The 72,089-nt window shown below is 40.9% G+C and overlaps 2 protein-coding genes and 1 long non-coding RNA gene across 7 annotated transcripts; 2 read left to right on the top strand and 1 right to left on the bottom strand.

Annotated features, from left to right (window-relative positions):
- Positions 1-21,712: 21,712 nt before the first annotated feature.
- On the bottom strand, positions 21,713-52,819 carry c1qtnf12 (C1q and TNF related 12). 5 transcript variants are annotated; one of them, XM_077514072.1, is made up of 9 exons: positions 52,785-52,819; positions 51,182-51,445; positions 33,900-34,004; positions 33,315-33,426; positions 33,041-33,228; positions 32,248-32,356; positions 30,793-30,886; positions 24,296-24,374; positions 21,713-22,446 (listed from the first exon to the last, which is right to left on the bottom strand). In XM_077514072.1, the coding sequence occupies exons 2-9, from the start codon at positions 51,356-51,358 to the stop codon at positions 22,348-22,350; spliced, it is 963 nt and encodes a 320-aa protein (XP_077370198.1). In that variant the 5' UTR covers positions 51,359-51,445; positions 52,785-52,819; the 3' UTR covers positions 21,713-22,347. The 5 variants fall into 5 exon arrangements, with proteins under 5 accessions (XP_077370198.1, XP_077370197.1, XP_077370199.1 ...); XM_077514071.1 differs by lacking the exon at positions 52,785-52,819 and adding an exon at positions 52,598-52,770; XM_077514073.1 differs by lacking the exons at positions 51,182-51,445; positions 52,785-52,819 and adding an exon at positions 52,598-52,770.
- On the top strand, positions 37,412-40,357 carry LOC144014322 (uncharacterized). The gene is made up of 3 exons (XR_013282446.1): positions 37,412-37,909; positions 38,613-38,856; positions 38,957-40,357. It is a non-coding gene; the product is annotated as an uncharacterized LOC144014322 (long non-coding RNA).
- On the top strand, positions 52,810-56,793 carry sdf4 (stromal cell derived factor 4). The gene is made up of 7 exons (XM_077514074.1): positions 52,810-53,145; positions 53,540-53,856; positions 54,220-54,356; positions 54,461-54,574; positions 55,384-55,542; positions 55,730-55,905; positions 55,993-56,793. Exons 2-7 carry the CDS (start codon positions 53,546-53,548, stop codon positions 56,167-56,169), a joined length of 1,074 nt encoding a protein of 357 aa, XP_077370200.1. The 5' UTR covers positions 52,810-53,145; positions 53,540-53,545; the 3' UTR covers positions 56,170-56,793.
- The last annotated feature ends 15,296 nt before the right edge of the window (positions 56,794-72,089 follow it).

The following is a 72,089-nucleotide window of genomic DNA, read 5'->3' as shown; positions in this document are numbered from 1 at the left end:
ATGCACAATTAAATGAACTGGTTCATTAAAAAAAGCTGCTTCCAGTGTATTTTATTTAAGTCTCTAACGACGGCAGGGTGTTCCTGGGTCATCATGTATAAAGCCACATTAGCTCAGTTAGTTACGATGATGACTCCACTTTTATTTTTTTATTTATTTTTTTTTTATTACTGCGTGGCTCAACCCCTATTAGCAGTATTATGTTCTAACCTGAAGGCAGAGCGAGTGTTGTTATAGCAACAAAGGCACCTTTCCATCGAACTTGCCACCAACAGTTTGATTTATAGTGACTCTCATGTGACAGCAGAGGACGATAAGAGGCCAGGGGCATATTGGAAAATGAAGACAGTAATTAATTAAGTAATAAAATGCAGAAACATGCACTTGTTGCCTCAGACGAAACTGACTAGCTATAATAACAGTAATTATTCAATACTAAGCTTTTTTTCCTGTTGTCACTCCCTCTTGATGACCAACTTTCAAATATAACAGTTAAAATAAAATATATTATAAATAATATTTTTCAGTATGAGTTGTTTAGTTTGCCGTCCTTATAATTGTTAAAACACGTTGGTGTAACATAGATAGTTCAAATATGTGTAGTTATGCTCGGAAATGGTTTGTCTCAACATGTTAGTAAATGTATTTTTTTGACAAATCATTATATCTGAGTAATTTGACTCTCTTCAGCTACTATGCTACTTTACCCTTCTTTACTTAATCTGACCAAAAGTGAAGCATTTCGTCGCCATCTTAAAATAATCGTCTAAGTCATTTTTTCAGATTCTTTCAGGAAGCACAAATAAATGTAGTCATTTGCATCATGAGGAGATGATTTAGGCAGAAAAAATAACATTTGCAAAAAATGGCTTAGACAATTATTTTAAGAGTGTGACAATTTGCTCTTCTCTTTGATCATGTGGTAAACATTTTGTAGACAGTAAATAATCAAACGGATTTGTAATTTACTCTTTGTTTAAACATTTTACATTTCTTTGCCAGGCTGAGCAGTAGTGTAAGAACTTAAGTTTTAAACATCTTAAACATATTTGTCTAATTTCTAGTCAAAACAAGTCTCTTTACACTAATCTTCAAGCGAATTTTATTTTTTATTTTTTTTAAGCGCAAATACATTAGTTTTGACTAGAAATAAGACATTTTCACTTCCTTTCAATTTCATTTTTAATTCAAGAGTAAGAGAACAAAGCTTACATGGTCAAATTTGCAGTGAACCTGTTCATTTAACACTTTATTTTCTCCTGCTTCGTTGTAAGGAAATGAGCTTGATTCTAATTCCGACTGGACTTACAAAGGGATTTAGAGGACAGTCGACTTGAGAAAGAAGAAAGAAGGAAATCACGCAGACAATCGGGGCAACGGGTTGAAAAAGAAACGGCTGGTAAAACCTCCTGTTCTTATTCTAATCCTGAATTATGGTCAAAAAGTCAACTTGATGACTGCCTTTGAAGACTACAGACCTGAGAAAGATAATGATAATGATGCCGACAGGGCTCAGCATAGTGAGTAAGTAAAAGGAGAGGAGGGAGGATGTGAAAGGGAAGTAAAAACAGGAGCTGTACTTGGAGATTCTGCTGATAAAAGTCATAAACCTTCAAGGTCACATACAATGGGAGAGGAATGTATATGAACCATTTGGAATTTCTTACATTTTAGTGGTCATGAAATAACCATCAAAACCACAAAAATAAACAAACAGTCTGCTTAATAAACTAATTTCACACAAAAATAATTATATTTTCATATATTTACTCAAGATAATGTAAATGTTCACAGGGCAGGGAGGAAAAAGTAAGTAAACCTTTTCATGTAATAAATGATTGACCCTTCTTTGGCAGCAATAACTTCAATCTAACATTTCCCGTACGTGCAGATTAGATGTGCACAATGATCAGGAGGAATTTTGGACTCTTTGATCCAAAACACCGAAGCAAATCAACACCAGAATGGCGTCGTAAGAAGAAAATGTCAACAGCTTCATCTCTTCTGGGAAAACTTTTGACAACTTTTAGAGGTGTGTTCATGGGATTTAAAAAAAACCAAACAAACAAAAAAAAAAAAGATTCTTGCTCACATCTACCAAAATTTTAAATTGTCATAAGTAATAATTACAAATCTTTTTTTTTTTTTTTTTAATCAAACCCCCTTTTTTCAGTAACTTGAACAACTATTATTCTTGAGTTCTGATTTTAAAACATATTCATCAATATGTAATAATATGATGGAACAATTGAATATTTATATGGTTGCACAGTTATTACGTCTCGCTGAGGCTAATTGGAACTAATGTTGCCTGTGACAAAAATGACTTTCACACCCCTTGGCTAAAGTGTCCAGTCTAATTCATCCCAAAAGTGTAATATCAGTTTGAGGTCAAGATTCTGTGAAGGCCAATCAAGTTCATCCTCATCATGCACTCATCATCATTTATGTCTTTATGGACATTGCTTTGTGCACTGTTGAAACGAGCCATCCTCAAAATGTGCCCACAGGTGGGAGCATGAAATTGTGCAAAATATTGGCCCCTTACTACCAATGAAAAAAACTCTGAATGCTTTAGCATATGAGGAGATTTTATTTAGTCGGCGTAGCCAGAGGAGCGAGTTCCAGTCCTGTTGCTGGGGGAAGGAAAAATAGCAGTTAGTTGTTGGAGAGATGCTAGTCACCTTGTAAAGGTGACCTTGAGCAAGGCCCCACCTCCACAGGTCAAGTCACTGCTTGTGTGAATCTCTGTTTGCAAGCCGGTGTAATGTGAGTCTCAATGTGGTGTGCAGCACAAAATATACAGAAAATGAATTTCCCCTTGAGGGGTAAGGATTATTTTTTTTTTTAATAAATAAATAAATAAATAAATGAATATATACGTGCCTCAAGACAAAAGCAAGTGCATCTGCTTTTCCGTTATGAATTATGCAACTATGGCCAAGGCCATTTTTCAAGTTAAAATCTCTCGACACACCACGACACAAGAAGGTCACAAAAATTATAAATACATAAGTAATGATGAACGCAAAATGTGCTCACTAATTGACTTCCTCGGTGTGAAATCTTTCTGTTGTTTAAGTGACAAAATGTGGATGCACAGATTGAGTGCAACATCTACCTTAATGCATTTCGTTGTTCTGCCTGTCACATAGATAAATGAACAAAGCCATAATTGTAATGAATAAATAATTATTTTCATACACATTACGTGAAATGGAAGGGTTTTCTGCAACCCCCCCATATTGGTGTGCCACGACAGCCAGTGCATTAGAATGATGCCCTGAACATTGTTTCACAGTTGAGCCACCAGATGGGAGCATCATACCAGAGTGTTTGTGTCAGTGTGTCTGTGTCTTTGCTCTGATAAATAGGAACTGGAAAAAAAATAGTTAATTTAGCAAATGATAAAACTTACTTATCAATTTAAAAAAAAATCACTACAAGACATTTCCGTTAATATTAGAATTTTTATATTTTGATGTTTGCCCTGCGATTGGCTGGCAACCAGTCCAGGGTGTACCCCGCCTACTGCCCAGAGCCAGCAGAGATAGGCTCCAGCACCCCTGCGAACCTAGTGAGGACTGTAAGCGGTTAAGAAAATGGATGGATGGATATTTTGATGTTATTAATTAATTAATAATACACAGAAAAATAGACATACAAGGCACCCTCAGTTTTTGCAAAGGACAAAGTCACAATTTCAGTACTTGAAAAAACAAAACAAAACAAAAAATCCGCTTTTACTATGGCGGTAATTGAGTGTTACGCCACTGTGTAAACTAGTTTATTAAGCACTATTTGGAAACTCAAAACATTCTATTTCATATGTCCTGTATTAAACCAAGGACCCACTGTACACACCAAGGGCACACAGTATACACTCCTGATCAAAATCTTAAGACCAGTTAAAAAATTGCAAGAATTTGCATTTTGCACTGTTGTATCTTAAGAAGGTTCTAAGTAGAGTTTCAGAATGCAAAAAGAAGAAATGGGAACAAGAGACCAAATGTTTTGAACAGGCAATTAATTGAAAAGAACAATTTAACTGAAATAGGCTGTTCATCAGCTGATCAAAAGTTTAAGACCATAGCTCAAAAAAAGCCCTAAAACAGAAATTAAAGTCTCGAAAACAGAATCAGTAATGAGTAACTCCACCATTATTGTTGATCACTTCAAAAATTTGTGTTGGCATGCTTGATGCGAGTGTTTCCAAAAGGCTTGTAGGAATGTTGCTCCAAGTGGTGAAGATGGCTTCACGAAGGGCATCCACTCTCTGGAACTGATGTCCATTTTTGTAAACTTCCCTTGCCATCCATCCCCAAATGTTCTCAATTGGATTTAGATCAGGGGAACATGCAGGATGATCCAAAAGAGTGATGTTATTCTCCTGAAAAAAATCCTCTGTCAGACGGGCATTGCGAATTGCAGCATTGTCCTGCTGAAAAACCCAGTCATCACCACACAGACGAGGGCCCTCAGTCATGAGGGATGAACGTTGCAACATCTCCACGTAGCCAGCTGCTTTTTGACGCCCCTGCATAACCTGTAGCTCCATTGTTCCATTGAAGGAAAAAGCATCCCAGATCATGATGGCGCCCCCTCCGCTGTGCCGTGTTGAAAAAATTTCAGGTGGCATCTCCTTGTCATGCCAGTAGCGTTGGAAGCCATCAGGACCATCAAGGTTAATTTTTTTCTCATCAGAGAATAAAACTTTCTTCCAACTTTGAACGTCCCATGTTTGGTGCTCCCTTGCAAAGGCCAAACGGGCAATTTTGTGGCGTTGCAGGAGACGTGGCCTTTGAAGACGTTTTTTGTTTTTCAAGCCGTTCCTTTGCAGATGCCGTCTGATGGTTATTGGGCTGCAGTCAGCACCAGAAATGGCCTTAATTTGGGATGAGCATCGCCCCGTCTCTTGATGGGCAGCCATTCGGATCCTCCGGCTCGGTGCCGGTGAGATTTTTTTGGGTCTACCACTTGATTTTTTTTATCCATAAACCTCAGGATCTTTTAAGAAATGCAAAATGACTGTCTTACTGCGTCCAACCTCAGCAGCGATAGCACGTTGTGAGAGGGCTTGTCTATGCAGCTCAACAATCCTGCCACTTTCGAAGGCAGTGAGTTTTTTTTGCTTTTCCCATCAAAAGGTCTTGACAGTGTGATTACTTGACAGAAAATGACATGGAATCCAAATTTTTGCACAGATTTGGGCTTTTAAAGGATGTGGTCTTAAACTTTTGATCAGCTGATGAACAGCCTATTTCAGTTCAATTGTTCTTTTCAATAAATTGCCTGCTCAAAATATTTGGTCTCTTGTTCCCATTTCTTCTTTTTGCATTCTGAAACTCTACTTAGAACCTTCTTAAGATACAACAGTGCAAAATGCAAATTCTTGCAATTTTTTAACTGGTCTTAAGATTTTGATCAGGAGTGTACCAATTGGTAAAACCATCTATCCATACATCCATCCAGACATTCTCCCTTTTGTGGTATGCAAAAGAATCATTGTAGTAATTATTCAAACTGCATAATGTTGTGCAAAGTACAGTAATGGTGCAATTAATGTTTGTTTTAATCCAATTTCTTATCCTTACTACTGCTTATATACGCCACTTCTGAAGGATCAGACTGAGTCTACATTATTTGATTTGTGGAAGACATTTTCTCAGGGGGTACAGTTTGATGATTTGGTTGTCTTTAGGGAATTTAAGCAAAACATAATATCTCGCTGGCTAGCTAACTTCAGGTCTAGTTTAGGCAGTGCTAATGCTAGCACCCGTGTGCCCAGCTGGAAGACAATTGAAATCCAGGCTAAGGCTAAAAAAGCACCAGTTTCTATTGTAAAACATGTTTTGCTCGGCCTGACTTCAACTATCCCGTGTCCTAAGTTGTTACCATTACAAAATAATGACTTTCGAGCACATGCTTAGCCTATATGTCTTTTTGTATATCGTGCTGGTTGTCCAGACCACCTCTGACTCTCCTGAATGTGGAACCGCATGATACACGTCACCACACTTAATTAATATTCATGAGACTAGCGAGGCGGGTCAAACTCGGCGGGCTAGTCATGCTACACGAATGTAAACAGTCTACTAGCGAGATGCCTACTGCGCTAAATCTACTTATTCTATCCGAGAATATCCCTGGTGCCAAATTCACCTGCATATACGGCAAAGAACGTACTAATGTTCAATTGAAGAGATGGCTTGTAGAGGGCTGGAAAAGACGATCCAAAGCAACTGACATAGACATTCTCTAGTTTCAACAAGCTATCCTTCTTTTACCACCATCATATGCCCTGTCTGTCATATCTGGTTGTCTTACATCTTTGATAGTTGTTGGGGGTACAATTTTTTTTATTATTATTATTCAATTATTATATCTTTCCTGCTTATAAACCTGTTTCCTTAATTCAGAAAAGACCCCGCGGATACATTTTCATACATGTCACAGCTGCACGAAAGAACCAAAAAAAAAACAAAACAAAAAAAAAACAAGCAAGACAGGTCCGTACAACAGTGGCAACGTCATTTTAGCATTTTTCCCCTCGTCATTCATTATTATCGTCCGGCAGTCGGAGTAGTGCCAAACATAATAAAATAAAGACAATGGCTTACCTCTTGGGGACGGAAGTGGCCGGCAAGGGCAGGACTATCATCTCGAAGCATGCATGCATGCCCCCCAACAAAATGGTTACTCCATATGGAGGTGAAAGGCTTCACTTCGGTGGCGTTAAACTGCTGTTTTGGATGTCCGCACAAGTTGTTCACATTCATGACTCTGAATTTTTGGCTTTGGGAAATGAATAAAGAATACATCCTTCATATGTGGACGGTTGTGGTGTCTGGAGTGGTTGCTGCAAGTTCCATTACAGCGGTGTTCACTCGGCATGTTGTTTTTGCATGGCTCGTCAATGAGCGAGCTTCTTTCTTGACCTCCTTCCGGGTTTAAATGCTGAAGTCACGTGGCCTTGCGGTCTAAAAATAGCATTCGTGCCCCTCCCTCATCCACAATGATCGCGTTAACTGCATCTGATTTTCTTCCAGGTCTATTTTTTGAATCACTTTACATCTCTTTGGGTTTCCCTTTCAAACACTTTACACAAGGAACTCATAAATATGCACTGAGAAAGTAAACAAAACTGCTGATTGAATTTAAAAACACAACATATTTTTAAATGTATTCATAAAAGGAAATGCAAAAACTGAGCATGTGGAGAAAGTGTGGTTTAAAAAGAAATATACTAACACATTGGAGATTTTTGGAAAAATGTTCCCCCTCAAAAAAAAAACTGCAGGCCTGCTTGTTCATCTCTGCGTGGGTGGAGAAGGTCATCAAAACTGCAGCTCAGTGCCAGCTCACATGAGCATTCAGACCCAGAGAACATGAAGCTCATAAAGCCCTCCTAAAAGGTTTTAATACACCCAAGGCGCCAAGTCACTTGACCTGTGTGAGCCCTGCTGCTCGGAGGCTTTCCGGTTGACTGAGCAGACATTTTGGCCCCTGTCAGTCCAGGTGATAGTCAAGACCGCGACTCAAACAGCCTTTCAATCCGAAATATCCTACGTGCCACATGTTTATTTTCTTTGTGTCAATAATAAATCAGAGTGAAGGACTGTGCTCTAATGTAATACTCACATACAGGCATTCACTCTTTTTAAGCCATGCAAAGAATGACCGTTTCCTTTGTGTTTCATCAAAACGTATGTTGCATAGTGGTGTGTGGATCTATACTGAAATATCTTACAATTGACACACAAATGAATATAATTTCAATACTTCACTCAGTTGAGCAGCATGTTAAAGGATCTTTGTGCAGTTTGTCACTTTTCTACACACGACTGCCACCTCTGGTCCAAAGTGTAACTGCAGCATCTGTGTTATGCTCGTGCGTGCACAGTCTTAAAGTGACAGCCACAGTTGACAAACGAAGACATGACTTCAAATGAGGTAAGAAAAACTCTGCCCCTCCCCTCCCCAAAGAAACTGTGGTGTGTGTGTGGGTGTCCGCACACTCTACTATAAAGGGAAGATAAAAGCTGATAGATGCAATCAGAGTAAAACAGTCAGGACTCTTCGTGCTCATCTGGGCATTGGTCATGCATGATGTAGAAAAAGCTTTAACATTACCTTTTTAAACGGCACAATGCACCTTTTTTTTGTGACAGCTAAGTCTGGTTGAAAGCGCGATATAAATAAAGATGACTTGACTTGACTTGAAGTATATGATTGATTGGAAAGCAATGAAACTATTGTCTAAATGATCCATAGTTAGTGGGCACTACGTCTTTCTGCTGTTTGGGGAAGTGCGTTTGCAGTGCACAGTGCTCAGTCAGCCACTCAGTCTGACTCTGTACAATGGCATTTTGGCAGAGCAGACAGAGGAGTCATGTGTAGAGTTATTTCAGCTCCAAACAGCCAAGATGCGGTTTGTGATGTTTGTGGAAAAACTGTAAGGAGTTTGGCACAACAGACCTTGTAAAAGACCTCAGGTTAATCCAAAACAGCGTACGTTATACAGCGCTGCCCCCTGGTGGCCAATGCACACAAACCAGAAGGAGCGGCACAATGACCATTGAAATGAAAACAGATCGTTGCATAAATTGTTGAATTTTCTATTTATTATTTATATCATTGCTGATTGATCTTTTTTTTACAGTACAGTACAGCAGGGGTGTCCAAACCTTTTCATTTGAGGGCCACATACAGAAAATCAGAAGGACGCAAGGGCCACATAATGTTATGAAGAGAAATTGTGTTTAGTCCTAAAAATTGTACAAATAATTTATTTGTGCGTTTGCATATTTAGAAAAATGCTACAGTATATAAACCAATTTATTTGTAATATGGCAGTAGGGTTATTATAGTTTGGGAATTTTTCATTTTAGTTTTTATTTTGTTTTGAGTTTTGTTTTTTAAAATTTATTTAGTTTTAATTAGTTTTCCGGGTGGTTCTGTTAGTTGTGTGTTTTTTTTTTAATTACTTTTAGTTCTTTATTAAATGTTTAGTTTTAGTTTAGAGTTTTTTTTTTTTATATGTATTACTTGTGCGCAATATTTTAAAAAACACCAAGGATGTGATGTCATTATTCCGGTGTATATCAAAATAAATATACTAAAAATCACATTTAAAATCATCCCAAAGGCTCATGCATTAAATTAATTACCAAAGACTAAAATGACGGACATTTTTGCCATAATTATAGTTCGTTTTATTTTAGTTAGTTTTGTAAACATAAAATGTAGTTTCATTTAGTTTTCTTTTTTTAAAAAGCATCTTCATTTTTATTTTATTTCGTTAACGAAATGGTTTTTTGAATTTGAGTGTTTTTGTTAGTTTTAGTTAACTAAAATAACCTTTAATAGCACCTGTGTTTTTCGTCACCTTCCCTTCTTACTTTGACCATCTCCAAACATTTTTGTTTTTATTTTATTTGAACTGAGGCAAATGCCATTTTTAGCATATGTCGCGGGCCACTAAAAAATGGACGGCGGGCCGCAAATGGTCCCCGGGCCGTAGTTTGGACACCACTGCAGTATTTAAAAAAAAAAAAAAAAGTGTGTATGTTTTTTTGGGTGGTTGACTCAAACAAATTAATGTCATTGTCATTCATTTCAATGATGAAAGTTGACTTGAGATACAAGTAATATGACTTAGTGCACGCTTAAACCTTATTGGTCAAAAAAAAAAAAAAAAAAAATACATGGAATGTCTATCCCTGATGAGTTCAACCTACCAAGATATGGGTTAGCAATTTATCAGTTTAGCTGTAGTCAAAATAATAATAATAATGATATGCAAATGTGTTACCAACATTTTCTAAGAAGTAACATTCTCCTGTCAGGGGTCACCACAATAGGTTCCTTGCATGATACATTCTGCACAGTTTTTACACCGGATGCCCACAAGCCAGCCATTTTCCATGGGTGGATCCTCCACTCTGACTGGGATTTGATCCCCATGTCCAAAGTCAGCTGTGTTACCCACTGTGCCTTCCTGCTGCCACCCATATTTCATAACAATGTTACATTCAATTTACTTCAACTTCAGTACATAACCTGCCCAAACCAGCAAATAGCTGCAGCTCTTCGCCCCGCCCAAATCCAGCGTTCAACCCAAACTGCTTGGTCAAAATAACCCAATCTGCTCAAAATGGGAAAGAAAATGTGCAGATCTAGCAAATGAGTGTTTTGTCCACTTTGGCGTGGTTGCATGCAAAACTTCAAAATGTTTGACATGTACCCCAAATCTCACAATTTCAAGGCCAGTGGTAATCCAGCATGATGCAATGGCTGCCTTGTTTGATTTATTTGAGTTTTTATAGGAGGCACATGATAATTACACGGGGTGGCATGCATTCATACTTTCACTCATCCAGACACGGAGCAAGTCGCTAAACATGTCATCGCTTTGTTAAAGAAATATGCAGAGTTTACATTGTGGGCCAGTGTTTAGTGCCAATCAACGCTGAGGCACAAAGCCAACATGACGAGCTCAAGCGATGAACACAAGTGGAACGTCAGCAACTCCCACCATGTGACATGCAACACGTTTGGGAGAGGGTCTCACAGGTGGGCACCCCTGCGCTTACACATTTATGTTCACTTCATACTTTGGCAGGCGTCACGCTGCAGGCATGTTTCTGCAGTGAGTCATGCTGGGAGACGAGTGCTGCCAGAGGGGGGTGACGCAGGGAGCGTGATGCGACATGTTTGCTGCGATCGAGCACATGGTTGATGGTCCTGTCTAATGAATGCTTTGTGAGATAATGGTATGCATGCAGAAGACTCCCCCCATCCCCTTGTGTGAGGGGTGGGGGGTATCGATCTGTTTCCTCGTTTGTTGCAAAACTGACAGCTCTCAACATTCGTTGAGAACATGAAACAGCGGCCAGAGAAGATCAGAGCCGTTTTTTTCTGAAGAAGCTGAGTTACGGAATTGATGCAGGGCCAGGCTGTTGGCACAATCAGTCCACTTCACTCTCGCAAGCCCTGTCAGCCCATCCAGCGGTTCCTGGAAGCTCGTCCAAGACTCAAAAGCAACAAACATGGAACCAGATGATGAGTCCTTTTGTCCTGCCTCCGAGTGCTCCAGTTCAGTTCACCACTGTACGCGCTGGCAAGAGTTTCCAAAAGAGGCGGGAAACAGACAAAGACATATATAAGACAAAGGTGTGCAAATGTTTGTCAAAAAAAGGTCACTCAAGAACAGAAGCGTATTTCAGTCACTTGAAAAAAAAAGTGGGGGGGGGGGGGCTTCTTTTTCTTTTTAGTTTCTGCTTTTCAAAAAATTGTTCTATGAATAATTTTTTTTTCTATTTTTTCTGATTTTTTTTCTTCTGTTTTTGTGAATATCTTTATTCTGTTTTTGGGATATTTTTCTCTTTTTCTGAATAATTTCTCCCTGTTTTATCCATCCATCCATCCATCCATCCATTTTCTTAGCCGTTTGGTCCTCACAAGGGTCACGGGGGTGCTGGAGCCTATCCCAGCCGGCTTCGGGCAGTAGGCGGGATACACCCTGAACTGGCTGCCAGCCAATCGCAGGGACACAGAGATGAACACACACTCACACTTACAAGCACACCTAGGGACAATTCGGAGCGCCCAATTAACCTGCCATGCATGTCTCTGGAATGTGGGAGGAGACCGGAGTACCCGGAGAAGACCCACTCAGGCACGGGGAGAACATGCAAACTCCACCCAGGAAGGCTGGAGCCTGGACTCGAACCAGAGTCCTCAGTACTGGCAGGCGGACGTGCTAATCACTCAACTACCATGCTGCCCTTAATGTTTTATTATTATTATCCTCACCACCTGTGGGAGGGGCCAAAGGGGTCGGGTGCACAGTGAGTTGGGAGCCAGCCCAAGGCGGGGGCTTTGACGGTCCGACCCCTCCTCCCACTCCCGATCAGAACCCGAGCTGTGTTCTGTTATTGGACTTTTGTGCTCATCACGGATTGTCCATAATGAACACCATGTGCAAACTTACTTACTAATGAGCTGCACAAAACCCTTTATTACATTTTTTTTTAATATAAAAAAACAAAAACTTAATTATACGTTTTGGCAGCAAGGGACATTGCTTTGGCAAACGTATTAATACGTTTTGGCAGCAAATGAGTTAAGTAGTCAATGTTGTGTTGGGTAATATTTGTGTTTTCCAATTTGTCCATGAGTTGCATATACATAATATAATCAAATGTATGAAATGCTGCCTCCTAGATTGAAAATATCTGTACTGGCAGTTGGTTGATTTCAAATACTCCTGTAAGTAGAGGACTCTTGCTTGCCTGTTCAGTTCCCACTCCTGGTTGTCATGGCAACAATATATGTACTTGTCATTTGCCCAACAGCATATGGGAAGGGGTTTCCAGTCGCTCACTTGATGAGACAGGGCCGTCTCAAATGGGTTCATTTCAGCAAGACAAGAAATCTACACGTAATTTGACAAAAGCACGTTTAATAAACACCTGGGAACTATTTCGATTTGCAAAAAAAATATCCAAGGAAGTCTGTCAATTTTAAGGTTTGTTCTCGTATTTGCTGTTATGTGATCATTTCATTATTTGATAGTTGTATCCCTTTTTGACTGTCCAGATTTGTCAGGCAATACAATGCTGTGTAATTCTATTGAAGCCTGCTGGGTGTGTGTATTGCCTTTGATTCCAGGCCAAGGCCGTGATCCAAAGTGGCTATTAATAACATGTGTTTGTTCAGCGTCGTGTCCAAGATAAAGCAGGGATATGAGGAGGGAGGCCAACCTAGGAGAAAAGGGAGAAAGAAAAGGGATAAGAAGGCGAAGCCGTTCCTAGACAGACTGTCTGGCTGCAGCGGGGTCTCCAAGCACTCGGCGTCATGTGATTCTGGGGTCAAAGGTTATCCCCAAAGATGGATATCGGGTGAGCCTCGTCTGCCTTGCAAAAGACAGCGAGTTTTTTTTGTTTTGCACATCCTGCGCCTGGAAAGTTGGTTTACAACTCAGTCTCAGTTGCTTTTTTAAAAGATTTTTAATTACCTGCCCAAACCTATCAGAGGAAGCGGATGAAGACTGACTTTTGAAATTGAGAATGGATTTTTTTTATTTGCGATTTGGAAGTCTCTTCCTGCACACAGTCTAATAAGATCCAGTGCAATCAAACATTCCGCCCTCACAAACAAAAATGCTCAGTTGGGATTGAGATTCTGCGCCCTTCTCTTGCACTGAATTTATAGGGACTTCAACTGGCCGGGAATCAATGCTCAGTGCCACAATGGCACAAATGTCCATTTTTTACTTTGTGCGTCCACAAAAATGCCACCAAAAAACGCAATGTGTACATACAAATGTTCCTCTCTGACAATCTATGAATCAGCACTTGTTGATAACAGCCAATCTGCAAATATCAATATATTATGACTACACACCAATGGTGCAGTTATTCTTTTGAAAGATTTCCCTGACCAACAGGCAGCAATTGCCAAAAATAATCCACAAAGTCCTGCAAAAACACAGTAGCGTAATGCCATGTAATTCCAGGACAGTACTTCGTAATGTGTCTTCATAAATAAGTTGCGCCCACGTTTTCAACACACCAAAATGTGTGTGCGTGTGTGTTTATTCCCAGGAGTCCCAGGTCAATTCACCGGTGTGCTTCCACCCCCTCTCCTATCCTCGGTGATCACCTGGAGAAAAGATAATTGGGGATAGTTGCCCTTATTAGTGTTAATAGTGCAATTTAAGTTATCATGAACATGGCTGACCTGTCACACACTTGATGTCAGACATCTTTTTTTTTCTCCCCTTTTTTTTTCTGATGCACAAAAACTCCTGAGAACCTTTAATATAATACTGTGTTTATATAATATTGAATATCAACAGAATTCTTGGGGCATTGAGCATTTGTTTTTTTGGTCATATTTTGTAAACGAATGCACGTCAACTTGACTGAACTTCATAACGTGACAACCTACAATGCACAAAAAGTTTACCCATTTACACACGCACATACAAACTGAATTCCAATGAAGTTGGGATGTCATATTGAACATAAATAAAAAGAGAATACCATGATTTGCAAATCATGTCAACCTACATTGAATTCATTGCCTATATTTACGTTAAATACACTACAAAGACAAGATATTTAATGTTCAAACTGATAAACTAGCAAATAATAATTATCTTACAATTTTATGGCTCCAAAACATTCCAAAAAAAGTGGCAGGTAGCAAGAACGACTCGGAAAATTTCGGAATTCTCATCCAACACTGCTGAACAGGTGAACAGGCTAATTGGGAACAGGTGGGTACCATGATGGGGATACAAGGAACTGTCATGAATTGCTCAGTCATTCATAAGCAACGATAGGGCGACCTATTTGTAAACAAGTGAGTGAGAAAACATTTTTTGTTTGTCGTTTGTGTAGTGTTAGGATGTTCTTTGTTTTGTATGTTTGTTTGCATTTGTATAGTTTTGTTGATTGTCTCATTTCTGGTGCGAGCCCCCATCAAATAAGCTTTAAGTAGCATCCATGTTTCTTTCACATGTAAATGTATATTCAGATTGCCTTCATGTTAAATGCCAGCTGTATCTCAACATGTGAATGGACAATGTTCCTCAAAATATTATTGCAAGGAATTTAGGGATTAAATCATCTATGGTCCATAATATCAAAAGGTTCAGGCAATTATCGACCAATTTGAGAAATCATTGCATGTAAGCGGCAAGGCCAAAAACCAACATTGTTCAGGCAGCACTGCATGAAAAACCGACATCAATGTGTAAAGCAGGGCTGTCAAACTCACGTTAGCTCAGGGGCCGCGTGGAGGAAAATATATTACCAAGTGGGCCGCATCGGTAAAAATAACGGTATATAACTTAAAAACGATTGCCGTCAATTATACGCAGATTTCCCTATTTGTGTGCCAGCCCAAAATTACGGATCTCGACTGTTATCATATTTTTCCAAGAAATAATACAAATGCAAATGTAAAGCGGCAACACTGAGTTCTGGATGTGTTAAATTGACCTGTTTTACATACATGTTGTTCCCAGAATGCATTGCCTGGCGCAGTTAATGACGTTATAAGGACACTAATCCTTGTTATATCGATTTGTGTTACCAGTAATTGAATTTGTGTCGTATTTAACACGTTTGTCGGTCTATGATTAAAAAAATAAAATAATAATAATAATAATAATAATAATAATAATAATAATAATAATAATAAACAAACCATAACTTTAAATTGTGTGTAAAATAATGACATCCAGGACTTCCAAATTTTAACTTTACAAAATCATCTTGCGGGCCGGATTAAACCCCTTTGCGGGCCTGATGCGGCCCGCGGGCCTTATGTTTGACACCCCTGGTGTAAAGGATATCGCCGTATGGGCTCAGGAAAACTTCAGAAAAACAATGACAGCAAATACAGGCCAGCACTACATCCCTAAGTGCAACTTAAAATGCTACTAGGCAATGCAAAAGCCATTTATCAACAACACCCAGCTGGCTTCTCTGGGCCCAAGCTCATCTAAGATGGACTGATGCAAAGTGGAAAAGTGAGATGTGGTCTGACGAGTCCACATTTCAAATTGTTTTTGGAAATTATGGATGTCGTGTCCTCCAGGCCAAAGAGAAAAAGAACCACGGACTGTTATCGACGCAAAGTAAAAAAAAAAATAAAAATGGCATCATGGGCAACTTACACATCTGTGAAGGCGCAATTAATGCTGAAGGGTACGTACAGGTTTTGGAGAAACATATGCTGCCGTCCAATCAACGTCTTTTTTATGGATGCCCTTTTTTTTTTTCTTTTTTTTTCTTTTTTTTAAACAAGGCAGTGGCAAACCACATTCTGCACATGTTACAACTGTGTGGCTTTGTAGTAAAAGAGTGCAGGTACTAGATTGGTCTGCCTGCAGTCCAGACCTGTCTCCCGTTGAAAATGTAAGGTGCATTATGAAGCACGACAACGGAGACTGTTGAACTGCTGAAGCTGTACATCAAGCAAGAATGGGAAAGAATTCCACCTGCAAAGTTTCAGCAATTAGTGTCCTCAGTTCCCAACATTTACTGAATCTTGTTAAAAGAAAAGGTGATGTAACAGTCTGCTGGTCATGAGTCCGCCATTGCTATGATACGCTGCACATGTACTTTTTGAAGGGAATCATAATTCCTAGATTTTAGATGTTCTTGTTTCCATGGGAAAAGTAAGACAGCTGATAAAAATAAATGGTTCTGAGTGTGCAATTGTGTTTAATGATGACAATAATTTAAGGGAGCTCCACATTCCAGGGCCTCTTATGATTTTGCTGTTATGTGTCTTGGAGCCTGCGGAGCCATTAACACGATACCAATCTGACCAGTGGCTCCAGTCCGGGCCCCCCGCGGGCTCCTGAATGCAACCATCGGGACAAACAATCAATACCAGTGACAGATCCCCGTCAGAGAGTGTGTAATTACAGCGTTGTGAAGGATAGTGTGTCTTTTCACCACACCCACTGAAAGTGCATGTGTGTGTCTAACTCATGTATCTGGTTGTGTATTTGTCTAGGAGGTGCGAATGAAGCTGACGACTAAAACAGCGACACAATGATGAAGCTAAGTTAATCTCATGGGTCGTCATGAAGTCTGTAACGGGGATGTTTATTTGAAAGGCTCATGTTAGACTTCCGAGGTTTCACTGAGTGAGTCTTGTTGCTCTCTTCTTTTTTTTTTCTCCATCTCCTCAACCTGGAGGAAGAAAACGGTATCATAGCAACCACTTTGTTTAGTCCCAGGTCTGTATCAGCAGGACTTGGACCGCCAAGGTTGTGTTTGGAGTAACCAACAGCAGCGGCGAAAAAATCCAAGGCACGCTAAAGACATAATATACAGGAGCCTGGCATCCTTTGCGCGCAGTCTGAGTGTCTGATCCTCTCTGCAGGTCGCCATGTTTGGAAGTGCTGACAAACCCAGAAGGAAGACAGGATACGCAGAGTCCGGCCCCAGTGGCTGGCCCGCTCCCAGAATCTCTCATCCTCTTCACTTTTGGGCTCCTACTATGGTCTCTCATCCAAACTGTGTGTTAGTGGTTTGTGTTTGGAGTAATCTGAAACGCTGAATAATAAACCAAAGCAACATGGATGGATATTTGCACGCTCAGGGGTATATTCACTAAAGGTTTGCGTCGCCTTTACACGGCGCTAACCGTTGAAAATGGAGCAATCCGGGAGCGCCAAATCCACTAAACACGCGCAGATGGGGAAATCCGTCACTAAGTGCTCTGCCAACCAGTTGCGCCACGGTGCGCCGGTGTTATTTGCGCATATGTAAATTAGGTAATTTGCATACATTTGACGCAAAATATGCCCACCCCAATGCAAATGAGACTCATTGATATACTGTGTCTAATTCACTAACTCCAGCGCAAATTGCCACATTGAGTTTGCGTGACGCAAATAACGTTTATGGAAAGCATGTATTAACCTGCCGCAACCTCGATCCCGGGATCATGACAGCAGTGCGTGCCATTTGCGGCACAACATGAAAGAGAGAGAGAGAGAGAGAGAGAGAGAGAGATTTCTATATTGGTTTAGGACACAGAACGTAACCCGGGCTGATCGGCAATGGCGGAGAGGCATTTCACGATCATTTTTACGTGCCAGATGCATACTGTACGCCCACACCAACCTCTGAAAATATATTTTTAAAAAACGGTCGCACCAATAATTTGCACTTTATGAATGAATGACGTCGTTGTCGTCCTCTCTGCTCTGTACAACAGGGTTCGTTCAAGGTCGCCAAATGTTCACCAGACATTCCCTAACAGCTTAAAAAAAAAAATTCTTGCAGCAATTACAAGAAAAACTGTCGGAGACGACTGATTAACGTCTTTGCGAATTTGAACAAACCCACATTAAAAATCAACATCCGTTATCCTCGCAAATGTTTGCAGTGGGATATGGAGGTGAAAATACTGATTTGACCTTTTGATTGATTTGACTAACTTAAGCAATCTAATCCTGTCGGTTACATGGGGAGAAAATCCCTGAACAGTTAAAGATTACTATTGATGTCATCCAAATTAGTTGAAAATGAGGGATATTTTTCTGTGATAAACAATTGCGCTACGTGCTGTCTCCATGACAATCCCGACTTAGTTCTGGCGTGGATTCTTCCCGAGGTGTGAGACATGCGCTCGACGCCGTCAGCCGGCAGGTCGTCGAGGTGGAGGAATGTTCTAATCAAAACTTCGTTAAGACTGCGTGTGTCCACACACAAACACACACGCATTCACAAACACACCTCACAGATTGACAATGGGGCCCATTCATGCAGAGAGACTTGACTCGACTCTGGAGGGAAGCACAAGCAAGAGTGTCTCAGCATTTGGACACATGTAATTGCCATCACTCAGCCTGTCTGATGCTGATAATGGCGCGATGGGAAATTCCTGTCAGAGCGCTTTCGCAAGCGTTTTTTTTTTTTTTTTTTTTGGCAGGCTCTGTGTTCCACTGCGGGGCAGTCAAATGCGTTATGGCATGCACACATAGCTGTCATTAAACACAATTTTGAAAAAAAAAAAAAAACTGCATCGAGACAATTAAAACTCACAAGGTGGTGTGTGTGTGTGCGTGTATTATTCCCTGGCGTCTGAGCGGGGGCTTGTCTGTCAGTTGGACATGTTGACGGACAGTCTCCACCCTCCTCTTTATTTTTAGTGCACTTTGAAACGACATGAAACTGAAGAGGAGTAAAAACATGCGAAGTAGGTCTCGCCTGAGCTGGCATGACGTTCCTGTGGTTGGCACTCAGGTCCAAAATGTGTGCTCTTGGCGGATTGTGAACATGCACTTTTTACTGCATCTTGATGGCATAATGCCAGGAAGGCGACAAATCTTTTTTTTTTTAAAGGGGATAAAATACTCATTAATAAAACTCACTTGGGTGTCATTGTAATGAAATGGGGCAAAACAAGATAAGGAGTAGCAGTGGATTAGTGATTAAATTTTGACTGAAGCGCCCCGGCTTGATGCTACCAATAGCCTATTGACCATTTGCACCGACGTCACGTGATCACGAGACTGCCCCACCATGGACGGCGGAAGGAAATGACGTTTGAATGGAAGTGGACAGGCCGCGGAGTGATTTAGGTAGAGACTTTTATTTTACAAATTAAAGGTTATTATTGCCCATCAAGCCATGGAATTTGCTAGATCAACTGACGTTCACCTGTCGACAGAAGTGGAACATTTAGTAGGTCCTCATAAAGTGCTATATTTATAGAAACTGGAGATGGCTGGTTTGAAAACAGACCCGACCTACTGTCCCCTGCTGTTTTCACGGAACTAATCAAATCGCCGACTTTTCCGGAATTCACGGTGCACGACCTGTATCACGATGTTGTTACGCTCACACCCGGGGGACAATCTACCTCGTAATGGCAAAGGTAAAACTTGTTTATCATGCTAACTGACTCTTTTTTTTTTTTTAATGTTATTTTTACACATTCTGTCCTATATTGAAACACTGGTTATGTCAGGTATGCATCAAGCATTTTCAGTCAGATGCACTTAATAGTTTTGAAGAAGGTACACTTAAGTTGTGTGTGTGCAGTTGGAGTGGACGCTAACTACGTGGCTCAGCCACGTTCACAACTTCACATTAACGTAATGTGAATGAAGCCACGCTCACATTACCGATCGTTATGTGATTTGAAACACGTAATTCGACACCCCTGTTACAATCTTTGTTAGAGTGTATGTAGTTAGTGTACATTTACGAGTAAAGTGTATGAAAATTGATCCAGCCTACTAACCTCGTAAAAAAAGCTCGCTGTAAATCTGTGAATAGTTTGTGGGCTCAGTCCTTTCTGATGATTGCCGCTATCCATCCACGTGTTTTGTCTTCATTAGTAGGTATTCGGTAAAAAGCAACATTTGGTTTACTCCCTTGTCTGTTTGTACCACCCTCCGCACAGCAAGATAGGACCATTTTATAATTGAGTCGACTAGACAAAGGACTTCATGCGGTACATGATTCAGTACAATCCGGGCAAGTAGTTCTTTTGCCGTCCATACTTCAGGACGGGGCGTTCCCACGGCGGAAGTGACGACACGTGCAAATGGTTAAAATCAAACTTTCCCTCAACATGAAGAACACTTGAACAATGTAATGAAATGCAATATAAGAGCTAAATAAAACATCTCTGCCTTAACAAAGACACCTTACTACCTCATATAGTGGTGTCCTCTGTAATAGATACCATCAAGAGAAGTAGGGATGCACAATAATATCGATGCACAATAATATCGACCAACTTGACATTATACAGATAAACCAGATAAAGAAATTGGCTGATAGACTTGTTGCATTGGTCCATCTGTTGTGTTTGTGGTTCAAGTTGTGCCCAACTCCTCAACCCCTCCCCTCTCTTAAGGTAGTGTCGCACATTTGTGACATCATAATGCGTGCGACCTTGTGTTCACAGAAGATGCCTCATGGGGACATGGCAGTCGCCAGTGTGTGCTTTCTTTAATGTGTCTCCCCAGAATGTTACCCTCACAGTTTTATGTTACATTTTCAAAACATGACTGTTTTGTTTGGCAAACTCAAAATGAGTTAGTGGTTGTCTTTGAAGCAGAGATAGCTGCATGGTGCTTCACACTGTCAGGTTTGAGGTGTGGTAGTGGACCCAAATGCAGAAAAGCAGGGCGAGGAGGCAGAGAATGAGGTCCAAAAAATGTTTAATAAAGTAAAACGAGGAGGCAAAAAAAGAGCTACAAACTAAGAAACAAAAACCAGTCCAAAAGGGTGAAGCGAGACAAGACATGGAACAAAACCGGCAGCATGACAGGAGGATAACGACAATGAATCAACAGACAGAGGGGAGACAAGAGACTAAATACACCCACACTAATTGACACAATAAGACACAGCTGGGCAAGAAACAAGTGGCAGAGGGTGCTGATTGGTTGACACATGAGGAAGAGCAGGTAAACACAGGTGGACATGGCAATGCTTGATGAGACTAGGAAGACACACAAGGAAAACAGAACAAAACACAGATCATGACAAACTAAATCAGGGGTGGGCAAACTCAGTCCTCGAGGGCTGCAGTGCTGCAGGTTTCGGATGTTTCCCTTCTCCAACACAGCTGATATATGATCAGCTCATCAGCAAGCTCTGCATAAGCCTAATAACGATCCTGTTGACTGGAATCGGCTTGTGTTGGAAGAGGGAAACCTCCAAACCTCCAATACAAGAAAAGTAAGCAGTTGAAGCACAAGTTGAAGATTATAGGCTGCGTTCAGAAATTAATATGAGCGGACAGTGCTCTCCACCGCAGCACACGAGCATGATGAAACGTCTGCTTAATAACTAAGTTAATTTTACTTGAAAATGGCTTATCTCCACCAGATTTCGCATTGTAGCAAAAGAAAAATCCTAGTGTGCTCTTATCCTTTTGGCGCGGTAAATCTTTGTTGCGCAAACTGACTCATAAAAACCCTTAATCTAATCCACTGCTTCATGAACATGTAATATCGCGGGGGCTCATGGAACTTAAAAGTGAGGAAACTTTGTATTTTGTATTTGTTTAAATGTGTACAGACAATTTTGCCAAGTCATAACTGTCATGAAGTGTGCTAACACAAATCCATCCTCGTTATTATTTTCACTTCTATGTGTAGTGATTAGGTCATTTAAGCCAATTGAAACAATAGTGGTCACGTAGCCTACAATCGAGTAAAAGTTCCAATTTTATTGCAGTAGGAATCAAACAGTCAAATAGCACAAGGTTGATACATTTTCTCAAACATAAATATTACAAAGTACAATCCTAAACAATTTTACGCCGTTATGATAAATTACAAATATATAGCAGGAATATAATCAGACAGTCGTTGATATACAGCATATGATGACGCAAATCAATAATCAAATAAACATTACTGGAACATACAACACTATGACGAGCACATCCTTCAAACACAGTACTGTGCTGTGTTTGTCAGCATGTCATCATCATTCACAATTAATATCAATAAAATATGGAAATAAATTGTCGGATGACACAGTATGAATCATATATACACAGATTTGTTCCATGGGGAGTAAAAAGACTTACAAGCATGACAATAACATGTTGCATGTTCAGATCATTTTACTGGTGAAGCAGCACAAGTTTATCCAAGAAAGGGGGCAGTGGAATAGAAAACACTCACTTAAGCTCCGCCCCCTTCAACCTACACCTTAGCAAACGGCATCAAGTCAAAAGTCAGCTCGGACTTGCTTGGAACGTCGGCGTGCTGTCTTGCGGTGGCGCTCGGGAGCGGTTCATCAAAGGAAAACGACACCGGACCGCCGCTCTGTGACGCTACACGCCGAGGAGGATGCCCATGAAGTCCGAGCCGTTCTGTATCGTAACGGAGGCCCCGGCGGCATTGTCCACAAAGATGGAGGTGTACTGACCCGCCTGTAAGAGGACAGAAAATTGTGAAATGCATCAGTCCATACAGTCAACTCACATTTATTGTGTCCCACATTGTAGGAATAATTGGAAATATAAGTTATCATACATTTTCTGCAATGAAGAATTGCTTCTGCTTGCAATGAAGAATGCTTTGCTCTGCTCCACACTCACATTCACATAGCATAAGCTAACAGAAGATGACTCAAGACAAGCACCAGAACATCTAACGCAGCAGAACGGTTAGAGCCAGTCTGCTGAGGTCGCCTGTTTTCTGTTACGAAATGATTGCAAACTTGACCACACATGTACTCAAGCAATCTTCCACTCACATGCACACACACATAGACAAACAAGTACAGTGTTCCAACTACCTTTTACATTTGCATTATTGGGGTTGGAACACCGATGTAACTAGGGGTGTGGTAGTGAATTGTATCAGTCATTTCCTCTCCCCTCTCCTCATGAGCTTTGAACTGAGTGTCGTCTCTCCTTTTTGTTGTGTTTAATAAATGTCACACAGGTAAACCTGACAGACCCACTCACTTTAAGTGAAAAACATGTATATGGATTTTTATTTTTTTTACTTGCCCCTCCCACATTCTTTAAACACATTTCAACTTATTATAACACACTTTTGCATAATGTTCATTTTGCATGTACACCATTTCAGGGCGCAGATGGGCTTCCACCATGTTGAGACATTTTTATGTTTTTGTATGTTATAGCATACAGGCTTTGATGCAGCCTCTGAACTAAAGCGAATGCATGAAGCAATGGTAGTTATTACAAAAACGACCAGCAGGTGGCAGCATATATAAGAAATCAACCAGGGCAAGCTTGGAAGCAAGCTGATTTCCCCCACTGTTTGAAACAGATTTGTGAATAATGATGAAAATTAGCTATATTCAAATGCTAATTGTTGCAAAATGGGAAACATATCGATACATACTATTCCTGGTAGTCAGTCAAAATCGAGTAAAACAGACGGGAGAGAAGGGGATTGCTTCAGTGAAAATGGCTGCGAGTGAATGAGTTAAATGATCATTAAGAATTATGCTGAATGTGGGTACTTGATTGTTAATTAAAAGCAAAACAAAAAAATGCTGCAGCAAACAGCAAAGGTACAATTGATTCAGTTTCTACCAGTTTGTTGTGTAAAGTAAAAATGGGGTATAAATTTTAGTATTTTCCCTCCATTATAATCAAAATCAGCAAACGGCCACATGTGTGCGCATGCTGTTGGCAACAGGTGTAAAAGGCCGCCAGGTAAATCAAAGGTTTTGTAGGTTCAGTAGCTCTGATGATTTTTACCATGGAACATCTGGGAGAAAAAAATGAAAAGCCACAAAAAAAAGAAAAAAACATGTTTGATTCTTGATTTAAGCCATTTTGGGTTCCCCTCCTGTGTAACATTGTGTATAAAACTGGGGACAGCACACCTGAAAAACTGTTATTGTCAGCGAGCGCTAACATGGCCCAGAGGATGGTGCTGATGGACAGTCACGCTCACACAACATACTGTACTTGCGATCTTCTTCTTGTTTTTGCATGGACCAGTGGTAGGAGACCACTTATCAAAGGGGTCTCTTACATTTGAAAAATAGGTCAGATGTTAAAAACCCACACAGTGAACTACATCCACGAGCTACATTTGTCTGTTTAATGCAACCCTGGCAGCCAAAACAGGAGTTTACAAGATATCCCATTAACAATAATATTTCACGTCCTTTTTTCCCCCCCATAGTCAAACAATGTAGTTAATAAATCCCCATCCTTCCTGTGCTCATCCTTGACCAAGAGAAACCACCAAATGAAGTAGAAGTCTACTAAAAAGAGAGCACAAGTTACTCACCTGGAGCTCCAGGAGTCCCTGAACACTCACAGTGAAGATCCGACTGTTACTTTCCAAGCCAACAATCATCTCCAAAGAGCTGCAAGACAAAAAAATCGTGATAACTCCTGTATAGTTCCATAGACATTGTAAACTTTCCTTGTAAAGTTTGGCATGGGTATTTTAGAGTTTTTAAAATTATTTATTTAGTTAGTTAGTTAGTTTATTTATTTGTTTATTTATTTATTTTTTTACTCATTTAACGTAGGTTTGTATAAAGTTGTATAGAGTGAACACATTCCTGTATTAGCAAGTCAGCAACACCTGCTCAACCTGCTCAGTGGGATGCACTGGATTATGTTAAGTGGAAAATACAACATTTAAATAGCAAAACAAGTTTGTCTTAACATGAACTGCTATCGCAAAAAAAGCTCACTGCACATTCTCTGTATTTTGATGTTGGTGGTCGAGGAATGATGTGTGCAAGAGTGTCTGGGGTGATGGCTGGGAAATAAAGCTAAACACTCTTTATATCAAGCCCAATTCCACTGAAGTTGAGTCATGTAAAACCTAATGGAAACAGAAAATTCAAATTTGAAAATCAACCTATATTCATTGATTACTCCACAAAACCAAAATATTTTAATATTGTAGCTGATAATTGTTATTCCTTTTTTTTTTTTTTTTTTGCCGTTCAAAAAGTTACAACTGAATGGAATATTAAAAAAAATAAGCCAAGCTGCGATTGGCTGGCACCCAGTCCAGGGTGTCCTCCACCTACTCCCCAAAGCCAGCTGAGATAGGCTCCAGCACCCCCCGCGACCCTAGTGAAGAATAAGCGGTCAAGAAAATGGATGGATGGATGATTCTACCCAAAGGACTGCCATCGGCATGCAGAGGGCCTGCCTCTATTGCAACAACTATCGTTTTGCATCAGAAAAGAGTGATACCATTTTTGGTTGAGACGCTCCTCTAATTGAGAGGACAAATACTTGGGTTTCCACACTAAAACTTGCTATTTTGAAACAAACTAGTGGCCACAAGGAAAAGAGTTTAACTGCATCTGCAAAGGTTTTTGTTTCGGGTGACCAGACGTCCCTATTTTATCGGGCCAGTATTCAATTACCCGGGATAGTCGCCGTTTGGGCCTTATGCTGCATTCGAGGACGGTCGGAAGTTTATTTTTATGGTTTGGGTCCGGTTAGTTATGTTGTTTTGTGTTTTGTCATGATCTTTGGTTTGGTTTGGTCCTAGTTGTCATGTCGCCTTCTTGTCATTGTGCTCATCATCCCGGTCCCCTTGTGTCTTCCAATCAGCACCCTCTGCCCCTTGTGTCATGTCCAGGTCGGTTTCGGAGCTTAAAACTAAGCACTTTTGAAACCGGACTCCAGAGTGGAAAGACGGATAGCCATATCATCGTTTTGCGCAACCTTCTTGGCTTGTTTATGTTTTTACAGCTAAATGTTTTTCGTGATGTTGTGCTTGAATCACCCGGCATTGTCACTTCTACTGTGTTGTGTTCATCTCACTGATCTGTATATATTACTGGATAGCCGATGTCCCATAAACGCCCGTGAAGCGACAGGGCATCCATCTTACTCCTCCCAGACTACTGTTTAAACTACTTTGAAGACCCCCTTTTCTTTTATCATTCAGTTGCTAGACCCTGTTGTTTCTATTAAGTACTATCTCAGATCTTCTCTAATTTCGATACTGTAAACGTATAGGATCGTATGCCGAGAAACGTTTCTTCGGAGGAGTAATATGGCGGCCTCTCGGCTACATAGCAAACTTCTGCTTCGTGTCATTGGCACTTACTGTACGTTTAAGTGCTTCTGTCGCAGCCGAGCTGAAAAGTTGGCCCGGAACCACCGGGAGGCGATGCAGTTCCTTCCGTGAGGGCTCACGCAAGGGAGACTGAGCCAACCAGACCTGTCGGCGTGCTTGGATGAGCAAAGACATACAACGGCCCTGCTCTCGAGCAAGGAGGGACAAATCCCTCAAAGCCATGTTACAAAACGATGAACCCTCCTCCACTTCGCCGTCTGCCAACGCAGCAGAGAGAGCAAGCAGGAGATGAGCCTGGGCGTTAGCCAGGCGTGCTACAACCGCTGCTGTGTTATATGACTTAGTTATCAGTTCATCTGTCAAGCGCCACTGATGGTCAGGGCATCTGGCATCCTGTCTCAGGGCTTTGTCAGCGGAGACAACTAGCACAGCTATGGAATACTCCACATTAGGCATACGTTCCAATCCAATAGGATTAAGAAAACGCATTCTTGCCAGGGCACGTCCATCAGCCGGAAGACGAGGAAAAACCCTCGGGTTGAGCCAGCAGGTTTGAAGGTCTGTCACAAAACGACGACATTCAGGGATCCAAAAGGATTGTGATGTGTAGTCCATCGGAGTGAGGCCACACTTGGCAGAAGGCTGAGAAAATACTGACGCGTCCAACTTTAGCCGTCGGAAGGCACTGAACATAACCTTCCGCACCGATTCCTCTCCAGTTGAAATCTGCCGAGTCGGGGCAGAGGACACAGAATCGCCTCCCGAGGGTGCCTCATCACCCCCATCCTCCGAATCCTGGAAACAGGCTCCAGAAGCCGCAATGGAGATGGCATCATTGGCGACGTCGTCAGCAGGGGAGGACAATTGGGGGGTTACGTCCGGCACGGCCACATCTGCGGCAATCATCATCCCCGCAGGGGCCTGCAAAGTGGAAGGAGTTTGACCACTCAACTGAGCTTGCATATTTCTCACAGTCGCTTCCAAACGTCTTACTTGTAAGGTCAATTGCGAATCAGTCCGGCTTTTCTTACTCCTATGTGCATGAGCAGGAGAGATAGACCTGCATTTTGCCCGGACCACGCAAGGGCGGGAGGGGCGCGGCATTACCACCACCGACGATGACCGCCCCTGGTCGGCCACTGTGATCTGCTGAGACGCCACAACAGTCAACGTCGTGGCTACGAGAGGACGGGTCGTTGCCGCCGCGTCCGCTACTGCGCAACAGTTGAGGCAGCAGTCAGTGCGACCTTCTTCAGACAGGATGGCTTGTCCACTGCTTACAGCAAGCGGAGTCCTCCATAGCAACCCCAATCAATGCTGCGCTATCTTCGTCTGGGATAGGCGAGAGCCGCCTCGTTACGAAGCTCCGCGCAGCGACGGTGGCAGACTTCGTGAGGAGGAGGGAGCAACCACACCGCAATGAGAGGGTCACATGTGCCGAGGCTCAGAGCAGTGATGGCGGCAGGCTTTGTGAGGAGGAGGGATCGACCACACAGTGATCAAAGAGTCACGTACGTGGTCGTATGTGCCATCATAAACATGCAGTTGGTGTCACAAACAGAACAAGAGCATCAAAAGCAACTGCCGCTCCCCGGTAACAGTTGTGTAAGTTGTGAAAACAACACACTCTAGCCGAGGACAAATCAAGCTAGCAGAGGATATGATCAATAATATCAACACCAGCAAGTCGTATACAAAGCCAGTCAAAACAACCTTCGTTAAAGTTGTTGACTTAAATCATAAATCATCTTGAAGCTATACGCAGCAAAGAGGTGTCGAAAGTGTCGAAACTGTAATGATGGCAGGAGAGCTCCAGTCTATCCATACATCTCAAAAAGCAGAAAATGCACTAAACCGTCACAGCCAAGGGGGGCGAGGAACACACCTGCAGCCCCGATCAACAAGATCACAGGCTACCAGCGACAGATGCGAGTGTAGTGAACCGCGCGAGAAGGGTTCAAGAGAATGACTTCCGGTCACAATCCTTTTTTATGTATGTGGATTACGTCAACCGGAACTAGGGACAAGCGCGTCCTTTTACTCTTGCTCGAATCCGCTGTCGTGTAGGAGAATTCCGTGCTGGTTACAGCACCGCCACCTGACGGTCTAGAGGGACGAAATAGAACCAACCGGCTATTCAGATCAGTGGTTTGTCTTCTTCGCTGATTCTTCTTCTATGCTTTCCGTTAACTCCCTGTGGCAGCGCTACAGCGCCACTCCAGACTTGGCATATATATTACAGCCGTTAAACATCCTAGGCGTCTTCTTTTGGACACTCGCATGTCTTGAGACGGTTCTGTCTGTACAAGATTTGTTTGAGGAACGGCTTTGCTTCCGTGTAAACAGTAGTTCCCTCCTTCCCTGCCCTCTTGGATCATTCGTTTGAGTTACTGAGTCTGTCATTTATCCTGTCCTTGCCCTGGTTCATGTAGTGAGTTTTGTTTGTTACTTAGTATCTGATTTTTGGTCTTTTGTTAACTGAGTAGTTTTTCCACGTCCCTTGTTTACCTCTTGGTTTGTTCCTTGAGAAATAAAATCCCTTTTTGTTTCAAAACTCCTGCAAGCCTACCTGCCTCACTTTTTTCCTGCATTTAGGTTCTTTTCCCTTTTCCCTGTTCTGACCTGAAAGCGTTTGAGGCGAAAGTAAAAACCAAAATGGCGGGTAGTGATAGTTTTTTTTTTTTGTTTGTTTTGTTTTTGTCCTCAAAACACATTTTGAATTCCACCAAACTCACCTTTTCACAATTTTGCTTAATTTGTGTATTTTTCTTATTTCATAAGCATTCCATACAGTTAATAATTTTAAGTTGTGTTATGTGAAGTTAGGTAGAATATTTATGAATGAAGAAAGCTATCTAGTTTTATACTTGATTAAATTGTGTTACACCATTCATGATGTGTTTCCATAGAGGGCGCCATTGTAGCGTAACGTCACATTGACGTCAGTCCGTGAAGTCTGAGTTCTTTTTCTTCCCTGACTTCACAAGTGGGATTTCCGAGTTCAAGGAGGCGTTCCCATACGCATTTCCTGGTTTGAAGTCGGAAAAGTCCGACTTCTCACTTTCCTCGAATGCAGCATTATGTCTCGAGTCCTGGTGGATTTTGCCAGGCCCATTTGTTTTGTCCCACTTTTATGCATTTTTCTTTCTTTCTTTTTTTTTTAAAGTCCAGTCAGCATGCCAATTATTTGGGCCATGTGCATATCAATAACAGTTGTCACAGCAATTCATTTGATGAACAAACCCAAAATGGAATGCAACTGTTAAATCACCAGTTTGTTTTTGCCATATCGAAACTAGAACTATATCCTATTTCTGTGTATAAGAATCATTGGAAATGTAGTCCTACTAGCCAAATGCTGTGGTCTCCAGTCAGACCCAATGCAAGCTGAGCCTTTCTGGCAGCACAACTTCAATGTTACAATACCAGTGCAAGGTAAACGACATAGCCAGCATCCTTCCATTAGCTGCCGGAACCGAGCAAAAAAGGTTGGATAATGGTGAGTGCATTGGATTATTTACATTTGTTGAACAATCAAGCAAGACAGCATTTAGCATTAGCTAAAGTAATAACAACCAGATTAACCAGCGATTAAATTTGTAACAAATAATTCCTGGTGGGAATTTATTGTATATTTGATGTTCAGCAAAATTGTGAATTCCCAACTAATTTCCTTTTCTACCTGTATACCTGCCGTGTTCACCATCATATAAGGGAGGGACATCCCAGACATCCGAGCACTTCCCAGTGTCACTGTACTGTCAAGTTAGCACCAAGAATTTAAAGACGCTCCATGTGCTTTTACACAGGAAATACCAAACTGGTTTCATCCAAATTGAAACAGTGTGACACTTGCAAGCTGTAAAATGACACTGTTACAAAGTAAACTTATGGGCACATGGAGAATGTCAAGCATGTTAAACTGCAATGGCAGTCAGATTTATTGGCTTCTAAACCATCTAAAACATTGAGGTGATGCATGGCAGCCACATGTTTCAAATGTGAAGTGTTGGTAGAATGCAAGGGAATGCGTATTTATTTATTTGTAGGATAATATGGCTATAACATGTTGTACACTTAGCTTATATGCAACATTTTTACATCAACATCATGCAAATCAACTTGTGATTGTGATCGGTTAGCTTGGATCCAATCATGAACCAGAAGGGTTGACATCATCCAAATTATGCGTTTTATTGGTTTAGACATGCAAATATGTCATGTCCACTGCATCATCTATGGATCCAAAGGGGTTAAATTATAAGACATTGCACAGTTTAACATAGTTATAAAGATGTGTGTGGCATCCATTAGGCGTGTTTTATTGTTTTTATGTCCCAGTATTATCAGTGAATAAATGGGGGAGTTTGCAATTTAAAACAACAATAACAACAGTTTTTGTCATATAAGAGAAAACTATATGACAGAAGAATATTAATTAAATGATCTCTGGAAAATCATCTCTTTTTGCACCAAATTTAAATGGATTGATAAGGGGAGCTGCTTCAATTGGACGGGAGTGGGCTGTGTTCCCTCACACAATGGCGCAAAATGTTGCAAATGCCCTCATCTATCTGTGCTGGTCTAGCAAAAGAAAGAAACCTTCACCCATGCGTACAGTTAGACTGGACTAGGCTAGCGCTGAGCACAAAAACAGGGCCAATGAAATTGACCAAAATCCTGGATCGGATTGTGTTTGGCCTTAGATAGCCATAACGTGTAATACTTACGTGTATCTGTGGCAAAGTGACTCAATGCAGATTAATACACGGATATTGTCTCTGGCCTTTAGCTGGGTCTTGCTTCTCTTAACTTCACTGTGATCTGGAAAAAAAAAAAAAAGTCCACATTTAAAATCATTTGCATTCTATGGTGGCTTGAAACACGCAAAATAACATAATTGGCATTGCATTGGTGACTTCAGATGACCCTTAGCGGTCTATATGCATTTATATGTGGGCCGCCAAGGAAACCTACATATAAAACCCCTAGCAAAATGTATGGAATCACCAGTCTTGGACGAGCACTCACTCAGACGGTTTATTCTGTAGATCAAACTCAGATAAAAAAACATGAAACAGTCATAAGGTCATTCCAAAGTGCAATATCTTGGCTTTCAGAAACACTAAAAGAAATGAAGAAAAAACATTGTGCTGGTCAGTAAATGTTACTTTTATAGAGCAAGTGCAGGGAAATAAATATAAATAAATACATATAAATATTCAGAGGGAAAAAAATATGGAATGATGAAAAACAGACAAAGAAAATACAACTCTATCTGAGTTTGATCTACAGAATAAAACGTCTGAGTGTCGTCCAAGACTGGTGATTCCATACTTTTTGCTAGGGGTTGTACTTGAAATAATGCAAGTTGCAATGAAAGCACAGCAGTGATTCATGTTAATTTCAAGAGATGATGCTGACCAGAACCCAGACAAATAGATATTTTTTTAGCTTTCGCTCGTTAAACACATGTTTACTGCGATGGTTTAACCGTCAATTGCACATAGATGGGAGGACTCTAGCGAGAAATATATAATTTTAATGTTCAATGGTTATGTTGTTACTACATTATTATTATCAATTAACTTGACTTTTTCAGTTTTTGGCATCTTGTCATATAACAATTAATTGCATTAACCTGAGTGCCTAAATTCAATTCAATTACAACCCCTGGCAAACACTTAAAAAAAAAGTTCTCATTTGTAGCAGGACATATTGTCATTAACCTTAACAAATCAGCAATTCCTACAACACATGCATTTTGCAATGAGGTGGAATATTGAAATTATGAAGCAGCATTGGTGGCCGCGAACTACACTAATCAAAAATATAAATGCACCACTTTTGTTTTTATCACATTTTTTATGAGATGAACTCTAAGAGATAAAACTTTTACCACATACACAATATCACTATTTCTCTTAAATATTGTTCATGAACCAGCCTAAATCTGTGATCGTGAGCACTTCGCCTTTGCCGACATAATCCACCCCACCTCACAGGTGTGCCATATCAAGATGCTGATTAGACACCATGATCAGTGCACAGGTGTGCCTGAGGTTGCGCACAGTAAAGGCCACTGAAAGGTGCAGTTTTGTTTTATTGGTGGTGTTGCGTTTATATTTTTGATGTGTATACAGGATATGAACAACATCTGAAGTGGGTTGTGCATTTTGATTTACCAATGTGGACATTGGCAGAGAACTGGTAGATCCCTGTGATAGGGGCGGTGAATCTGCCAGTAGACTGATCCATGCCTGACCCTCTCAAGAAAGCTCCCTTGGCTGGTGGCTGAAAACATAATAATGTCAGAGATTACATTTTAGAAATAAGCAGTGGTTTGATGAGGAAAAATAATGTGTCAGAATAAAGACACACTCGCAGGAGGCAACTGTACCATTCTTGAGCAAGCGACCTGTAGGTCGATCACTAACAAAGCAGAGGAAAACAAACTCGTATTTGATTCAAACAGACTCAAAGGTTTCATTGTGGGACTTTGTGTTTTTCAATTATCCGAGCATGTCACAACTCCACGGCCTGTCTCCCTTCGTCTATAAAGGATCTGCTATGCTAGAGCCTCGTCAACAGGCTTCTTCCACTACAGCAAGCTGTTTCTTACAGTGTCTATTTCTGTCCTCTCCAAACTGTATTCCAAGTCGCAGACAGAGTGCCTTTTGTGAGCCGTCCAGAGAGTGATGTGTGGAATTGAGCTGATATTTTTGACTGGTTGGTCTTTGGGTGGAACTGCAGGCTTTACCAGTGCCAGTTACCACTGAGGGGATGATGCCTCACACAAACTAAACAATGACTACCAAACACAAATTTATCCCCACTGCTGGCTTACCGCTGAGAAGCAAATGGGTCAGGAGAACAGTTTGTAACCTCTTTAAGAAGGATGAGGACAAATCATCAGATTATGTCCACGTTTTCACAGGAAAAGTCTTGAGTCTCATGCATTGAGTCTCGTGAACGTACCGTTTGGAAATTCTGGAGCTCCACCAAAGTCTTCTTGTCAACCACCACGGGTCCCTTCAGTTTGCAATGGAAAGCCTCGTCTATCCGCCGGTAGGAGGTCATGCCCTCCTGCAGCGTGAGGAGAGCTACGGGAAGCTGGCTGGAAGTGGCTTGACGATCCACAGCCGCGGCACGTCTCTCTGTAGCCTCTGGTAGAAACACAACTTCATCACCGCAAAGGCCCAGTTAATGCGAACGTAACAATGCAGGTTATGTGTCCTATTGGCTGGACTACCTTTTATCATCTCTTTGAACTCTTGGAGAAGAACTTCCTGGGTCACCTCAGCTCCAGGTGAGCCAGGTGGTCCTTGTGGGCCCGGAGGACCTGGTGGACCAGGTGGACCTGGCTAGGGAATGACAGAGACTAAACGTTAATGTTTTAAGCAACCAACCAGGTCATCAAAGTCACATTTTGAAAAAGCAAATGCGCATGTGTCTCATGTGTGCAGGCGGGATAGTGATAAGAACAAGAGAAAGGTCATACGGTAACAATGGAGGACATCTTTCGCCTGACATGTACCACTTTATTACAAGAAAAAGACAACCTCTGGTAGCCTATTTGTCTTCTTCACATTCTGGAAGTTACTGTTATGGACAGAAATCGACTCATTACCCGATGTCGAGCCTTTTGGGTAGCCTACCACTTCCCTTGTTACCAATAAAAGAATGCCAAAAAAGTGGTATGGTGTGGTATGTTATAGATTGATTGATAAATTCGTCTTTCACTTCCCACCATATGATAAGAGGAGATATTAGCAAACAGAACTTGATAGGAATGATGTTTTTGTTTTGTTATTGACAATATCTGCCATCTTCTTACCAGAGGTCTTTTCCGTTTGCGACATTTCGTTGGGAAGTTTCCAACCGGTCGTTTGACAAAGTCCATCCATGAGCCCAATGGATCCACTCTCTGGTTGTCAGAAACCTGCAACGAGAAGGACAAATTACTTTGGGTTTGCAAAGAAAGTGAAACAGTCGAAATTAAATGTAAAATGGAGCTTGACGCATCTGTGAAAGCTGTGTGGTTTTATATTTGAGGAATTATTTTCCAAAACACAGTAAACAACAAAAAATATAGACCTTGCACTTCTAATGTGTATAGTCTGTATAATACTTTGACTGAGCCAATTAGTTGTAAACATGCTGAAATTCATGGGGAAAATAAATCTCATTTCTTAGAATAATTTATTCATAGCATTGTGGAAAAGCGCGCTTGATTTGCATTATTGTATCTTAGTTTTTTTAAGAGCAATACACAATACAATCTGAACAAAATAAAGGAAAACGGGCATGGCAAGATCTTTTTTTTTTTTTTATTAAAAATGTGTTTGTTTGTTTTTTATTGTGTTTTGTGTGTAACATTAATTTAGTCAACGAATGCCACACAACAAGTAGGGTTTTCCTGTTACCTTTACTTGCAATGGACACCCGAACCTTGCAAAAATGCTGGCCCCTACTGATTTGGAGTCACTTTTGCCATACTGCATTTCCTAAAACAGCGACCCCCACCCCAATTAATCACCGAATGAATCATCCACACTAAATTAACACCTCACTTCGAACAGATGCCACCCTTTTTCACCTGAGGGGAAAATATCTGGATGTAATTATGTGATACCGTACCACATGTGTCAACATACTGCCTGCAGAGTTGAAATGACATTTGTCAATCTATACTTTAATTTACCTATGGGGTAACAATTGCCCTTCTCATAAACACCTTATTCATAATAGGTACATTGTACTCACCACAGTAAATAAAGGTGCAGCGCTATTATATTAGGAATAGGAAGTATTCCAAAAATGTATACAATGCAAGATGCAAGGTGCATATATAATAGAACTATTTTGTAATACTAAATAGGTTGTCAATATAATTATGAACCAGTCAATGTTGTACATTTGTAGATCAATTTAAAAAGTAATTTAACTCATTCACTCCCAACTATTTTTACTGAAGCAGCCTCCTTTGATCCCAGCTGTTTTACTGGATTTTGACTGATTTTGCAAAGCCCACAGAATATTAAAACATATATAAATAATATAAAACATGGAACCTACCAAAACAAAGATTAGCGTCTCTTCTTTCATCAGCAAAAAAGTATTTATTTTTTTTTAAAATCACATTTGTATCTGTTTCCGTTTTGCAGCAATTACCATTAGAATAAAGATAAGTTTAATCAATATTCACATTCCTGGTAAAAACATTGAGAAAAAAAGAGCTTGTTGCAACATGGCCCTGGCTGATCTCTTATACTCTGCTGTCACCTGTTGGCAAATTTTTTTTTTACCCAATAACTAGCATTGCTTTAAGCAACCTCTTCGTGTCAGAAGCTGCATCAAAGCTTTCAATGTGCTCTTGCATAAAACAAACAAACAAACAAAAATGTAAACACGTTTTGGGAGGGAGGGACAAAGAATTAAAAAACATGACACGTTTTTGGGATTGAATGAGTTAAAGATGATACTAATTTTAAAGACCCAACTAAACTAAGTCCTTCTGTGTCTCTTGCACTATTTAATTTATTGGGGAAAAAAATAAATGCAGCATTTGGATTTACCATTTTAAGTTAGGCCAGTGCTCTTTTCAAAACAATCAATTGCTGTATTGCTAATTTTGTCCTTTCAGATATTTTACTCAGGCCGTGTCAAATCGCATTTTCCCAAACAACCTCAGACAAATATAAACACAGTGAATGATTTCTTAACATGTGGAATGTTCCTTGATGCTTAAAGAAAAACAGACTCTGCAATGCATGTTGGTGGACTGTCTACACTTGTTTATAATAACATAACACATTGCAATTGTGTCTCCTATATACCCAGGCTTCATATGATTTAATTTTGTTAGTCTACCTTTCAATGTGTCTACTTATCTGAAACAACTCACTTATGATAAGTTACTGCACGGCCTCCATTAGCCAGGCATGAAATGTTCCAAGATATCTGGACACAACTTTTTCATGCATTGCACCATACAATTTGATTTATGTCAAAGGAGAGCCTGAGTGAATTCCAATTGCATCAATCTTAAGCAGCCTTTCACCAAACGTCAAAGTCTTGCAGTCGAGATAGATGAGGAGATAAAGACGAGCCACGAAAGGTGAGTCGTCTGAAATGGAATTTGTTTAGGTTTGGCAGCAAGACGCAGATCACTTATCTGCAAAACCAACACAACATTACAAGACCTGCCTCTTGTTCCACTGCAAAAAAAAAAAAAAAAAAAAAGTGGCTTCTTGTTTGTCTTCTCAATGTGCTGGAATCAAAACGCTTTTTTCCCCCCTCAAATATTTGGAGTTTCTCTTCTGTCTGACAGCAGACTAAATAAACAAGTTCACATGTTGGATTTTCTTCTGTTTTTGTTGTGTTTCTCAGGCTGGGAAACACAACAGTAATGAAAAAGAGAACTTTTTTTCCTTTTTTTTTTTTTTAATGAGAACTTATGAGACTATTTTTAATACAGTTTCCATAAAACACGGCCTTGTGGTAATTTTCCACTGAGTTTTTAAGAATAAGTACAGTTTTAAGGGTATATCGTTCATCTGTGTTTGTGTGCATGTGTGCGTGTGTTTAGTAGCCAGCAGTGTCTGTTAACATGATGGGCACTAGTTTCATGTCCAGCACAAGTCTAACACAATGTGCAGTCTAACCCCGCGTATTGGTGGAGTTTTCTTTTTATCGGGGACATTCCCATGTACGTGCACAGTGAGAAATCTGTGTTTGCGCCGTTGTGGGACTGGGCAGTTGATTCCCAGCTCACCTCATCCCCTATAAATTCAGCACAGGAGAGGGGCACAGTCCACATCACATGGCAAAAACTCATGAGAGACTCATGAGAGTCTATGCAGGAAATCAGCACATGCAAATGTTTATAAGGAACTGCAAGAAGATCTCTCGGCCTACTTGAGGATGATGATGTGAATTGGCCGCTGCAAAGTGTGCAGTTAGAGACAACTTTCCACCCCGATTGCATCTGTGTGTGACAACCCGCCCCACCTGCATTTAATGAATTGATGTCTACAAAGATTCAGTCATATTTATGAATGAAATACGATGGCATCCACACACATATCGGCGGAGCTCAGAATCTGTCTGCCCATGCCTGATCAAATCCACCAAAATTGCGGTACAGCACCTGCGCCACAACTTAGACCTAGCTTCACCTGGTCTAAAGTCTTGTCTACTTTCTGTCACCAAATTGTCAGGCTTGTAATAGAAAACCTCTTCGGCCTGACGGAATGCGTCACCGTGCGCCTGTCTTCAAAAATAGGTTAAAAGCTGTAAAACTATTGGCAATGGATTTCTCATTTGTTCTTAATAAGCAGGAGCTTTAAAGGTACACTCAGTATTATACAGTGGCATCTAGTGGTGAAATAATAAATCATTCGGGAAAAAAAAACAATTGTTTGTGTTAGTAGTATGTAAAAAGATATGTTGTATCGCATAAACGTACTTTTTTAAAATATAACGGTTAGTCTAGAAATCGCAAATTATCTTACATGTCCGCGCCTCGCCTGCTAGTGTCTGCCATGTTTCGCCGCCATCTTTCTGCTACGGGTGCCGTCAAAGACAAATTTCAGCGCTCCATTTCTTAACGCGTTTTTGGAACGCACTTCCGGTTTGTATGGCGACCGCATGTCCACGAAGAAGAAGAGTTTCCGGTCCCCGAAGAGAGCATTATCAAGCATCACACTTACTTTGGGAATTTATTTTATTTCAGCGCGACAAAACAAGAGTTTATATTGTAGCCGCATTTGCCAGATGGAGAGAAATGAGGAACAGACTAGGTTTGGGACGTGCCGGTGCCTTCGACTGCTTTCTACTTGACCGGTAAGTAAGAGTACATTTGTGTTTACGTTTTGAGAGCGAGAGAAAAAGTATACTCCGTACTAATTAATACGATGTTCGTACCTTTGTTTTACGATCACTGTATCTGTTGATTAGCAACTCCGCACCACTCGAACGATTTCGTTATGTAGCTACTTGCTTTGAAAAAAAAAAAAGATTCCCGCTGGCACGTTATATTTAGAGTAAATGCGCAAGTTATTGTGTAATGTAATGTAACTGTGATTTCGGTGGTATATTTGCCCATAACTTCAATAGAGAATCTAAAGCATACTGTATTAGTGGAGGAGTTGAAAATTATTTTCGTTGTGGTTGGTGAAAATAGGGTTCTCGAAATTAATTTTCGGCAGGGAATAACTTTCTGGACTTAAATGCTGGCTGTACCGTAAGCACTGCTAGAGTCTGAACTCTCTCACTCAAGTGTGTACTGGTCCATTGTGTAATTGGGTGCACAAGAATTTACAGGCTGCCACGTTTTCCACGGAAATTCGACAAGCAAGCAGCCTTTGCATATTCTATGCAGTATGCAGTCAAGTTACTTTTATCTAGCTAATACAATGTTTTGGGCCCAAAAACTAAAGATCTTACCTCTATTTTGGGGGCTTTGTTGGAAAGTTGGTGACATATAGTAGTATCATCAATTATTCTATTTTATTTTATAATTGTGTTTTTGTTTGTGTCACACTAGATCAACAGCCAAACTTGAGGGGTTCCAGAACCATATTCTGATGTATACAAGCATTCATGCACCGTTTAAATACATCACCGACCTGCAAGAAAAAAAAATATCAAGGGGAGAGTCAGCAGCCATATTGGAATGCCCCGAATGAGGACACTTGAATGGAGGACCCCAGAAGGCTTCGGTGTTGTACCACCAGTATCTCCACCTACCATATCTGAGCTGCAACAAACTGAAGTCAGCCGACGTCTTGGTATGTCATTTACATATGGACGGCATTGCACACTACATGAACTTTTTGTGTGAAGCAATACGGAATGGTCACATGTACAAGCACCACTTGTTTTACACAGGACCTGCTGACCAGGTGTCTGAAGCCATGGAGTGACTCCTCCCTCACTTTCCTCAGCAAGCCTTTGAAGAATATGATATCATCGTTGGTGGGAACATGCCCTCACTCCATAACATGTACTTGTGCAGTCAAGGAGCATGTCAAACTTAATAAAACCAGCAAACATTGAAGTGACTTCATTTTTACTGCAGTCTGTTCACACAATCAATGGACAAGCCTTCCTTAATTTTGCCCCAATAACATCATAGAGTAGGCGAAAAGTAGTGTTACAGATCATACTGTGTTCGGGAGAGTTTGAGGAATGTTGCAATGTTAATGGGGGGCAATGTCAGCACACACACACACACACACACACAAAAAAAACCATCATGGTATTGAGTTAATCAGATATTTTAGCTGTGTACAACACATACCTGCTCTGTAACACTACTTTTGGCCCAAACCTGTATGTCTATTTTCCATATTTTGAAATGCACAGCGTATTGGTAAAATTCTGGAACAACTGCAATTCATGTAGCTCATTATATTCTAACAGTATTTTTTTTTTTTTTTAGTTACTATGTTCATTTCATGTAGACTTTTATTTTACTTTATTTTATTCATTCATTTTCATGTACTGTACCTTACATTCATTGGCCAATGAAGAATTCCTTGTCATTGCAAGCATTTATAATAATTCTCCAGACTTTTGATGTTTTACATTTCTGGTCATGTAAAATAGTGTTAGGTTAGGTGTCGAATGAACACTGCATGTTGACGCCAAAGGAAATAGTATTTTTTTAGTTATTCAAAATGTACAAATTAACACACAACAACAATATACAAGTTATACAAACTACAACAACAAGTGTCAGACATGGACTAATTATATGCCAGGTAAAAAACCTTTGTATTGTCCTCAAGGATCTGTGAAAGTGTCACTTATTTGCTACAAGTCCACCAAGGTGCTGCAGTCTGGGATCCAGGTACAGGAAATCATGGTGGTGCTGATGTGGGATCCAGGTACAGGAAATCATGGTGGTGCTGATGTGTCAAAAAGTATTTCTTGGTGTCAGTCTATCAGCTGGACTTGGATATCTTCATGTTCCTCCATGGTCATTTCCTGTACGAGTCTCTGCAAGAAGGTAACAATTGTATGTCAGATGAGGTACCAAACAATGAACTGAAAGTCACTGAGCCAATGAAGTACATTATTACATGAGCAAGACTATTTGTGAAAGCCATGTAAATTCCTGCACATCGAAGTACAAGGAAGCTGTTGTATCTTCAATCAAAACTAATTAAGTTGCTTAGTGATATTTATTAGGTAAAATTGTTCAACATGGTGACAAATCGATATCTGAGTAAAGGGTTTCAAATGTTTTTGTAAGCAGCACTTTTCTGAGTGGTTAGTAGCAACAAGACACGGGGGGGGGGGGGGGGGGGGTTACGAGTCTGAGTTGCAGATGTGTCGTTCAGTTAACACCATTATTTTTGTACGATATACTAAACATATCAGCAAACTATGTAATCTAAATACCACATATTCCAAGCAAAGGTATGTTTTGAGCCATTCACATGCATGCTCGAATGGAATTATTTTTCCATGATGACATAATTGTACGTTACGAGGCACCGCGTTCTCTTCCTCGTCGTCTCTCTCGCCCCCTTTGAGATGGTCCACATGTCTATAAAACGTATAACATAACTGTGTGTTCTCTGTTGCATGGTTTAGTTACACTAACAAATATGAACATAGATAGCCATTATCATTAGCTGACGTACAGTATTTCCAAACAATGCCGACAAAAATATTAATTCTGAAATTAAATGACTAAATCACAATTATTAGGGATCTGTACAGTATGTCTAACAAATGCAATTCACTTACGTCATCACTCGAGGGAATACCAGAAGTTGTTTGCGTTCTGTTCCGGTGAAATTGGTGGTAGGCTGTTGAAGTAGGGTCTCTCTGGGACGCCGTAGTTCGTGTGCTTAAAATCATTGCATTATCTTGTTTGACCGATAGATGGCGGTCGTGAGCTACACACTGGGGCTTTAACAATCGACATTTTTGCATTATTAAATTATCATCACTGGTTAGGCTGGCAACTAAACAGTCACAACCAGTGCAGGAAGTCAGTAAACAATATTTCTGTAGCCAAGCAGCCATCATCGTAAAGGCTGTATTATTAGGGGCCATAACAACACCATTAATGAGTTTTAAGAGCAAATATTATTTAAAGGGTGCTTTGGATGTTCTACAATGACTGCCTTAGAGCCTTGAGCAAGAGTGCCCTGGGAAGACCCCGACAAGCATTGAGTGCTGTAAACCGTGAAATTAATGCAATAACTCAACACTGTTTCGAATGTCCTTTGTTTTTATATCTTGGGTAAAATTAAAGGTGAGGTCAGCGAAGTTGTGGTTAGCGTTGGTTCCATTACTTTTATACAAGTATGTCAAACATCACTTGCTATTTCTGATCTACTGTATTTCTATTCTTATATACTTGTATTTTAGTTGAATGATTTTGACGTAGATCCAGGAAGAAATCATTTCTATTTGAGTTGAAGAAATCTTTTCCATTTCTATCTGATGTAATATTTCCTAAGGGAAACAATGTTTCCAGTGTCTTAAATGTTTACCTTTATATTTGACAAATATTTAAGAAAAAAAAATAGTTTAAAGTAATGAAATATTAGCTGAGGTTACTGTATAATATTTTAAGTCAAAGCTTCACAGTCATGTGTTTATGTAATACAGCAGAGCAGACATGTGAGTCATTATAGCACTGGCTTTACCTACATAATAAATACAGCATATCATTAACAGGTACTCACCCGTACACTGAGCTTGTTATCCTCTTAAAACACTCACTCGCGCACAATTGTAATCAAACTATTAAAATTTTTACCCCTCAAGGATTTTGTGTACTCAAGGATGAATGCCAACAGCCAAGGTAATTATAACCTTAATTTATGAGCTAAAAAAATGACAGTAATTATTGAATAAATAATTTAATCCTCATTTTAACGAATGACGCACTTGTTCCATTGTTGTGAACTGTTTCAACGCAATGGAATGTGCTGATGCTTTCATTCACTTCAAAGAAAGATACATTTAACAGCCAGCCTGTTTACTTAAAACAATTTTAAAATCAAAACAAATCAAAACTGTGTTGTTTCTAATTGTTTGCACAACATGCATAATTTGTGTATTTTATACATTAACCATCACGACAATGACATACTGCACATCAGATTCGAAACCCACATATATGTAAGGATATTCAAAAGATTTGTTTGTGGCAAATGTCTCATAGTTGACTTTATTTGAACTGATGCAGTTAGCAGACTGCCTCCCAGTTCTGAGGCCTCCGGTTCGAGTCCAGGCTCCGGCCTTCCTGGGTGGAGTTTGCATGTTCTCCCCGTGCCCGCGTGGGTCTTCTCCGGGTACTCCGGTCTCCTCCCACATCCCAAAGACATGCATGGCAGGTTAATTGGGCGCTCCGAATTGTCCCTAGGTGTGTTCTTGATTGTGGATGGTTGTTCATCTTTGTGTGCCCTGCGATTGGCTGGCAACCAGTCCAGGGTGTCCCCCGCCTACTGCCCAGAGCCAGCTGAGATAGACGCCAGCACCCCCCGCGACCCTTGTGAGGAATAAGCGGGCAAGAAAATGGATGGATGGATGAACTGATGCAAGATGCAGTCGGTATGGAACTACAGTGTTTTTGTTTTATTTGAACTAATGCAATCGGCTTGTAACTATGTGATGTCAAGAATCTTTAATCTTTCTATACGGTTAGAAGACAGTTAGCAGCGAATCAGATAAATCCACGTCAGTCCTGTTTCAGCGACCTATCAGGGTTACCCCCATGTCTAGCCACAGCCAATTAGATCGATTCACTGTCTATATAAGCCCAACTGAGAAATGTGTGCTTTGTCGGATTATTCCTCTGTCCAGCCGGCCACCTGCTTCTCTCTTCCTGGGATGCCGTCTCATTGTTTCTGGTCAAGTCAAGTTAGTTCCACACCTTTTGATGTTATGCGAATAAAGTGTTAAACTCTTATTTGTGTCTGCGCTTTTGGGATCCAACCCCAGAACATAACACACATGGCTGGAATTTTCTTTCTTTTAGTAGACACGTATCTTCAGAAACAGCCATGTTGGCCATTGTGTGAGTGAACAAAGCTAGTTTGCTGCCCGGCTCCTCACATTCCCTTTAACTCATTCAGTGCCATTGACGACTATACACGTCAAAGATAAAATTTTAACTGGGCTGGCAGTGAATGAGTTAAATTCAGCATAGGAGAGGCGCACGGTCTACATGCCGGAAACATGAAATGACTCGCTAGAGTCCATGCAGGAGATCGCCGCATGCAAAGTACATTTATAAGGAACTGCAAGAATCCCACAATCCATAGCTTTGTTTAAAAAAAAAATAAAAAATCATCGCACTGTTATATTTACGAATAAAATTTTTATCACATCCACGAACCACTTTGCTGGAGCTCAGAATCTGTTTGCCTGCAGTTCGATCAAATCCACCAATATCGCGTTACACCACCTGTGCCACAACTTAGACCTGTTTTCAACTACTCTAAAGTTTAATTGTCACGTGAGCCAGAGTATTAAAGAAAATGTCCTTGGTCCACCTGGCAAATTCCCAAACACGCTTAAAGTGGCTTGCACCTGCACAAAAATCTAGATGTGTCAGTTTTCACGCCCGAGCACGTGTGAGCTGTTTACAAAAAATGGAACCCACAGAGAAAAAAAAAATGTTATGTGTCACATTGAAACTCCAAGTCATTTGGCTGCTTTTATGGAAAGGGGACAGAAGCTGTCGGAATGTCAGGTGGTTTAGGTGTGCAGTGTTCTGTTGTGTTGATCAGGGGTTGGAGTTGGTAAAGGTGGTATCTAATGCATGCTGAGTTTAAGAGAATTTTGATTGGCAACTTCTTTGTTCTTGTAGCGTGCAAGTCCTGAAGAGTGGAAAGCGGGCCAACAATCCTTTTGATGCAATCTTAACTGCATGTTGGTTGGCCTGATGTTTTCAAGTGGGAATGGAGCGGGGCCCTGGTACCAATCTGACAGCTGACAAAGAACACCGGGGCCCCATCTTTGATCGTTACCGATGTATGAATGCTTGGAAGTGGCTTCGTCAGTCAACAGCTCCAACTGAGGGAACGTGTCAAGTCGTCTGTCTGTCGATGAGAGGCTGCTCGATAGCGTTTTACCCTGCTTCGTGGTGCTCCAGGCCATGTCAACTGATACACGAATCTGGAAATGGACCAGAACATGTTTTGGTAGCCTAAGAACTAGGGGTGTGAATTGCCTAGTACCTGACGATTCGATTCGTATCACGATTCACAGGTCACGATTCGATTCGATACCGATTAATCCCGATACGAATTTATAAGTCGATTGTTGCGATTTTTTTTCATTCAAATTTAGAAAACACTAATCAGTAAGCTTGTAGAGTGTAAGATTTATATGAAAATGTATTATTTATTTATCTGAAATTTCAGTCTTATAGAGGTTGTAATCTGTTTCATGTTTGAACAGCATTAAAATAAAATATTAAGGCTTAATGTTCCGTTCATATAACATTCTTCCATGCTCAAGGTGTGAATCCTAACCCGAAGTCAGACGTTTTGTTGAATATTTTTCCATTAAAAATGGACGTTTAAAAATCGATTCACACACACACACACACACACACACACACACCCACACACACACACACACACACACACACACACACACACACACACACACACACACACACAAAAAGGCAATGATGATAAGACGTTGAATCGGTAAGACTACCGAATGAACAATTCTGAGCTCTTTTTAAAAAAAAAAAAAAAAAAAAAAAAAAAAAAGATTTTTTTTTTAATTGAATCGATTCGAGAATCGCGCGATGTAGTATCGCGATATATCGCCGAATCGATTTTTTTTAACACCCCTACTAAGAACAGTAAAAATAAAGAACTAAATACATTATTATTATTATTATTATTATTATTATTATTGTTTTATTTTATTTTTTTATTTAATAGAATCATTTTGCTGAAAATGGAATGCAACATTTCTGAGATCAGAGGTCATGGATGGACCCTAAGTGATGGCCATTTCTGTTTACATTCTGCCACCGAAAAAAAAAATGATTGGCTGTATGTGAATAATCCTTATAAGTAACTCTAATAGGGTTAGTTTGTCAAGTTTGGGAGGAAATGGTTGACTTTATATGAATTAATAAATGGGAAAATATGGCCGAGAGCTTCAAAATTCACACAGTACTCTTGGTTCTCCATCCCAAACATCGCCTGTATTTTTCCATGAATTTTGCTCAACTTCACGAGTGCTCAAGCACGAGTTAGCAAACAGGAGCAGAGAGCTACGTTTTGTTGCTGATAAAAAAATTTTTTTTAAAAAGTGTTGCACAGGCAGGCTTAAGGCTGGATAGACAGGATGATGAAGAGCCTTATAATCCTCTTGTTATTTTCCATGCCTGTGCTGCTCCCTGTGCAGTCATCCATGCATGGCTGGATGGGGAATCACAGTGCGCCCATCACGACATGAGAGGAGGGGATCCCGAGGCGGTGCACGATAAGAGCATCCTGCTAACCTGAGTGCATCCAATTTGCTGACATGAGTCAAATTATCTTCTGGAGATTGCCTGTTTTGAATGTCTGTGGATATTGTTGATGTAGAAAGAAAATCTAATACAGTAGAAGAATTTGAAATTCCACTCATATTTTTAGGGAAAATACACTTGTAAAGTCCTAACTTCAACTCTGATCAACATCAGCAAATCTGATCAGAATTCAGTTCAGCTAGCGCATTGAACAAGAGGGTTGTCTGATAGAGGTTGATTCAAAATGTCACCCAGACATCACCAGAGATAAGAGAGAGGAAACAAAAGCCTCACCTTTAGCCAAATCCAGGCATTTATCAACACGCAGGGTGTGATGTTTGACTTGACTCCCCCAATTACAGCTATTGCGGATTCCTTGGAGCGCTCAACAATGACAGATTGCTCTCATCTTTTGTTTGGAGAGCAATGAGGCTTACATGCTCTTAAAGGGTGTAAATTGGGACAAGGAGAAGGCAGCATCACAGCACATTTTGTTGAAATGTACTGTATGTATAATAAATCTCACTATTGTGAATACAGTACTTTCAAATGGAAAATGATCCAAGGTTTGCCCACAGCAAGCAGCCCACACGCAGGATTGGTCATCTTGAAAAATTGTTTCCAGTTAGCATTGTGTAAATATGGAGAGTAAATGTTTGGCCCGTTTGACAACACACATTTCATGCCAGGACACCTCTACCAGAAATGTTGTTCTCCTTGCCATGTGTCGAGTGATAAACTTACTAGGGCACACTTTTGCCTCTGAAAGCAGACGTGCAGCTAGAGCAGCAATGATGAGCTTTTTGTTGTTTAGGCCAAGCTGGAAGTTCCGGTTGTCATCACTTATCAGAGGTATGACAAAAACACTCTTCTGACATCTTTAGGAGGCTCTTTACATGACAACCATCTACTAAAGAGTTTGGTCAATTGTGGTAATAGATAAATAAATATCTTAAAATGGTAAGGTTTCACAGACATATTGTAGTTGTCACAAACGATATTTGTGCACAAATTACAAATGGAGTAAAACCACAATATCACTTTGTAAAGAAACATTTCATACATGCACGCAAACGGCTTGTCTTCCCGGTTATTTTAAATCCACTTCATCAGACTTCACGAGTGGGTTTAAAATGTGACAAATGTAGCTTATGTTTGACACATTAGCAATGCCGTGGTCTGCCGTTGTTGTGGTTGGGAAATACTTGCGGTCGAACACTTAACACAGTTTGTTCTCAGCATTTCAACGTCAGTGTTGTTTTCAAACCTTCCACTTTGAGACATAAATAATAGTGTTGTGTAAAAACAAAAACAAAAAAAACAACCCACATCTTTAAATCATGTCAAATCTACTCTGATTGTGGGAGATGAAAACAATGTTAGTGTGGAGCAAGAAGGGAGGATTTGAAGGGGAGCTAATCCTTACCAAGGTGTTCTCTTTCAGGAGCCATTCTAACGGATTTTGTGAGGACCTTTCACACTAGGTTGTCCCACTTTTCAGGGCCGCACCCCCCCCCCCCGATTGGATGTCCCAGACAAAGCGGAGTCAGACCGAGTCTTTGAATGACAGAATCAATTGACTGGGAAGAACACTGCCACGGTTCTCAAAATATCCGCCCACATAATGTTCACAGGAATTACATCATGGCACAGGGCCTACTATGGAGGACCTCGCGAAGGGTAGGTGAGCGTTGGGAAGGCATTTGTGAAAACGAGACACCCCCGCATCCTGTGGGATGGGACAGCGGATTGGAATCCGAGCGGGTTATAATCTTCGTCAGACTTAAGAGTTGACACAAGGTCATTCTTCATTGGTTCTGCTTTTACAGGGCGGCCCAAGCCAAATAAACAGCAGCGGACCACAACCACCTACATGGTGTTTTATAGATACAAAGGAGAACTCACTGCTTGTTTCCACGGGAGTAAGATTCCAAAGGTAGGGGCGAAGGGAAAGAAAGCCGGTATATAGGACAGTATGCCAACATAATGGGTGGGCTGAAAAAGAACGACTTGCCTGGTGGAAAACCCTCACAAATATTCATCGTCAGTAATAAACCCATAAACAAGCACCCCCACATTCTTTGCTCTGGTGCCCTTGAGCAAGGCATCCAAGGCAGATGCTGGAAAGGCAAATTTTGCATTTTGGGCCATTGAATAGCAAAAGAGAGTCAACTGCGAAGAAGGTCCCAATAAAATGTCACTGGGCTCTGCGTTACTTGCTGCAACAGCTAGCTAGCAAGCTTTGGCTGGCTACGAGGGCGCCTAAACACCTTGCTCTCCCCTAAGTCAGTACAGTGGTACCTCTACTTACGAACGTCCCTTCATATGAAATTTTCAAGTTACGAAACTCCTCAACAGGAAAATATTGCCTCTTGTTACGAAAGAAGTTTCAGGATACAAAAGGAAAAACTACAGTATGGGCCGCTACTCGCAGCTCCCAGAGTTGACGAGATAAGACAGAGTAGCCATGCTAATTGCTAAGCTATAAGATTGACACGGCTAGCACGCTTAACTCATTGACTGCCATTGACGGAAAAAGACGTCAAATAATGCATTTTTCCTGGGCTGGCAGTGAATGTGTTAAACACAATGTGCCAATATATTTTGTGATTATATTGCAGCCTCCTTTTTTCATTTTTGTTTTTTTTTAAGGCAAATGTTGCTTAAAAATCCATCAATTTTGGTTACATCTCATCTTAAGTCATTGACTGCCATTGACGGAAAAAGACGTCAAATAATGCATTTTTTGCTGGGCTGGCAGTGAATGTGTTAATTGGAATTAAGTGCTTGAGTGATTGAGTAAAGTTTTCACAGACGTCTGCCTGGAACACTGTTAAACCGGAGAACACCCAAATTGGAGAAGCAAAATAGCAGGCATATAAATAAGTGTATGGATGCTGGAGAGAAGATTATTCTCACTAACCTGAACCATGTATTAACTAACTTCTGTTCCGGTGTAGTTTAGCTAGGAGCAGAGGCAATTCTAGGATGAGAGGTTTAGGGGTGCTATAAAGACATTATTTTTACATTATAGACTGTATTTTTGTTGTTTAAATATTACTTTTGAACTCTATGGTTTATATATATTATAGCTATAAGTTTCTAGGTTTTAAAAAAAGAATACACAGAAAAAATATATCTACATATATACGCTAAAATTTGGGGGGTGCTATTGTTCACTTTGTGGGTGCTGAAGCACCCCTAAAAAATGGGCTAAATACCGTCTGCCTAGGAAGTGTGGCCTTATTTATGTATGTATGTATGTATGTATGTATTGATTGATTGATTGATTGATTGATTGATTGATTGATTGTAAATTTAACTTTGCTTCTAGACAGGAAAATATAGATTGCTGGGATACACAATGTGAATCTAAAAAAATAAAAAACAGCTGATTCTATTTACAAATAAAACAAAAGTGATTGTTCTTTAGTTATATTGTCATATTTTTTTCTCCATTAAAAAAAATATACTTCCTAAACCTTAAACCTGCAAAAAAAAAAAAAAAAGCTCCACAAAAGAAAACAAATCTTAGCATTTCTTGTATTTATTTATTAATTTCTTTTATTTATTAATTTCTTTTATTTATTAATTTCTTTTATTTATTTATTTATTTATTTATTTATATTATTGACATTATCCCCAGAAAAATTATATTATTTTAACCAGAGGCACATATTATAGAAATAGTCAATTGTATTTCTGAACAAATAGAGTACAATAGCACATTTATTATACATAAAATAAGGTATATTTTTGTGTAATTTTAAGGCTTATTTAGTAGAAAATTATGTTTTATAGGGACCTGGGAACGGATTATTCTCATTTTAATGGTTTCTTATGGGAAATAAATGTTCGTAAGAAGAACTTTTCGGCTTACACACACTCTCTGGGAACCAATTAAGTTCGTGAGCCGAGGTATCACTGTATGTGCAATATAAAGTGGGTTCTTCTAATCTTTGTCAGACGTAGAAAAAAAAAAGCACACACTACTGTAAGTGACCATATCCATAGCAGTTACAGACACCAGGATGACCTCCTTGAGCACTTTATCTGTGAAACGGATGATTATCATCGGCACGTCGTCTGACTGCAGCAACGTTCTGACTTTTTTTTTTTTTTTTTTTTTTTTTTTACAGATCCTTTGACTAAAATAATAATGATTAAAATGGTCAGATTGCTCACCAGGCTTTGCGGTGACAATTTAGTGCTGTGTGACACTGAGGGATGGTCTCCAGAAATCGATGATTCACACTACTCATCCTGTGAACTGATAGATTTAAGTTCTTGCTGTGGGGCTCCAAGAGTTGTAATGAGCATCTACCACATACTTCATCAGCACTAGCCTTCAACTTCCTTGGCTCCATCTCCATCCAGAGGAGCATCTGCTTCTAGAACTTCCCGATGGAATCTTCTTCAATGTTAAACAAAACATCTGTGTGCAATATTTTGTGGTTACTCTGTCTGTGTGTTTACTTGCCTATGAAATCAGAGGCACAGGTCCTCTGATTTTTAACATAGAGATTCTATCCCTCTTTTTTTTTTTAACATTGTAATCTCATCGCTGAGGCTGTTATGGGTTTTGGTGACTTCCGTTCCTGCCATCACAAAATTATTATAAAAGTCTTTAACAACATTATGCATTCTCTCAAAGCTCAATTTAGGAGGGCAGCTCCTCAATCGCATGGTCATGAGGCTCGTGGAGTGACAGCTGACGCCAGCGCAGTCAAAGACACCGAGATGTCAACTTCACGCAGTGCACCACAAGCACGACGTACCATCTGGTAAAGCATTTTGAGATTGGTGAACGTGCCATGAATGTGCATGAGTGGCACCAGCAGCTGAGCATCTTCGACGATGGCCGAAGACAAAGTATGATTTACCCTCTGGGAAATCTCGCCTGATAAGTGAGTCCAACCTGTTGGCGGTCACACGGCTGCAGCGAGATTCTAAGCACTGAAGTAAATAAATGTATTATTTATTGTGCCTTCTGAGACTTTTGTTTCATGGTGGAACACTGGCAGTTTTCAGGGCATCAGTGGAACATTTTTGGGTCATCTCCGTACACACGTCAGCTTGTGTTGAACCTGTGCCAAAGTCAGAATCACCTGCAGCCAGTAGGCACCACTGAACTGGCAAGATTTTAGCCAAATGTTTCAACACGATCAAGAGGACTGACATTGGCTGAGCTTGAAAGACAAAATGTGACCACCAAGTGATCACCCAACAAAAACTCATCATTGTTGATTTAAAGGTAGTTTCAGAAAAAGCATCTGACTCCTGTCTGACATTAAAACCCCGTATTTGTCCCTGGAGTAGTTGGAGGACATTCACACTAGACTACTAATTAATGCTCTGATCAGCCGTTAGCAGTGCACATTCCTGGCATACCCGTGGAAGTCATCCATTAAGAATTTCACACATTTCGATGCGGCCTGCTGAGGTTTGACCCCAGAGGTCACACCTGTCCCCTGCAACGGTTCAGCGTTTCCGTTCTGGGACTACAAAGTGGTGATAAACCTGTTCATGTCACTTATCACTACCTGTTGTTAAAAGCGACAGTAATATAGTACAATGATATGTTGTTTTAAAGTTTCAGTCGCTACCTTGGGAATTCCGGACTCTTCTTCGCTGTTGGACAAAGTCACGTTGTACGTCTCTGTGTGTTGCAGTGGTGTCTCCTTCAGCTTTTTCCTCTCCTTTCTAGCTTCTACTCCATCCGAGATGCAGTAAGTCCAACATATGCAAAGCGCCACAATCAGGGGAGCAGTCCCACACCACATCTCCACAAGATTTCACCAGGATCCTGATGGAGACGGAATATTCTTGAGGAAGCGCCGCTTCGAGGATGCTCACCAGCCCCCGGCGTCCTGAATGATGAGAAGGAGCCAAAAAGAATGCAGAAAGTCCAAGAGACCGTCACACTGACTACTGCAGCTGAGCCCCCCACCCCCCTCACCCCACTTCGGCCACTTGGTGCAGGCTTACTCAACTATGAAATGTTTCGAGCAGAATGCTCCGAGGGAATGACACATGGGCTCAGATCTGACAGCAAATAAACCCATTAGTGAGATTTTTCACGCTTTCTGCTCTGTTGGGGGGTGAGCTGAAAGATGGGAGGTAGGGGGGTGTACCAGAAGAAGCAGCAGAGAGGAGGGGTGTCCAAAACTTGAGGCTTTACAGCGGCTGGTTCTTCTCACTCTCACTGCACAGTGGATCCGGCAAAGTGATGCGGTAATGACTTGAAGTCGAAGGTCAGCCAAAGTCGGGGGGGTTCTAAAAAAGATGCTGTCTTTTATCCACTTATGGGACAATTAGACACAATGGTGGGAGGGTCCAGTCTTCCGAATCTCTTCCTTGTGGTTTCTTTTGAATATTCCTTAATCCTATCACATGGGTCGAACTGCGGTCTTTCTACCGCATGACACTCAGGTGCCGTGGTGGTTCGCTGAAGGTCGCCTCCCCCCCAGCAAACTCACATCTGTTTGACATCACACGTCAGGAATGAGTTTTGGCGTTGGTCTCTGTGTATCCATCTCCCTTGTTCACTTTCTGAGTGCTCAGGAGGCAGTACGGTGGAGTTTTTATCATGAGCCACCCTCCCACCCCTCTCCTGCTCCACTGTTGGCAAGCGCACAAGCTGGCCTAGGTCGGTCTTATCTCACCTGAAGCACAAGAGGTTCTTTGGCAACTTCTTTATGCATGAGAAGTATGTTCAGACGTGTGGATCTCCAAGAATCCTACACTCAGATCCAAGTAGCCTTGAGCAAATTCATCTAATATTATCTTTAATAAATCTGCTGGAGAGATGTAGGGTAATTTGGCAATTTAAAAAGTAATTCTTAACTGATTGACATCTCGTAATAACTGCAATCAGTGCAAATATGTGTATGACAAAGCTACTCTTACCTGCATAAACTGTCAAAATACCTCTCGATTCAGATTTTAGTTTGCAACTTTATATATTTTAGCCTTGTGCCACCCAGCGGCAGCAGCATGAATTACATCTGTGAAATCCCCACCTTTCTTCGTGACTCGTCTTCGAGGGTGTGCCATAGGGCTATAATGAGCGCCATAAACAGCATATCTTACGTCGACGGCGCCGCCATATTCCATGTGGCAAAGTAAGGAGATATATCCGACACTCCCGACACAATACTGTACTGTGAATTAATCAATGATTGCTTGTTTAAAAAAAAAAAACAATACCTTAATGTGAAAGTCTGACTTCCTTTCGACGTCACTTCCTTTGTAGCTCGCGTCATAACTTGACAACAACGTCGTGCCAGATAGTGTGACGTATTTCTTACATACGAGTGTATTAAAAACTTCGCAGCCGATTTTTTTGGAGTCACTTTTGTTGTCAAGCGGTGAGCCGTCCCATATTGTAGAGCGAAGCGTAGAAGCCACGTCTACAGGAAGCGACAGTCAGTTTCTAGCCCCGCTACGGAAGAGACGTAGACTTGCCTTAGCATTAGCAACTTTGCACCAGCTCGGGTAGACGCTCGCCTCGTACCTGCTCTACCCACAACGTCATTGGTAGAGTTGCCTTTAGAACGGTTCTTCATAGGTGAGTATGGTCCTGTTCAAGATTTTAACAACAGCCTTAGTGTCAAATGCTAGCCCAGCTGGGTTTTAAGTACACACGAGGGCGCCTTGAGGGCGTCGTGTTTTGACATCTTACTTTCCATGCGCAGTCGCTTTCTAGCTTTGTCACGTATACTTAAAAAACAAACAAACAATCTCAAATCAATTGCACAGGGGCCCAGAACTCGCGAGCAGACGTTAAGTCACGGGCTTAATAGGATAAATATTTAAATGTATCTGAGTCAAAAGTCCATTTATGGACATCCCTGATCTTAAGTGTCTTAAAATCCGGAAATCTACAACGTTGTAGAGCATGTCTTGTTGTTAGTGACTGAAGTCTGACTTGTATTATGATTGTGATGCTTACCTCTCCACAGAAAATCATGGCAGTTGAGAGAAGACTCGGCTGGCAAAACCTGGCCGTGTCGCTCTTCTTGTGGATCTTACTGCTGTCCACGCGTGTGAGGGCTCGGCCGGCGACCAACATTTCCGCCCCCAAAGATAAGAGCTTGGCCAACAAGGACGACAATGAGATTCTACCACCGGACCACCTGAACGGCATGAAGATGGAGCTGGACGGCCAACTCAACAAGGACTTCCACCAGGAAGTCTTCTTGGGCAAAGACTTGGAGGAGTTTGATGAAGATTCTGAGCCGAGACGGAACAGGAAGAAACTTATTGACATCTTCTCCAAGTAGGACCAAACTTTTTGACAAACATAATTCACATTTGAAGAAAAAAAAAAAAAAAAAAAAAACTTCCAATAATTAAGTCTACACAATTGTGGATTTCAAGTAGTCTCAACAATTTAAAGTGGGTTAAAAATGTGTACCGTTGATAGCACTCTGCGTGCTAAAGAGCTAGTTGAGACTATTCCTTTACTGCTTTTAAGATGGAATAAAATAGACACATTGTTAACAACAAATACGAATGCTATAATTTTATTCCCATCACTGAAATTGGGAAGAAAAAAAATCACATGGAAAATGAGTGCAATTTATCCTTTATAATTTTCGTTACTTGTTTTCTAATTTGCCTTTCACCCTATCCTTCCCAGAGTGGATTTCAACAAGGATCACAGTGTGAGCGCCAAGGAGATGCAGCGCTGGATTATGGAGAAGACGGAGGAACATTTTCAAGAGGCAATGAGGGAGAACAAGAACAGCTTCCATTCTGTCGACCCGGATGGCGACGGTATTTACAAACAAACGGGATTTGACTTTGACTCACCACTCTGATTTACATTCTTTTACAGATTTTAAAACTGAACAAAATGTCCTGTTTTTAAAAATGTGCAGGCCATGTGACGTGGGATGAATACAGAATCCGGTTTCTTGCCAGCAAAGGTTTTAATGAAAAAGAAACTGCAGAGAAAATAAAGAATAATGAAGACCTGAAACTGGACGAGGAAAGTAAGTGAAGAACTAGATGAAATATATATTTCCAGAATTTTTGTTCATTGCTCAGTTAAAGAGTTAAGATGGTGTGAATGGTGGCAGTGACTGAAGAGGGGAAAAAACATGACAAAAAAGTTGATTAATAAATTGATTACAACTCCTGTTATATTATGAGAAAATTTATAACTATACAAGAACACTAATTTATGAGATTAAATATTACAGGAGAAATGTCAGAATTTTACAAGAATAAATTTTGTGCAGTAGAGCACTTTCAAAACCACCAAAGCTCATATAAAGCGCTGTACGGAAAGTAAAAATCAAACCAACAAAAGCAGTTACAGTTAAAACAATAAGTTAATAACAAAAGACAGATGATAAAGGTGTACATGAGAATACAATTGTATTTTTTTTAATGTTGAATCAGTATTTTTTTTTTTTTATTGTATGAAATTTAAACTGTAATGTAATGAAATCACCGAATCAAGATTAATAATAATATGATAAGGACACTTTGAGTAGAACTTGTAGAGTGAATCTCCAATAAAGTATGAGTTGAATTTGTTCTGTAACCAACATTATTACATACTCAATTTACTTGACTGTCAAATATCAATTTTCCCCAGAGAAATTAGTTAAAATGACTATGAGCCTGCAAAAGACCACCACTGTTTGTGTTTAATCAAGAAAATAACACTGTGTATTGTACCAAAAAAAGAGAACGTATAGAAATATACTAATTTTACAACTTGCAAATGTTTGGACCATTTTTTTTAAACCCCCAAAACACTGAAGGTGAACATTGAGTTGTTTTTGTGATGCAGCTCAAGAGGTTCTGGAGAGCCTGAAGGACCGCTGGTTTCAAGCTGACAACCCTCCTGCCGACCAGCTGCTCAATGAGCAGGAGTTCCTGGCCTTCCTGCACCCGGAGCACAGCAGAGGCATGCTCAAGTACATGGTCAAGGAGATCATGCGAGATTTAGGTGCCAGCCCATTTCCACAATTAATTGTAATTATCGACATTAGACAGCGGTGATAATCTGTTAGTGGCGTCGACGTGACAAATGAGTCAAAATATGAATGCATCATCCACCACACATTGCACCCACAAAAACTTTCCGGTTTAGAATTGAAATGCAAACGGGCCGATTTGTGCCTGTGGTGCCGCAGATCAGGACGGCGACCAGAAGCTGACCCTGTCGGAGTTCATCTCACTCCCCGTGGGCACTGTGGTGAACCAGCAGGGCCAGGAAATGGACGACAGTTGGGTCAGCGAGCGCAAAAACGAGTTTGAGAGTATCATGGACACGGACCACAACGGCATTGTCACCATGGAAGAACTGGAGGTGCCTCTTGCCAACCACGCACTTTTCTGTATCCTAAAACCGTTCCGTACCTTAACTTATGTTTGCATTTGTTGTTCTGTGCGACAGGAGTACATGGACCCCATGAACGAGCACAACGCTCTGAACGAAGCTAAGCAGATGATCGCGGTGGCCGATGAGAACCAGAACCACAGTCTGGAGCTGGACGAGATTCTCAAGTACAGCGAGTACTTCACCGGCAGCAAGCTCATGGACTACGCCAGGAACGTCCACGAGGAGTTTTGAAGGATTGTCGATGTACGCCAACCATTATCGAAGCCTATTTTTAGTGTCGGCCCGAGTTGCCCAGGCTCGTTGGGGCATGGACTATGTGCAGGCGAAGCGGCCGTCCTCTTGAGTGTGTCACGCTATGTTCACAATTGATTAGTGTGTTTAATCCATCTGCAATATGTGTATATGAGATGCATCCCTAGCTAGATAAGACTGAAAGAGTAGCTTGTGAGTGTGTACAGTGTGTAAATATTTAATTTCACTCGCATGCAGCAGATTGACTTTGCTCATTTAAGTGGGTTCCTTTAATAGTTTATCTACAAAAAAAGAAGTAATGTAGCAGATTAATATATGATGACAAAAGCTCAGGTGTCGGGACAAAAAGTTCTTGATTTATGTAGGTCTGCGAACAAGAGTATTCTTGCCCACGTTTATGGGCGGCACTGTCACGCGCATAATGGGCTCATTTTGTCAATTACCTTTTAAAGCAGATTTGAAGTGTGCACATTTTGGCCCGGGATTCTATAGTTTTATTCCTGTAGTGTTGGAATGCTGCTCAGTGACGTGTAAGAAAGAGGAACAATGACTGCTTCATGCACCTGTTGCAGATGCACTGCGAAATAAATATTTCATACCAAATTCAAATCTCTGTTTGATGTCAAATGTCTCCCTTTTAGATGCAACACATATGCTTGTGAGAGCGACATGAATCCTGTCATGAAGAACCATTACAGGAACTAGACTACCAGGATACCACAGAGGATGTTTCTTAATTTGACACTGTGGACCACACAGTTTTAAAGCAAAGGCTCATCAGTCTTGGTCTGTCAGATGATGTAGTCTCGTGGTTCACAAATTATTTGAGTGACAGGACCCAATGTATTAAACATGATGGTTTATGTTCTGAATTCTTGAGTGTTCACAAAGGGGTGCCGCAGGGCTCTGTGCTCGGACCCCTCCTGTTCATTATGTATATTAATGATCTGGGACAAAGCGTGTTGGATGCCAATATGCATTTTTATGCTGATGACACAATAATTTACTCCTTTGGCTCATGCTCAGCTGCTGCTGTTGCTTCGTTGCAGAAAGCTTTTAATGTTGTGCAGCACACACTTCTGCAACTAAAACTAGTCCTTAATGCGGACAAAACTAAACTGATGTTTTCAAATTCCAGGGAAAGCCCACAATTTCCCCCCAAAGTGTCCACTCTGGAGGGAAATGAAATAGAGGTGGTTCATATAAGTATCTTGGTATTTTGCTTGACGACACTTTGACTTTTAAACCCCATGTTGAGAACCTCGTGAAGAAACTCAAACTAAAACTGGGTTTCTTATTTCGGAATAAATGTTGTTTTTCTTTTGAGGTCAAAAAGCGTCTTGTCACTGCAACTTTTTTTAATCTGTTTTAGATTATGGGGATGTGTTGTATATGAATGCTTCAGCTCAGTGTTTGAGTAAGATTGACTCTGTATATCATGCTGCTTTGAGGTTTGTTACAAATTGTAGAGCCTTGACCCATCACTGTGAACTGTACTCTCGAGTGGGATGGCCTCCTTTGTCCACCAGGAGGTTGACTCACTGGTACATTTTTATTTACAAGGCTATGCTTGGACTGCTGCCCTCTTATATTTGTAATTTAATCACATTGAAAAGTGTTGATTCTTATGCTTTGCGTTCCAATGATCTTTTGTTGCTCTCTGTTCCATTTGCCCGCACTGAGCTGGGGAAAAAGGCTTTTGTTTTCTCTGCCCCTTCTGCATGGAACATGTTGCAAAAGGACTGGAAACTAACGGAACTTGTTTCATTGAACGATTTTAGATCCAGATTAAGAGCACTTGAGACGGCCTCATTGATTTGTAACTGTTTTATATAATTTTTATGTGATTGTAAGTGAAACTTTTATTTGTAACTGTAATGAAAACTGTTTTGCTGCCTCTTGGCCAGGACTCCCTTGAAAAAGAGGTTCTTAATCTCAACGGGACTATCCTGGTTAAATAAAGGTTAAATAAAAAAAATAAATAAAAAAAATTGGGTTGGTGGACTGTTATCACTCAAGCATTCCAATTTGGGTGGCTTGTAGATTGAGGATTCTAGAATAACATAAACCAGTCACATATTTTAAAAGGCATTATGAATTGCTTCATCTGAGCATAAGCCATGGTTTAAGTTATAACTTGAGTAGTTATACGATTTGCAGGATTACTTGTAATCACAGGTAATGACAGTCACACGTTTGTCAAAATGTTTTCTTCTGAAATGCTACATCAACATAAAGAAAACGTGCAGTGTGGCATCCTGGAATGTTGTAGTACAGGTGTTATCAACATGCAGTAGGAAGCCATTGTGCATGGGACTATCATGGCATGTTCAGCAGAACTAACGTTTGAGCGATTACAAAATGATTTTCCCCGCCTTTTCACCTATTACCAGTGGGATAAATTCTGTAAGAGGAGTTCATTAAAAATAAGACCCCTATAAAAAGGCCCAAAAAAATGTCAAGCTCTAAAGTAAATCATAATGGCAGATTTTCTGTTAGCTTTACCCATTTGGCTCAAAAAGATTTTTTTTGTTGTTGTTGTTTTTTTGTACCCTGAGGGCTGTTGCATATGCCTTCAAATTTTGGTAACTCTAGGTGAAACGTACAACCGGGAATGCTTCATTAAGTAAGAATTGTAAAACAGAAAATTTGATACCCCGCCTCTGGGGTACTTCCTGTTAGGTTTAGCATATGGCACCAGTAGACCATTTTTTTGTAGGTCGTAGGCTGTTACATATATGTCCAAATTTTCATAGCTCTAGGTTAAACGTACAACCGGGAATGCTTCATTAAGTAGGAATTTTGAAACTCCAAATCTGATGCCCCACCCCTGTCATTTAGTATGTCGAAAACAGAATATTTACCCCCCTGATGTTGTCCCAGGTGTTAAGATGGTCAGACCAAGTTTGAAGTCAATCGGGTTAACCGTGTAGGACAAGGGGGCAAAAGCATGATCCCTGTAAATGTGCAAAAATTAATGAAAATTGGACATTCAAATACTCATAGCTAACTTCCTGTTCATTTCCGGGTACAGCTATCAAAGTTTTTTTTTTGTTTTTTTTTCCCAATCTGGATGTGCTACATGTACTACCCAATTTTCATAATAAATAAAAAGAATAATAAGAAAAAATCCTTTGCTGCTCGGGCCCTAATAAGGAGCCCACCACTTGTTTTCTCTAGCCCTCGGTGTCACAAGTTCGCCTACAACAGCTGTGACCCACGATCTAGGAAAACTTAAGCCTCTAGATAGTTTCCATCTCTGAATTGTTTTTATTACCAAAAATGTGCATTCATTTTATACTAAATTGTTTTCAGTGTCCCTCAAAACACTGGCATTCAAGATTCCAGATTGTAATTGCCACGTTGATGCAAACAATGTTGTGTTTAGTGAGTACATTGAAGTGTTAGCATTCATATGAAAAAGATTAAGCAACAAACAAAAAGGTACTGACCGTAGTCTTTGATACAAAGTTCGATGACATCATAAAATGCCTTTGGGTCATAGAGCAAACAAGCTGCTCAGTGGGTGACTCAGAAATCAACAATCAGGCTACATACAGACTGCCGTGTCTACGGATTTCCCCATCTAGAATCAACCGGCGATGACGGATTCCCCAGCCCCTACACCGATGGATTCCCCAGCCCCTACACCGATGGATTCCCCAGCACCTACACCGACGGATTCCCCAGCACCTACACCGACGGATTCCCCAGCCCCTACACCGACGGATTCCCCAGCCCCTACACCGACGGATTCCCCAGCCCCTACACCGACGGATTCCCCAGCACCTACACCGACGGATTCCCCAGCACCTACACCGACAGATTCCCCAGCACCCACACCTACGGATTCCCCAGGCCCTACACCGACGGATTCCCCAGCACCCACACCGACGGATTCCCCAGGCCCTACACCGACGGATTCCCCAGCACCTACACCGACAGATTCCCCAGACCCTACACCAACGGATTCCCCAGCACTTACACCGCCCATCTACGTCACATCGCCTCTGCAGGAGAAACTGGCAAGAAACATTGCGAGCACGCTGATAATGACACTCGTCCAGCGCTTCCCAAAGAAAGTCAGGAAGTCGATTGAACAATACGACTTGCAGCTGATAATTGGATTGATCTACGGTAAAGTTCTGAAGGAGGTCAACCTGGAGCCCCTGGGTTCTTTGAACATGGTTGCCTATAACAAATTCATCAAGACCGTAATTGAGGACGTCTCCCAGCAGTATCATTCACAGGAGAAGTTGCTGGAAGCTCTAATATCAGACGAGCCATTGTTTGATGACGTTGTGTCCAATCACCTGACCAAAAATCTCCAAAACCTCAACCGCGCCTCAGAGATGAGCGCAGTGCGAAAGTTCTTTGTAGGCCTGGGCAGAGCTTTACTCAGGCCGACCAATCCGGCACCCGGACTGCAAACAATCTCATAATTGTTTCAGCTTTGACGCTTCCCCTGTCTTCTGCGGTCATGTAATTTGTAGTACTGTTTAGTATGCACAACAATGCAGTCTATACTGATGAAAATGCGAGTTGTACCATTATATATTGTCATTTGTCAACAACCACTTTGTCTTTCCTCAGTATTTTGACCAACCAAATGTATTTGATGAGGACTAACAAATTCTTAACAGCAGCAGTAAATAAAGTCAAAAGTTTGTGACAAGGTGGATTTTTTTTTTTTCACAGCACATATATATATATATAAAAAAAAAAAAAAAAGTCTACTCTAAATATTCCGTGTTAGATACTTTCAGCTGCAATTTTCAACCGAGAAAATTGTAATTGGTTTTCTTCTGTCTGCTTCCCAATCACCGCACACCTCTCCAAAGGTGCAGTGGTTTTAAAGCAAAAATGATCAATTCACACAAGATTCCCACTGCGGAGTCCAGTGGCCTTCCGGAATGGGTCACCGGATCAATTGTAGTGATGAAAGGAAACTCCAACCACGCTTTCAAATTGGTTGGAAAGGATTTTATTGTTGAACAGCTGATATCATCAGGAAGTCTTTCTCAGGTAAAATGGTAAATGGACTACCTAGCGCTTTAACTAAACCACACTTTACAATGCCTCACATTCACACACCATTGGCCGACTGCTGCCACGCAGAGCGCTGCCAGGTCCATTAGGAACAAATTGGGGTTCAGGATCTTGCTCAAGGACGCTTCAACATGGTCACCGGAGTGAGACTCGAACACGCAACCTCACGGATGGGAGATGACCACTTAACCACTGAGCCTTGTCGCCCTGGGTATAAACGTGACGCCAGCGTACTGACTGGAGTAGCTCCATTCCTTATATACATTCAAATGACACCCTCTGGTTTCTCAATCTTTACAGCTTGACACATGGGGCTCTGGTTTAACACATGTGATACATCTTCCCGGTATAGCTTTCCCCAAAAAGCAAGAAGGCTGAACTTAGATCAAAATAAACCGCATCTTCCTTGTGCAGAACCCCCCTTGAGTGAGCACAAGTACACTCACTCTGTATCTTAAGAATTAATATAGTATCATCCATCCATTTTCTTAACCGCATATTCCTCACAAGGGTCTCGGGGAGCCTATCTTGCTGTCTTCGGGCAGTAGGCGGGGCACACCTGAACTTGGTAGCCTGCCAATCGCAGGCCACATAGAGACGAACAACCATCCACAATCACGTTACCCAGGGACAATTTAGAGTTTTCAAACCTCCAAGCATGTCTTTGCAATATGGGAGGAAACCGGAATAGGCTACCCGGACTGAAAACACACGCAAGCGCAGGGAATATAAAGTATCATCGTAAAACATTTTTAATATTCATCAAATTCACGGTGTATGCATCACATTCATCGAGCTTCACATTACCAGAGTAAAGGTCTTGGTGGTGAACTGTGGCTTCACATAAAATAGCCTGGTTATCCAACTCGACTATGATTTCCAGAATTTATTTCTTAAACCCGCACAATCTAATGAGTTTTGGGAAATAACTACGGAAACCAACACTTAGATTCTATTGTATGACTTAAGGGGAATGTGGAATACCAGATATATATTGTAGACACCGTGAAAGAATCATAGGTTATAATCACTTGAATTAAAACTCTCAAGTCATTTGGAATGCAAAATCCCGTTTCTGGTCAAATTTGGAATGCAAAATCCTGTTTCTGGTAAAAGAGCAACAAATAGGAATTAGTCAGGGGGAGGAAAGTGGAAATAACTTATTGGTGTCTTTTTGCTACCGCAGAAAGTAAACGAGTTATCTACATGATTTGCCTTTCAAGATCTAGTGATGTCATCACTTCCAAGCAAGGGGGCTGAGTCACATAGGGTAATCCTTTGTCATAGAGCTAGACTGAAAATTGCTAAGTAGGATATCACGTCTCAGTGACTAACGATCAAGTCGCCTCGTTCTAAATTTACAATCTGGAATTCAATGTGGGACACGCCGGAAAAGAAAAAATGCAAGCAGACTTTTCAGTGGAGCCGGAGATTCTCCTGCCAATTGTGTCGAAACATTTCGAAAACATTTCATCAGCCCAGTGGTGCATGCTATCTGAAGGGCATTTTGATTCCAAAACGGGAGCCACACTGGCGGACATGTGCACAGAGATGACCCAGAAACTCTCTACAGATGCCTTGAAACTCATCATACCAATGTTCCTGGAGCGAGTTGGTGAGACAAAGGTCGATAGCTTCACTCCGGTCCCAGAGGGCGCAACGAACAGTGCTTTTGCTTCAGCGCTTAACATCCCGTTGCAAGAGTGCGACTTTGCCAGCAAGCTGGACTCGCTGTTAACAGATGAGATTACTGAAAGGGTAAATCGTACTTTGGCATCAACTCCAGACAGGTCCACTCAAGCGCTAGTGCCACTCATCTACATCCCTGGCACGTTCACCAATCTCAATGTGCTTTACCAGATGGTACGTCTTGCTTGCCGTGCATTGTGGACTTACCTGGGTCATGTTGAGTCAACCACTCGGTGTTTGGGAGCATGCTGGCGTCATGTGTCATGTTGCAAGCCTCATAGTCACGCCCGGGTGACAGAGATTGAGAAACAAGAGAGTCTGAGGTCATCCTACAGCCCAGAATCAAATATCAGCGTTGATGAGACAACTGAAGAGGTGACTAAAATCCTCCGCAAATGGTCGGGATGCAAGGATACTGAATCTGATGAAAGTCAAACCCCTCCAGATGTTCAAGGCACGGCGACTGACATTGTCACAACAATTGTTGGTGATCTTCACTATGCCTCCGATATAGACAGTAACAGCTGCACGCCAGTAAGCCCTCACTTTAATCTGAGGTTGATTGAGAAGACATTGAGAAACTTTTTTTCTTCCCATGTACAAACGTCCACACTCAAAAACAGATTTGTTGAGTTTTCAAAAACAAGGTTTGATAAAATGATGTCTGACGTGGTCAATGAGGGGATGTGGAAAGACTCAGAGTACCTGGTGACTTTCCAGGGCACCTCTGCTGGTAGTGAAACGTTTGATCCTGAGGTGTCCCTGCCAAGCTACATCTCTCCGCCTTTCGGTTTTGAGAGAATCCAAGACGATATTGAAGTCTTGTACAACAATTTTGCAACGGCAGGAACAAAAGTCACCAAAACACTTGAACGCCTCAATAATGAAATTACAATGTTTTCAAAAAAGATGAGGAATAAAATCTATAACCATATCAGGGCAAACCAGGCGACCTCTGCTTCTGAGCTCAAGCAAACACACAGGCAGAGAAAGCACAAAAAACGTCGCACAGATCTTCTGTTCAACATCGTAGAAGATTCCGTAGGGAAGTTCTTGCAGCATATGCTCCTTTGGATGGAGATGGAGACCAAAAAGAAGGCCAGCACAAATGCAGTGTGCGGTGCCTTACATGACATTGACATGCTCATGACTTCACTTGGGACTCCAAGCCAAAGGAAACCGAATTTGCAGCCAAGATTTCCAGTGTGTGCAGAACACCAACAAGTAATACGCTCTCGTAACGCATCAGCTCCCGTCCCGACAGAAATGCTGGAGAAGCTGGCTCGGAGCCTGGCAAGCATGCTGATGATGACACTGGTGAAACAGTACCCGAAGAAAGTCAGAAAGTCGATGGGACAATATGAGGTGCAGGTGGTCATTAACACGGTTTATCATGAAGTTTTCAAAGAAGTCAACCTAGAATTCCTTGCCACTATGGACATGGTCACCTATAGTAAATTCATCAAGGTCGTGATCAAGGACCTCTTCCATCAGTATCGCTCTAAGAAGAAGCTCTTGGGAGCTTTCAAGTCAAATTCTGATTCGTTTCGAGATTCTGTGATCAAACATCTCACAAACAACCTCAAAGATTACCAAGCTGGCCGAGGCAGGAGCAACATCAAAAGATTCTTTTCATTTTTATTCAACTCTTCCACACCTTGACGCCTGGATTACATACATCAGAGTTGTTTAAGAAAATTAATAATCCCTTCTGATATAAAAGCAGGCGTATAATAATTAGAATATCCATGAAGAGACTTGGATCCAGCTGTGCAACTAACATCTGAAGTAAGGATGGATAGAAAATAAGGGACCAGAAGTAACTTTTTAAACTAAATCCAGTTCATGTTTTAACCTTTTCTGTAAGAGTTGTCAGTACTTGTAGGTCCTGCACATGCTCCCCTCCCAATGGGAGTCGGTGTGGTCACTGTAACCAAACCATGGTTGTTGTGCAACAGGTGTGTCACGGGCACCGGCTGATGCCAGCTTTGACCATTTGTAGCATTTAGTAACACACCTTCCGACTGTACACGGAGTTCAATTATATGACACTGCAGAATATACAGGTTCGAAAACTACATGTTTCTACCATGGACACAACACACAGAGGGTGCTGGTTTTGTAGACTTGGAGTTTGCCAATAGGAATGTTTGTTTGTATTTTTTTCTTGTGTCAGATCAAGTATATATCTCATGAATTCACAGGATAGATTTGTTTATTCTCTGCCCATTTTGGCATCATTGCGTTGTGTCGGAATTCCACAGATTATTTTTTATTTTTTATTTTTTTTTAAGTCTACTATCGCTCCAGTATTGCTAAATGGCAACACTGCAACCTCAGAGTTTTTCTGATTTTGTTTTCCAAATTGCTTTCTACTTGTTAACCTGCAGCGTCTCCAGCTTGTCCAAAATGCTGCTTCTCGTCTCCTTACTGGTGCCCAGAAGAGGGAACACATAACCCCTATCCTGGCCTCTCTTCACTGGCTGCCCGTGAAATTTAGAATCCATTTTAAGATTCTTCTATTTGGTTTCAAATCTCTCAATGGTCTTGCCCCACCTTATCTCGCCGAGCTCTTGCACCCCTACACACCTGCCCGGTGCCTCAGGTCAGCAAACCAGACTCAATTGGAGGTACCGAGGGCTAAGCGGAGGCTTAGAGGAGATCGAGACTTTGCTGTTGCCGGTCCCTCCCTTTGGAACGACCTTCCACTAAATATTAGGCAATCCCCCTCATTATCCTCTTTTAAGACGTCTTAAAACACATCTGTATTCTTTGGCTTTTGGCGCAACATGAGACTTGTTCTTGGTGTTTTGTGGTGTGTATGAGTTTGATGTTTAGTCTACTTATTTATCTCTTTATTCACTACTTCTCATTTGTTCACTGATGTATAATGTATTTATTTGTAAAAAAAAAAAAAAAAAAAAAAAAAAAAGTTTGCTTTCTTGTTTACTGCAAAACTGATGTTTATGTACAGCACTTTGTATACAGCAACGCCTGTTCTTAAAGCGCTTTATAAATAAAGTTGAGTTGTTAAATCTGATATTGCTTTCTGGTTCAACCTAGTAGTTAAATGGTAGACTCCCACACTTGGGAGTTTTTTTCGTGTCTGTCTGCTGATCTTAAAACTTTCTTTAGTTCGACCGGAGTGCAGTGCTTACTGCCAGTCTCCTGTTATACCAAACAACCAACTAGATACATGAATAACAGTCAAAACTGATTCATTTCTTTCCACATAAAGATGCCATTTTAATAATCAATAAAAAATAGACGTACAAAAGTGTGCTTTATTCACCTTGGTTAATTTTCTTCCCCCCAAATACATGTCTTGTATGTGGTGGCAATGTTTAGCAGGAAAATGACTACTTTGAGCCGGAGCTCAATCAAATTCTGGTACTGGATTTATTTCTTCTTCCCCAAGATAGAATTGTCTTATGAGTATTGTAGAAAGCACACTATCACAACAGGTTTCATCAGCACTGATTTATATATATATATCATCCACTCCACTACCATTGTGATCCCATTGGGTGTCACTCCCACTATAAATTTTGTTGGACTGCTTGTAGACCTGTCCCACGGCCCTAACTTTAAAGGGATACAAGACTTATGAAAAACTAACCAGCTATTCTGTGAAATGGTTAATTTCAACTCTTCTTTTAAAAAAATATCAATTGATGTTGAGTAAAATTGTGATTTTATGAAATGGTTCATTTCAACTCTTCCCAAAAAAATGTCAATTGATGTTGAGCGATTATGATTTTATAATACTTTTTATGAATATTAAGTATATTATCGGCCATTTTGGACAGTCACGTGATCAAGGCGTATCGCGTGCGTAAAATACACATTGAATGACATGGCTGCCAGTGACAACAAAGAGACTCACGAGGAATTATTGCATCCCACAGCGAACATCAATGGTGGAATTTCGCCTTACAGCAAAGAAGCACTTCTTCAAAAGCAGTACAGCCACGGATGACTCGCCAAACATTTGTGTCCAGCCGAAAGTGAAGATGAAACCGGCTGATAAGGAGTACAGTACACATTCAGCCGGCCAGCTCATAGGGAGTCGAAGTTGGGGAGTGTCTGCAAGTTGTGTGTTACAGAGGCTCAAATTACCAGTCAAGTCAACTTTGACATTGTTGATTCTGGAAATGTAATTTGTGGATGGTCCCTAACCTGGACACTGGACAGTATGCATGCTTGACCCACATTAGGAGAGGAAACCACCCACCGCCTCACGCCCACACGGAATGACATGAAACCAGATGTGCTGAGGATTTACTCAGAACAGAATTGGCGCAGTATTTAGACAGAAGACTTGCCTTTTTCGTGCCCATTACGTCAGCAAACTCCCATTCAAGTGAACAACGGCAGTTGTCGTTTACGCACAGGATACATCATCACGATCACGTGACCAGGATAATGGCATTCATTGCTGTATGTTCTTATTTTGATACTTAATCGCTTTAAAAGAAAATTCAGCAAATAAGACGCCAGAGATATTTGCACTTTTATTCTTTATACACAATGCCTAATCCAATACTGGAAGATGAGTTATAAGTCTTGTATCACTTTAAGAATCTCCCTCCCCCCAAACTCAGTCATAAGACATATTTTTGTCTTCAGGCTGACCTTTATCAACTGAAAAGAACCTATTTCAATTTTGAGAAGCCAGCATGGTGGATTCTATCTCAGCGTATTCTCCAAAACCAATAATCTCATTTCACCTTTACAAGTCTTGAAATGAATTAACTGATTTATATATTAATAATAAAAATAAATAAATAAATAGTAACTATAATCTCCCTCCCTATTTGGAGAGCCCTTTCAAACCATAACTGTGTTATGTAAGTCACTTTTCGACCAAGCTGTACATTAAGTCAGTTTGTCGATTGTAACATTTCACAATCTTGGAGAATGAAGATGCAGCAGCTGCAAACAGCGTGGCTTTATAGCAACTCGCTGAGTAAATATCTGACGTCTGTAAACAAGTGACAGAATCGTCCCCCCTCTCCGTTGTAATGCACTACCTGTATATGGTGTTAAGTGCGCTTTTTCTTCCTATTCCACATGAACAATTCCCCGTTTGACGATTAGATGGAGACAAGTGAATCGTACCATACTACTGGGTAAGAATGATTAACAGGGATATTTTAGAACCCTCTACAATCAAAACACAGAGAAATGCATACCGTACCCAAGTAAGTCAGACCACAATGCTTGGTGGAAAACGGGATGTAGAAATGTCCTACTAGAGTACAGTACTTGTCCCCCATCTGAAGGTCATTCCTTTTGCGTGGTAACACAAGTGCATCCCACGGCCAGTTCGTAAGGACACTTGCACCAGATGGCTTTCGACTTGTTGCGGATTCTCTTGTAGACCGAAATCTCGATGTAAATGGGCTTGGCGACCATATGCGCCACAGTGCAGTTCTTGCAGACGGCATGCTCGATCATCTCAGGCTCCCTACCTTCAGTCCAATCCTGCCTGCAATGAAATGGAACTTTATGAAGACACCAATGGCACTGGGGTTTTTAGACCCCTAAATTTATTATTAAATCACCTAAAATATTAATAGCAATATGAGAACCCCTTTTCAGGGGGAGAAACCTTGAAGCGATAGTTTCCAAAAGCTTTTACATAATCGGTGTCTGTCGAGAGCACCTGCTTATGATTGGGGATCATTCGGTCAAATTCCCTAGTGTTTGTTCGTCAAGGTACAAGCCCTGGCAAATGCCCAAAATGGCTGCTCCAGACTAAAATGGCTGACTTGCTGTTCAATTCAAAGACATGCCCATCAAACTTAACAAATTGATCAAACTGGTGTTGGACCCTTTTCACATAGTACATGTACATCAAAAGTACATGACCAATTTCCTGGAAACTTTGTTGAAGGATTGTATGTCTGTTGTAACACACAATAACGTAATATAATATAGATAACTGAACTGAACTGCAGAAAAGGTTCTGAGAATCTTCTAGGCTCTTTATTCGAGTTCTAGGGTTAGCACCTCGAGTGAACTTTTTGTGTGTTAACTTGTCACTGTAACAAGAACTTAAACTCACGTCAGTTCCCAGGGAGCAACTGAAGAGCCTCCCAAATCCGACACATGTTGGAAGTACATGTGGTGAAGTTTTTGTGTAGACGTGCATTTGTTGGGACACACAGGTGTGCTGCACACCGTCCCCAGGACAACCAGTAACAGCTGGAAAACCTAATACAGAAAACAGAAATAAAAACACAAGAGTTGCATTATCAGTATGATCTCTTGAGTTAGCAATTCATATAGTAGTAAAGCTAACTGAGTATTAGCATTCAAATTTATGCAAAACCACAACATTGGAGAGGAATTGACATTGGTTATTTTTTGAACAAAAGCTGTACCTGCACTATTGTTTATTTGTTTTTTTTCCCCCCTGATGCATTGCGGGATCCATTAAAGGCACAATGAGATAAGCTATACTCACTACATCCCACATTCAAATAGAACTACACACAGTAAACTCAACTCAGTACAGCACTATTGTGCATAGGGATTGATTCAGCACACAGCCGAGGTGATAGTCGAGGTTGTTTTCTATAATTTCAGGGTTAGGTTACTAAAGAGTTTGCAATGGCAGCTTTGACTAAAACCAAATCAGTCACCTACCCCACTGTGACGGGTAGCTGATAATGTTTGCTAGTTAACAATATTTGCCTATATCTCCATGCAACGGCCCGAGTATGCAAGATGTCCTTCCGCATTATTTCTTGCCGGTGCACTGCTAAGAACAATATACAAGGTGTATTTTCTAATTGTATAATACATCATTAAGTATCCCTTGCAACTTTTTAAGGTGTGGTGAACTCAAAATACACTATGCACAAAAAGTTAAGAATGTTCAGGGCAAATCTAAAAATAAATAACCTTTACAGGTGGACTTAATTTAACAGTGTCTAAAAATATAATGCACATACCCAACCGTTTAATGTTGCAGTTGTTTATATATATATATATATTACTATAACACTTCAGTGGCCGCTTGAAGCCTTGCAATGCCAAGTTACTGTTTAAATACAAATCTTAGGTTCACCTCGAAATTTCACCGAAAATGCCAATGTCTCTAACTTTTTTGTGAGGTAGCCAACACACTAATCATCTTATGAACATAAGGATAACTGGAATACTAACTAGATTTTAGCATTGTTCCTGGAAGCCAAAGGAAGAGTTCGATTTATGGTGATGAAAATACGATAGCAGCTTGTACAAACAAACAAAAAAAGGCTCTGTACTCACCATAGTTGTGCTGGTAGTCATGTTGATGTCTGAATAGTAGATTCTTAAAAGAGTAATGCCGATTAGACGAACAAACATTGAATGCGTGTATGACCAGGCAGTTGCTGTTTTTTATATACCCTTCCATCCCCGTGACGCCGACATGCATTTGCATGAAGCATTGACCACGGGTGGGTGGGATAAGGTTCCATAATCCAAAGCATGATTGAAAACAGCAACTTAGTCATCATTTTTTATCTTCTTATTGATTATGTAGGTATATCTGATCAAGATGCTTGAGCTAGTTGGGGTCCTAGTTAGACAATACACTTCGGCTATACTGCTAGTGATGTATTCTCAACCGATTAAACCATGCGTGCCTAGCTTGCGGGAGGTAATTTGTAGATTCCTCTAGATCAATACATCTTTATAAGTGATGTTTAATTCACATACACATTGAGGGCACTATGGTAGAACAGAGGATTGTATATCTACCTCACAGTTCGGAAGCTCTGAGTCTCGCATCAGGCACTGCTGTGTGGAGTTAGCTTGTTCTCCCTGTGCTCGTAACGGTTTTCTCACCAAGCGTTTTAGGTTCATCCAAGAAATTGTCCAGACTTATGAATGCGTGTGTGATAATAGTGATTGCCTGGCAACTAGTGTGTTCTTCTGTCCAAAGTCAGCTGGGATAGGCAACAAATCACTTTTGATGCTAATGAGGGCAACCACTGTAGAGAATGTGTGGATAAATGAGTAACAATGTTACATTTTAGGAGACTATAGTCTTTGTTCTGATATTTATTTTTCAATTGTTAATGGTGCTCTTAGCGTTAAGCCCAATTCACACTGGCTGCGGAAAAGACGCGGTGCGTTTTCTGTACGGCTTCTACAAGGACTGTAATTCACACCGCGTGCGTTGCGTGTCCGGAAATCTGCTCCCGACAGACCACAAGATCACGTGGGGCTCACGCTGGAGAGTTGAGTTCACACAATAACAACCATGTATATAGAGTCCTAATAGTAAACAATAGCCACGTTTGCCTGTTGTCACATCGATATGCTTTTTGGACATTATTTGTGGGACTTCTACCATGTCTGTTCTACCATGGGTAAGTACATTTTGTATTTAAATAGTGTCATTTTGTCAGCGTTTAATTTATTCTGAGCTCATTTTTTGCCTTAAATGTCCGACTCATGTCATACTATGTAGCTAACTAACTTCCCTCCCCCCAAAAAAATCAGTTCGCAAATGGTTTCATTTTGAAATATACCGGATTTACCTTGATGCGAGATGCCCTACTTCCTGTCCGGCTCTTGTAATTTCTTCAGCTTCATGAAATTCCACATGCGACATCCGGAAAAAATAGAACGCTTCTGGCGTGTTCAGAGAAAGTCATGTGATGACAGGATCTCTTTTGGTAGGTAGTGTACGGAAGCGTAGAGCTGTAATGTGGAGTAAACATTTTTGCTAACTTTGTAGCATGTAGCCTACATGTTCGAACGTATTTGCGAGTATGTTCGAACGTATTTACAACTATGTGCGAACATATTTGCGACTATGTTCGAACATGACTAGACTCTGAGACATCAGTCACTAAATAATAAATACGCACTGTACCTTACCCCGGGTTTACACCGGTTGCGGTTGCGGTGCGTTCCGGCGACGCAAGCAATTAGATTCCATTCATTCGAATGGTGTAGTTTGCACCGCTTGCGGGTGCGTTGCGTGTCGACTGCGTCTCCCTTCCGCAAGGATAGACCTATTTTCTATTTTTGCCGGACGCCGCAGCGGTAGGCCTCCGGCAAATGGCAAGCTAGCACAAAACACATCGAGCGGGACAGGAAGACTGACGCAGTTTCAAAATAAATTTCCGGTTACCTTTCAAGATAAAACACTCGCC

This window comes from Festucalex cinctus, chromosome 2 (assembly GCF_051991245.1).
Source record: "Festucalex cinctus isolate MCC-2025b chromosome 2, RoL_Fcin_1.0, whole genome shotgun sequence".
In the NCBI taxonomy this organism is placed as follows: domain Eukaryota; kingdom Metazoa; phylum Chordata; class Actinopteri; order Syngnathiformes; family Syngnathidae; genus Festucalex; species Festucalex cinctus.
This window is presented reverse-complemented; position numbering and strand designations above follow the sequence as displayed.

Coding starts and splice junctions, on each gene's coding strand:
- sdf4 (XM_077514074.1), top strand. CDS start 53,546: ATGGCAGTTGAGAGAAGACTCGGCTGGCAAAACCTGGCCGTGTCGCTC. Junction 54,575..55,383: donor CCTGAAACTGGACGAGGAAA/GTAAGTGAAGAA, acceptor TTTGTGATGCAG/CTCAAGAGGTTCTGGAGAGC. Junction 55,906..55,992: donor TCACCATGGAAGAACTGGAG/GTGCCTCTTGCC, acceptor TCTGTGCGACAG/GAGTACATGGACCCCATGAA.
- c1qtnf12 (XM_077514069.1), bottom strand. CDS start 27,166: ATGCCGCGCCCCTCCCGCCCTTGCGTGGTCCGGGCAAAATGCAGGTCT. Junction 24,375..26,092: donor CAGAAGCACTTAAACGTACA/GTAAGTGCCAAT, acceptor TTTGTCTTGCAG/CTCTTTGGAGATGATTGTTG.